General features: G+C 37.1%; 4 protein-coding genes, 1 long non-coding RNA gene and 1 pseudogene across 8 annotated transcripts; 1 reads left to right on the forward strand and 5 right to left on the reverse strand.

Annotated features, from left to right (window-relative positions):
- Nucleotides 1–2,132: 2,132 nt before the first annotated feature.
- On the reverse strand, nucleotides 2,133–3,563 carry LOC103436353 (histone H3.3). Its single transcript, XM_008374773.3, has 4 exons — nucleotides 3,205–3,563; nucleotides 2,971–3,042; nucleotides 2,798–2,874; nucleotides 2,133–2,604 (listed from the first exon to the last, which is right to left on the reverse strand). The coding sequence occupies exons 2-4, from the start codon at nucleotides 3,040–3,042 to the stop codon at nucleotides 2,343–2,345; spliced, it is 411 nt and encodes a 136-aa protein (XP_008372995.1). The 5' UTR covers nucleotides 3,205–3,563; the 3' UTR covers nucleotides 2,133–2,342.
- Nucleotides 3,564–12,471: 8,908 nt separating this feature from the next.
- LOC103436354 (serine--tRNA ligase, chloroplastic/mitochondrial) lies at nucleotides 12,472–24,743 on the forward strand. Of its 3 annotated transcripts, none has more exons than XM_008374774.4 (10): nucleotides 12,472–12,822; nucleotides 12,925–13,073; nucleotides 13,280–13,373; nucleotides 13,469–13,617; nucleotides 13,722–13,814; nucleotides 14,116–14,295; nucleotides 14,371–14,537; nucleotides 23,797–23,931; nucleotides 24,013–24,106; nucleotides 24,278–24,743. In XM_008374774.4, exons 1-10 carry the CDS (start codon nucleotides 12,588–12,590, stop codon nucleotides 24,551–24,553), a joined length of 1,572 nt encoding a protein of 523 aa, XP_008372996.2. In that variant the 5' UTR covers nucleotides 12,472–12,587; the 3' UTR covers nucleotides 24,554–24,743. The 3 variants fall into 3 exon arrangements, with proteins under 3 accessions (XP_008372996.2, XP_028950288.1, XP_028950289.1); XM_029094455.2 differs by having other exon boundaries at nucleotides 12,508–12,822; nucleotides 13,273–13,373; XM_029094456.2 differs by having other exon boundaries at nucleotides 12,550–12,822; nucleotides 13,247–13,373.
- A 106-nt stretch (nucleotides 24,744–24,849) lies between these two features.
- LOC103436352 (thylakoid lumenal 29 kDa protein, chloroplastic) lies at nucleotides 24,850–28,595 on the reverse strand. The gene is made up of 11 exons (XM_008374772.4): nucleotides 27,999–28,595; nucleotides 27,698–27,796; nucleotides 27,200–27,284; nucleotides 27,077–27,111; nucleotides 26,933–26,998; nucleotides 26,771–26,811; nucleotides 26,252–26,382; nucleotides 26,018–26,124; nucleotides 25,546–25,683; nucleotides 25,256–25,390; nucleotides 24,850–25,165 (listed from the first exon to the last, which is right to left on the reverse strand). Exons 1-11 carry the CDS (start codon nucleotides 28,083–28,085, stop codon nucleotides 25,055–25,057), a joined length of 1,035 nt encoding a protein of 344 aa, XP_008372994.1. The 5' UTR covers nucleotides 28,086–28,595; the 3' UTR covers nucleotides 24,850–25,054.
- Nucleotides 28,596–28,598: 3 nt separating this feature from the next.
- On the reverse strand, nucleotides 28,599–33,786 carry LOC103436351 (O-fucosyltransferase 7-like; annotated as a pseudogene).
- Nucleotides 33,787–34,568: 782 nt separating this feature from the next.
- Nucleotides 34,569–39,677, reverse strand: LOC103436350 (O-fucosyltransferase 7-like). 2 transcript variants are annotated; one of them, XM_008374770.4, is made up of 12 exons: nucleotides 39,203–39,677; nucleotides 38,664–38,768; nucleotides 38,255–38,354; nucleotides 38,103–38,170; nucleotides 37,503–37,591; nucleotides 37,218–37,398; nucleotides 36,997–37,125; nucleotides 36,756–36,889; nucleotides 36,452–36,665; nucleotides 35,535–35,719; nucleotides 35,334–35,429; nucleotides 34,569–35,157 (listed from the first exon to the last, which is right to left on the reverse strand). In XM_008374770.4, the coding sequence occupies exons 1-12, from the start codon at nucleotides 39,356–39,358 to the stop codon at nucleotides 35,016–35,018; spliced, it is 1,599 nt and encodes a 532-aa protein (XP_008372992.1). In that variant the 5' UTR covers nucleotides 39,359–39,677; the 3' UTR covers nucleotides 34,569–35,015. The 2 variants fall into 2 exon arrangements, with proteins under 2 accessions (XP_008372992.1, XP_008372993.1); XM_008374771.4 differs by having other exon boundaries at nucleotides 38,664–38,747; nucleotides 39,203–39,622.
- A 7,008-nt stretch (nucleotides 39,678–46,685) lies between these two features.
- Nucleotides 46,686–47,494, reverse strand: LOC139192068 (uncharacterized). The gene is made up of 3 exons (XR_011575864.1): nucleotides 47,371–47,494; nucleotides 47,181–47,271; nucleotides 46,686–46,894 (listed from the first exon to the last, which is right to left on the reverse strand). It is a non-coding gene; the product is annotated as an uncharacterized lncRNA (long non-coding RNA).
- Nucleotides 47,495–72,089: the final 24,595 nt, after the last annotated feature.

Below are 72,089 nucleotides of genomic sequence, written 5' to 3' on the forward strand. Positions count from 1 at the left end.
TCCAAGATCAAGCCTCGACGGCCCCTGGATCAACAACACTACATCTACACGTTTCAAAGATAGAATCAGAGGCCAAATTCGTAGAAGAGATTGTAACCCCTAAATCATTAATACAAATATTATTTTGTACACGTGTTCTTGTCTCATTCATTGCAGGAATTCCGTGTTTACAGTCGATTTTTGACCAATTCAAGATAATGATTACCTTGAGTCTTTTGGAGTTTTGGTCATATAATATATATATATATATATATATATATATATATATATATATATATGTGTGTGTGTGTGTGTGTGTGTGTGTGTGTGTACAAGAATATTAATTAACATACAACCATGCATGATTCTTGGAATAGATTGACCGTCAAATAATTGGGAGACATCACATACATTCATAAATAATATTGTCGTTAATACAAAAATTCATGTTAAATGTATTTGTAACGGTATTTAATTGTTAGAAAAAGAAAATTATAACAAATTTCTTTTTAATTTTCAAGTTGTTAAAAAAAATAGGTAGACGGTGAAAAAAAAAAGAGTAAACGGGTACGGGGTTATGGTTAAATGGGTATACGGGTAATGGGTTATGGTTAAATGGGTATGCGGTTATGGGTAAATGGTAATGCAGTTATGGGTATGGTTAACCGTTTATAAACGGTTATGGGTATAAGTATACCCGTTTATGTAAATACATAACAGGTAAATGATTATGTTGGTAAAAACTTAAACGGTTATGGGTAAATAACCGCGGTTACCCGCCCGCCATAACCGTTGCCCATCCCTAGCGGGATCAGCACGTGCATCACAGTCTCTCCTCTCCCTCACTATTTCTTAAATTGAACAATGAGTATTTCTAAAATTGAAAATGTGTACTACACTATTTCTTAAACTAGTACTATCACTATTTTGAAACTGAACACGGGTACTGCACTATTTCCTAAATTGACTATTTATAAAATTGAACACAGACACTATTTTAAAAATTGAACATGGGCGTATGCCTTGCAAGTGTTTTTGTTTGGTTTTTTTTTTTTTTTTTTTTTGTTTTTTCCTTTTCTTTCTTTTGTTCTTATCATTGAATAAAAATATTAGATGACTTTTGATTAAAATTCAAAATTTTAAATAACTTTTATTTTTCTTAAAAAAATAAGAAACATATAAAATAGCTTGAATTTAAGAAAATAAATGAAGTTGTCGGTTATTAATGAGTTTAAAAAAATATATTTTAATTTTCACTTAATTACTCGCTTTCTGCGTTCCCCGTATCAAATTTCTTTGGCTGCAAATGGAGTTGTTAGCCATACGGGTACGTACGGCCCACACCAATACTTTTCCTTTTGATTTAGTACACAAAAGATTCACGTTTTCTCCGAACAAAAAAATAAAAGAAAATATAACGAAAAGTCTAAAAAAAACATCTCTTTTAGATCATCTCCAAACCTGGGCTAAAAACCAAATTACCCCCCCAACACTCTCCAACCTATGTTAAAATTTTAGGCTAAATGTCAAATGTTATTTCTGAGCCAAATACCCCCCAGCTTTCCCACGGGCTAAATGCCAAATGTTTATTGAAATTTAAATTTTTTTAGATTAAAATATTCATAAAATTAATTTACAATAATCTACATTTTTTTTTTTAAATTTGATTTAAGAAAAAAATTATCCTAAGTTCATTCTTTAATAATTCCAGACTAAAATTTTAGAGCAGAAAAGTTGGAGCAGAAAAGATGTTTCTGGGCCAAAAGCCAAATTTTCCGGACTAAAAAATTTGGCTTTTAGCCCAGGGGTTGGAGATAGTCCTAACGAAAAATCATTTTTAAAGGTACAATGAATAGTATTGGTTAAAGGTAAAAATATGAAAAATCATTTTTAAAGGTACAGTGAATAGTATTGGTTAAAAATAAAAATATAATTTTTCGTTATAAGTAAACAGTACAGAAGTGTTTTGTTAAAACTCTCAATTAAAAGGTTTCAGGTTTTTAACGAATAAATGATGCAACTCAGGCAAAAAGCATTAACCATAAATTGAAACAACAGTTTCCCCTTTTGAACATGCCTGCAGACGGACCACGGGACGTTTGTATAATCAGAGCCAGAATCGAACGGGAAATTGGCAGAAGACTAAACACAGATACTGCAAACCATCACCATCCAATCAGTAAAATTTCAAATACAAACAGCATTTATCAAGTCAATAGAACTTCGACGAGGTTCAACACAATTACAATTGCAACCAATGAAAACCATGTCTCGACTTCTTAAGATTACACATTAAACACAAGAAACTATAAACCCTAAAAACACAACATATTCTAGTTCCATCTTTTCTGTTTCTTCATCCCTTAAGCCCTCTCACCGCGGATTCTCCTGGCAAGTTGGATATCCTTCGGCATAATAGTGACACGCTTGGCATGAATGGCGCACAGGTTAGTGTCCTCAAACAACCCGACAAGGTACGCCTCAGCAGCCTCCTGCAGTGCCAGGACTGCGTGGCTCTGGAAACGCAGATCAGTCTTGAAGTCCTGCGCAATTTCACGAACCAGCCTCTGGAATGGGAGCTTCCTGATCAGCAGCTCTGTGCTCTTCTGGTACTTGCGGATTTCACTGCGGCATATTCACAAACACATTACAATCACAATCCAGCAACATAAAATCATACGTCTTAAAATACCCAGAATTCAAATTACAAAACAAGAGCAATCGATTACCGAATCTTAATTGATTTCAGTATTACCCAGAATCAAAATTACAACTTTTAAGATTAATTGGGTAGTTAATTGCGGATTCAATTACATACCGAAGAGCAACAGTTCCAGGGCGGTATCTGTGGGGCTTCTTCACGCCTCCGGTGGTAGGAGCTGATTTCCTAGCAGCCTGAGAAAATCCCAAAACAGAATTAACAAATTGAAAGAAAACAAAGCAGAGTAAAGGGGGCAAAAATTAGGGTTTGAGGGAGGTATCAAAACGGACCTTGGTAGCAAGTTGCTTCCTTGGAGCCTTGCCTCCGGTGGACTTGCGAGCGGTTTGCTTGGTACGGGCCATCTGCAACCACAAATTAAAACCCCAAAAATCAAAACCCAATTCGATTCTACAAAATCCCAATCTGAAACGCAACCCAAGAACCCTAATTCCCAATTGCAGAAGCAATCGCTATAAATTGAATCGAAGAAGATGAAGAACAGAAAAGCGAAAAGAAAGACTTACCTCTTGGGTTTCTTAGATTCGAGAAGACGGAAGCGAATTCTTGGATTTGGAGAGAGGAGATTCTGTCGTCAGAAACTAGGGTGCGAATTCAGAGTTCGTACCTCTCTCTTTGTATATATATTGCTTGTTCAACAAACCCAACTTGGCGGCGGAATCGCGGACCGCGTTGCCTTGCATTTACTGTTTTGCCCCGCCGCCTGATCGGACGGTCACTGCGTCCACTCGCTGTGTTTTTTACAATCGTTAGTGAACGGTTCGGATGTCATATTTTGCATGTGCCACGGATCGTGAAACTAAATCAGTAGCTCCCTATTGGTCCTAATCCTTTCATTCTCTCACCCGAGTTTAACAAGAAATACATACAACTAAGGAGGTGAGGGTTTGGGTGGATAGGTGGCTGCCCTCTCTCCCTTCGGGGCACCCTTTGCCGCTTGGTTCTGTCTCTGTTACGTCGAACTTACGGGTCGGCTCCCTCATTGACTCCTCTCCCCGGCAATGAGATTTTGATTTTCTAAGACCGTTTCTTTCTTTAGCGGATCAACGGGCTATCCAGGAAACAATTATTGGAGACTCGAAGTGGAAGGACAGGCTTGTTTGGGCTGCTAACCGGAATGGCAAATACTCGGTGAAATCGGGGTACATGTGGCTGCAAGTTCGCTCTATTGAGGTGAGGGATCATCGGATGCCGGTTGTTCGTTCGATTTCTAAAACTCTGTGGAAATGCATTTGGCAGTTGGCTGTTCCTCCCAAAATTTGGCATTTCTTATGGGTTTCGTTGCATCTTGGCCTGCCTACTGGTAAGGCTCTTTTTTCAAGAAGGTTATCCTCTTCTCCCTCTTGTCCTCTTTGTAATGCTGATGAAACTATGGAGCATGTCTTCCTTCGCTGTCATTGGGTGGCGGCTGTTTGGTTTGGTGGAGCGTTGAATTACAAAGTGGACGCTGCCGGTATTGTCTCGTGGGATCGGTGGTTGTAGGATGTGTTTTCTCCTAACTGGGGTTCTTCGGCTGACAGGCAGTGGTTCCAAGCTTATGTTTCGTTCTCTTGTTGGTTCATCTGGAAAGCTCGCTGTGATTTTGTGTTCAACCAGGTTCCTGTCAATCCGTCTAAGGTTATTTTTTCGTTGTCGACCGCCTTTGGGAACTTTTTGCTTGCTATGTCTTCTGTGGGTATTGCTCGGCCTGTCTCGGTTTCTCGGGAGGAGGTTGCTATCAGGTGGTGTCCTCCTTCTTCTCCTTTTGTTAAAATCAATGTGGATGCTAGTTGGTCTAAATCATCTCGGATGGGTTTTGCGGGGGTGGTTGCTAGACAGGACGGTGGGCGTTTCCGGGCTGCGGTAAGGTCTTCTGTTTTGGCTCATTCTTCTCTTGTGGCTGAGTCTTTTGCGATCCTGCGTGGTTGTGAATTGGGTGCCTCGTTGGGTTTCAGTTCTGTTATCATTGAATCTGACTCTCTTCAGGCTATTTCCTATTTAAATGGTTCTCTTGAAAATGGCAGTTGGGAGGCTTTCCCCATTTTGGCTAGAGCTCAAAGGTTGGGATCAGCTTTTCAGAACTGTCGCTGGTCTTGGGTTCCAAGATCAGCCAATTTGGCAGCGGATGTTCTTGCGTCGGCTGATTTTACGGAGATGTGTGATTTTGTTTGGGTTGACAGACCCCCATCTTCGTTAGTTCATGCATTAAGTAATGACGGACTGCCTTGCCCTCATTAGCAGGTTGTGGTGGGTTTGGGGTGACACTATCTCTTAGTGATTGTGTCGGTTGTTGTATCCCTGCTCACTGCTTTGCTTGGTCTTTATTTCGTTGTGTTTGCCTTGTCGTAGGCTCTCTTGCTTCTGTTTGGCTTCTTAGCCTTGGGTTTCTTAATTTAACTCAATTCTTCAAAAAAAGAAGGTAATTCTCTTAGAAAGAACAAAATTTTGCTTTCCACAATATACCGTTCGTTAGTACTCTACAAATAAAAATTAAAACATAAATGTTTGTTGGTTATTTTAAATTGTTTTATTTATTACTAACCTCAAGCGATAATAGGTTATTTATATATCATGGAATGCTATGCGCGAGTTATTTTAATATTCTATTTGACACAAAAATGCATAGGACTAGAGGTTCTTTCCGCTTTCCAAAGCTTCCATTTTCCATTCACCGTCTTTTATATTGGAATAATGTGAAGTAACGATATTTGGTAGTAGCTTTTCTTTTTTTTTTATATTGAATCACATGCAGATAGGGGTGGGCATCGGTTGGGTTGGTTATGTCAGATTTCAATATGTTGGCCAATCCAATAGGTTCAGGTTGGTAGACCCACTAAAAGCTCACCCCTAGGTGCATGCTTATGTGGACACCGAGTGAAGTTGAGGTTTCAAATAGGGGTGGGTTTAGTTCTAATCAGTTTGGTTCTTTGTCAAAATCGAAACCAAACCGAATCTCAATTTTTTTCAATTTTGTTCGGTTTGGTTTGATTTTGGTTCGATTTAGTTCGGTTTCTGTTTTTTTGCAACTATAATGATTCAGCGTGCATGTTTTTTGGTATGATGCTAAAAACCTACATGTTTCTTGGTATGTTGCTGAAAGTGTGCTATACTTTTTCTACAAGCCTGATAATCAATTTAGTCTACAGCTTTTGGTAATCAGACACAGATGAACCCCTACCTTTTGTTGAACAAAACTGTCAAAAATGTCTTTTCTCTTTTCTCTCCTTGTGAGACTTCTTCCCTCAGTTTGAGGGTGTTTCTCACCATATTGTGTGAGTGATTTCCCGATCGTGCTTCCGTTTAGTGTCGCCGATCCTAGCTACGACTGGGATTGGTGGGTGGTTTTTTGTATTTGCTTTTTCTTTCTTCTCCCCTTCCATCTGCTGATGGTCTTTCTCCTTTTCCTCTGCTTTTTTTGCTTTTGTTTTTTCTTTCTTCTCCCCTTCCATCTGCTGATGGTTCTTCTCCTTTTCCTCTTTGGCTTTTCCCATCCCTCAACCTCCATGGGTTTCCCTTTTCATGGCCCTTCCGTGCTTTGTTTTCAGCCATGGTTTTTGTAGAGTTCATGTGTAGAGTTCCGGTGTTGTATATGGCTCGGGTGTTTCCCATACCACCACGTTCTCCTTGTTGTTTGCCGTTCGCGGTAGTGTTGCTTGGGATTTTCCTGAAGCTTCTTTTGGATGGTTGGCTTCTCTTTCGCCAATTATCTCTTGTTGATGGCTGTGTGCAGGTGGCGCCTGTGGAGATGATGATTGGCGGTGAATGGAGGTTTGGATGGCTGACTGCTTATCGGATTGGCGGTGGAGAGCACAGTGGATGTTTCTCGGATGTTCGTTTTTTGTTTGGGCTTCACTATTGTTGGGCTCATTTTCTATGTTTTCTTTATTTTTGGGCTTGTTCTTTGTTTGTTTCTAAGAATAAATTAGGCCTTTATTTTGTTTATAAGTGTGTGTTTGTTTTAATAAAAGCTTCTCGTTGGCGATCCTTTTGGATCCCACTTTCCAAAAAAAAAAAAAAAAAAAAATTGTCAAAAATTGGAATATCGAAATATAAAATACATCTAAACATTTATGGATGCACCCGGCATACATTTGTTGATGCAAATGTTCAAAGCTTTCAAAATTCTCAACATGGTTCACACTTACTCAGAGGCGTATTACAAACAGGTCAGAAGAAATATCGCATATTTTTGCAATGACAGTGATTAATAATATATATGAGTATGTGTATATGATGTCATAATTAATATATAGGGTAAATTATACAAAACTACCTAAATTATTGGTCACATCACAATCTTGACACACCCCGACCCAGAGGATCAAGGCGTGCTGGCCGTCACGTGAGCGTGACATAACCAAAAGTGCGACACGGAAGCAAGATATAACAGAATATGAAGGAATTCAAACCAATCTCTAGTAGAACCACCTACTAGAATAAAAGGATGAGTTATAAGGTAAACACATAAATTCAGAGCATAGGTTTAAGTGCAGTCAAGTAGGACCAAAATAAAAGTACAACACCCGCAGGTGAGTCCTACATGTAGAGCGTCTGTCAGAATGCCGGAAAAAGACCTCGAGAGTCACCAACCGCTAACTAGAACCTGGAGGGGCGCAAAACAAAGATGAGTGGGTCAGTAAAATCAAAGATTTTCCCAAAACATTTCTAACCCCTCACCGTAAAACCTGTATACTTTCCCAGAAAAATAGTATATAAACATATATATACACATATCATCAAAACTCAGCTCATATCCATCAACATAACATCTCAGAAATAATATGCCACGCCATGCCAAATATAATCAGAAATGCATCAATATCAATCAGGTGAAATAATAAATCAACCGGAGACCCTACAATGGTCCTGTACGGCTGATTCTAAAGCTCAACATCCCACTCAGCCGGAGTCACCACAGTGACCTATACGGCCCTGCCGGAGTCACCAACTATGACCTGTACGGTACTACACTGCACATCACTCGGAACTATATATAGTAGTCTGTACGATGAAAGGTGTATAAATACGCTCTAGTGCTTCTCTCATCAATCATCAGCGCGCATAACTAAGGTCACCCACTAGTCGGAATCACATCTAGTGAACTATACGACTAGCATGTCGGAACCCTCACATGGTCTGTACGACATCCACCTACTTGGATCCAAGACGAGCGTGCGGTGTGGTGAATAATAATATAAGCACTAACACCTAGGGTGCAGGTTATGAGCTTTCAATGCAATTCTCATAAAATAACTTATCTGAATAATATAAAAACTCACATGTGCGTCCACCGCGTCAATTAACATATATATGCATCCATTATCAAACTAAATATCTCAACATTTGCATGCATGGCAATTTAAATCATAATTTTCATATAAACGCATTTTCAGGGAAAAACAGTTGTATATAGGTAATACGAAAACAAAACTGCCCACTCATTGATAAGTCGATGGGTCGTAACCCCCGTGACGTCCCTGGATGCGCTCGTCCTCGGGATAAGTGTCACCTATATGCGAAACAACTATAAAAACGTTAATTTAAACACATAACCAACAATTCGAAATAACTTCTCATACGATGCTCAATTTGGGTATATGAATATACCACATCGACCTACTCGACGTCACGGACGTCGAGAAATTTTTAAATAAATTTTTGGAGGCCGCACGTGCCCCCACGCGCTAGGACAGGCATGGGGACACGCGCCCCCATGTGCATCATCCCCAACCTTGGTTCGCCGGACTGGTTTTTCCGGCGGCCGGTTTCCGGCCAAACTTTAAACGCCTTGTTTTCCTTCGTTTCTCAACCATTTTCTTCGTATTTTATACCAAAATGAAGCCCCAAACATGTAGAATCACGATACACTATTTTTAAGCTCCAAAAACAACTAAATCTCACCGGAAAAATCCAAGCAAAACCGGCCAAACTCAACCCTCGTGATCCCGACGTCCAAATCCTTCAAATGAAGCACTCCGAGCTTCCTTGGGACCTCACTAAGCTCACTATAAGCTTAGAATTCCCTGAAACACAACATTTCACGTGTGAATGAACAATAACCAAAAATGGGGGGTTCGGGTTCACGTGAAATCGAAGGTTCCACGTCCTAAAACTAGCACCAATCAACTCAAAACATCACGAGGATGAAGATTCTTACCTTGTTTACTTCGATCCACTGAGTTTTGGGTGTGGCCGTACAATATAGGTGTGAGAGAGAGTGTCGAGATGGAGGAGAGAGAGAGAGCTACGGGATAGAGAGAGGGTAAGGGTTTAGATGGTCCCTTTCAATCCACACCATCCATCATCTAAATCCCTAACCAAAATTAACAAAACCAAATTTAATAATCCAACTCATCTTATTTATTTTCTTCCAAAACATATCTAAGGTTAAACCAAATAATGTCACACACATACCTTAATACCCGCTAAGGGTAAATCCGTCATTTCATGTCCTTAATAAGAAAATCCCGGGACGGGCTGTGACAATCTCATACCTCATGTTTTAAACATTGCAATGTCATACCATAATGAATTTGTTGTAAGGTCAAACATTGGTTAATTAATCTGTTAAATTGACTGTTAAGTGATGACGTGGCAAATACAGGGCCCATATTTTATTGACGTGGCAACCAACTTGTGCCAACTAATAAAAATATGTAATCGTTAAAATTATTTTAATTCATTTAAAATATTATTTAAAAAAATTCAACCTCACGACCCTCACCCCACCGATCATTCCCCTCATCTCTCTATCTCACCACACATCAACCCATAACCACCATTTATGCAAAAGCAATCAAACCCCAATTTCTGAATCGTAAAGGCTCAGCCAAGAAAATCAAAGAAAGCCATGTAATTTACATCAGAGGAAGAAAAATAAACCAAATTAAGCAAACAAGCAAGGATGGGTTGAGGAGCGAATTTGGGGTAAAAATAGGAGGAGTCGAGGAACATGAGCTTTTTGACTTTGAATTGGTAGGTGTCATCAATGATGTTGGTTTGGATCTAGAGATTGACAATGATGAAATCTACCGCATTGGTGTTATTGGTGTGAATGACGTTGGCAGGGATCATGATTTAGGGTTTCTCGACGGTTAAGGAGTCGATGTCGGCTTGGCAGGTGAGGTCAAGCTCAATGTGGGTGCGGAGGATGAGGTTCGTGAAGCCTAAAGCTTGGAGCTTGCAGACGATGGCGGAGCCGACGAGGCCGTTATTGCAACGTGAAAGGGAGAAAGGGAGAGATAATATCGGATGGAAGATGGTAGAGAGGGGTGGGATGGTGGTTATGGGTTCAGGCATGCGAGAGAGAAAATGGTGGGATGGTGGTTTTGGGTTCAGGCATGCGAGAGAGAAAACGGTGGGATGATGGTTCTGGGTTTTGGGGAATGAAGGAGATAGGTGGGGTAAGTGTCATGCTGGGGTTTTTTATTTTTTATTTATAAATATTTTTTTAAATAATATTTAAATGAATTAAAATAATTTTAATAATTAAATATTTCAATTAGTTGTTTGACCATTGACATAAGTTGACTGCCACATCAGCAAAATATGGCCCTACATTACCACGTCATCACTTAACGATCAATTTGACAGATTAATTAATGGAGGTCTGACATTGCAACAAATTCATAAATTAAGGTATGACATTGCAATGTTTAAAACATGAGGTATGAGGTTGTGATGCGACTCATAGTTAAGGTAGTTTTGTGTAACTTATCCTAATATATATTAAATAATTAATAATATATATCTATTCAGTTTGGCTCGGTTCAGTTTTCGGACCACCAAAACCGAAACCGAACCAACCAATTTCAGTTCGATTCATTTTTTTTTTGTTCGATTTGGTTTTGTTCCCATTTTTTAACCCCTTAGTTTCTAAGGAAGAACATCAAGGGATGCTTTCACACCTAAATACCCTCAGATTTTTAGCAGGAGCTCGTTGAAATGTTGCATATTGTTCAGCCTGAGACTTGCCAAATTGCAAACTCTAACTACTATTGGCTTGGCTCACTACCAAGGTTTATGCCCTTATTATCATCACTCCAACAATCATTGCTCTTGTCTGCGAAAGCTAGCAGTTTTGCGATTTGACCTAAAACCAATCGTTAACTAACAGGTTGTGAATGAGTTCAACAGTTATCGACATGACCTATTAAACATTCACTTGAATTTTGAATTTTTGCAAGTGGATTGTGTTGGATTAACTGGTTGAGTTCAATTTGCCAGCTGTACTCCGCAATCGCAACCTCTACCACTAACACCATCATACCTTAGTTATATTACAAAACATTACTACCAAACACGAATTTATACATTTTAGATATTGATACCATACACGTTTTTCAATGTTTTCATTTTCAAATTAAACGATCATATGCCTTATAAAAATATAAATTTATCCTTTTGGCTTCACAATGTAGTACTTAAAAAATTATATGTCTCTATACCGAACCGTTGCCATGCCATCTCTACCTCCGTTTGAATAAGAAAATGATTAACATATCCATTTGAGTAACCAGAAAAATTAACCATGTCCATAATCGTAAATTAATCATCAGTTAATGGTTATATCCATCTTCGTCAATGCAAAAAAATTATTCATTTACAAACACAATAAAATTTAATAGATATTAATTCTATCATTAAATATCTACATCCAAATCGTCAAAAGCATAACAAAACTTTTTGGAAGTGTTTATGATAAGCCAAATATGATAGCAAATTAAAGCAAATTGGTCCCATGAAAAAAAAGGAAAAGGATGACAAAAACAAATACAACAACTACTACGGGAGAAAGACAAAAAAAATGATCAAATAATTTCAATATTTATTTCTTTTGAGGAAGTAAATTAAGTTAAGAGAGAGAAAAACCTTGGGAACAACCAAGGCCCCTAGAGTCAAACAACAAGGCACTGGTAGTTGCAGAATGAACACAGCCAACCCAAACATAAAGATTAATTAATGTATGCCCACAAGAGGTGACGGCATCCGCAACAAAGTTTGCTTCCTTAATTTCAATATTTATGAATATATGTATATATTTATATTATATTATATTATATTATATAGTATTCGGGACATATTCAGGAACATATACGAATGGGATACTTGTAAGCATGGTCTAAAATATCCATACTATTCCGATATTTCAATCGAAATTTCCGTGTTTTTGGACTACCGATATTTCCGAAATCATCGATATTTTAGACCTTGCTAAATCATTCATGTATCTTACCATGCAATGTATAAAGTGTAAAATATTGTACTAATTCATTATATATAAATGATTATGGTGTGTTTAAACTTCTTTCATTAATTACTACATATTTTCTACACTCACAATGTTTACTAACTCGCTATATAATCAACTTAAATCAGTTATATCTATCATGCAATGCATTTCCTTCCAATCTTTTGTGATAAACTAATAGATAATTGACTAAATAAACATCCTGCAAAGTTTCAATAAAAATTTCCAAGTTTTTCTTACAATTTCCGTGGTTTTTATTCAATTTTTATCGATATCGATAATATCCCGATACTTTCATCGAAATTTCCGTGTTTTTGAACTACCGATATTTCCGATATCATCGATATTTTATACCTTGCTTGTAAGTTGTAACTATATCCGAAACCGTAATCACATAATATTCAAAAAAAATTACCATATTAAAAAATTATCCGAATTTTCATTTTCAAATCTGTCTCGTATCGAGTTTAATGATTTGAATTGCCATTGCTAAACGGAGGTTATATATATATATATATTTTTTTTTTTTTTTGTTCTGCAAGCAAAATGTAAAAAAATGTAGTCGATAAATTGGTTTTGAAAATAAATTGGGAATAAATTTAGTCCCCTCGCTCTCGGTGTCACCCATTGAAGCAGGTTTTCGCACTCTGCATCTAAACAATGGGTTTGGGCGGGACGACCTTGCAAACTCTGAAGCTCGCCCCAATTCCTCCACCTTCCTTTTCTTCTTCTTTCCGCTCCGTTTTCAAACCGTTTTCCCAAACCTTTCTCTGCCGCCATAGCCGCAGACAAAGACTTCCACTTCCTCCGCCCTTCTTCGTCAGAGGCCTTTCAGCCCCGGCTGCACAGGCAACTGCCACCGCAGCCCCAAAAGAAACAAGCCCAGATGAAAAGGGTTCGATCATTTCACAACCCTATTTGTAGTTTGAATAAATTGGAGCTTAATTTTTTATTTTTCTGTTTAATATATTGTGTTTTTCTTTGGGGAGAGATGCAGGTGTGAAGCAGCAATGGAAAGCAGCGATAGACTTCAAGTGGATAAGGGACAACAAGGATGCTGTTGCGGCCAACATAGAGAAGAGGAACTCCAATGCCAATTTGGAACTTGTGCTTGAGCTCTACCACAAAATGCTCAATCTTCAAAAGGTCGGATTTTTAACTCTTCTGATTTATTGATTTGCTGAATCTTTACAAGTGCTGCAGGCAATTCGTTTTTTGATTAACTGCTTCACGGGGTTTATGTCATGTTGTGCAATTGGCTTTAGAGTTAGGAAATTTGTTGTTTTTAAGTTTTGGTAAAGTGTTGTTTTGTTTCTCAGTTTATGTAGCTAATTGTTACTCACAGAAAGCAGGAAGTTGAACGGCTTCGCGGGGAAAGGAATGTGGTTGCAAACAAGATGAAAGGAAAGTTGGAGCCATCCGAGCGTCAAAAACTTATAGATGAAGGTATCATTGTGCCCTTCTTCCGTTTATTCATTTTTTTTTACTTGGTGTGCTGATTTGGATTTGAGTTATTTAGAACTGTCGTCTTTTGCATTCAGGAAAGAATTTGAAGGAAGGGCTTCTTTCTTTGGAAGAAGACCTGCTTAAACTTACTGATGAGCTTCAGCAGGAAGCACAACGTATACCAAATATGACTCATCCTGATGTCCCGATAGGCGGAGAGGATTTTTCAACCATAATAAAGATGGTCTCTCGCTCTCTCTCTCTTTTTCACCCGAACACATGCATGAGGGAGGTATTGTAGTCCATGTTCATTATGCATTCTTCCTCATTTTCTGTGTCCTTTTGTAGGTAGGTAGCCCACGTGAGTTTAGCTTTCCTGTCAAGGATCACCTTCAACTTGGAAAGGAACTAGATCTTTTTGATTTTGATGCTGCTTCAGAGGTACTACCTTTGTCTCATTTAATGTGTTGAAGTGTCTCTAGTATATGGAAACGAAGAAAATCATGCCATTTAATTTCCAGTCTCAGCATTTAAATTAGATTTTGTACTGAGTTGGAGATTTTGGGGATCTTTCTGGGATATTGGAAGATTTTATAAATCCTCTAGGTCGTGCTTGTATCAATCAAACTAACCCTTATGCTACTTCCAAAAACGTTGGGTGTAAATGGATATTGGATCCACTTAACAAGGGAAAGGGATTGGGTTCTTATCTATGCAACTAAAATTTTGCTAATTTCGACAGGTCAGTGGCTCAAAGTTTTACTATCTGAAGAATGAAGCAGTGCTCCTAGAGATGGCCCTTATTAACTGGACGCTAGTGGAAGTAATGAAAAGGGGCTTCACACCTTTAACAACCCCGGAAATTGTAAGATCCTCCATTGTTGAAAAATGTGGTTTCCAACCCCGAGGAGCAAATACCCAGGTTAGTTCATACATTCTCTTTCTCATTGTCTGCTAGAAACAAAATGTTGTCTTAACTCTTGCTAAATATTAACAGGTTTATTCTATCGAGGATAGTGATCAATGCCTCATCGGCACTGCAGAGATTCCTGTTGGTGGAATTCATATGGATTCTATTCTTGCTGCATCATTGTTACCTTTGAAATATGTGGCAGTTTCCCATTGCTTCCGTACCGAGGCAGGCGCTGCAGGTACAGCATCAAGGTAAATTATCAGCACGCTATTCTTTTCTTGTCATTGTTGACAAGTAGGTAAATGCAACAACTTATGAATGCATAAACCAAATTGGTTCACCCATTCTTTGTGAAAAAAATACTCAAACCACTTGGGTTCTGGTCCCATAGTATTCTTAATATTCCTATTTTTCCCAAACGGCAGCTGCCAAATTGGCCCTGTAACTGTCCAAATATGCTTGCATGAGGAATATGATTATTCTTTAATTATCCATTCTATCCAACCCAAAGGGGTTGGCTTTATATAGTACTCAATGAACATCAAAATGATTTGTGGTGTTATGTACCTTGAAGTTCAACAGCATTTTTTCCATGCCCGATAGTGAGAGGGGTTCACTGGTTGGCTCTCTCGTTTAAACCAATGTTTAGTTTCTATTCACAAGAATCTAGGATTGGAATATATGAATGCATACACCAGTTTTCAATTTAATTTTCGTTAGTTTTGGTTTGCAAGTGACAGGTTGAAATCTTAAATAAGATGCGTTCTACCTGCTGTGTGCAGGTCAAAATATGGCATCGTTTATTATTATCTTTGGCATTTTAGTTTTACTCTGTTTTTGTGGACAAGTGAAAGTATTCTTATCAATTGTATTAATTCTCTAAACGAGTGGTCCAAAATTTATTTGGGGTGTGATATCCACACACCCCATTCTACTTCTCACACACCTTTTTAATTTTCGGCCGTTGGATTGGAATATAGGAACCAGAACAAAATCGCGCTAAAGCTAGGGCGTCACCCGTAAGTGGCGCGCTGTGTGGCCCGAGCACAGTGATAAGTGAGCAAGGGTCGCTGTATCTCCATCGGCACCCGGATGCAGTGTTAAATGAGCAAGGGGGCCATAGAAACTTCTTTTCGAACGACTCCACTCAAAGTTGTTTGGGAGCATATGCTCCTATCAACTTTACCCGGGACACACAAAAGAAGTACTTTGATCCTATTAGACGGGGGAGGGTGAAGAAGCTAGGACAGAAGGGTAGAGTTCAAGAGAGCAAAATGCGTTTAGGAACGTGGAATATAGGAACCTTAACGGGAAAATCTATGGAAGTAGTGGAAGTTATGGTGAGGAGAAGGATAAATATTATGTGCCTACAAGAAACTAAGTGGGTTGGTAGTAAGGCAAAGGATCTAGAAAACTCAGGGTTTAAACTTTGGTATTCGGGCACAAATAGAACGAGAAACGGTGTTGGCATCATCGTGGACAAGACCTTGGTACAAGATGTTGTAGATATCAAGAGGGTAGGAGATAGAATCATGGCAATCAAGATTGTAATAGGACAAGAACTTATCAATGTGATTAGTGCGTACGCACCTCAAGTAGGGTTGGATACGAGTTCGAAGGAGAAATTTTGGGAAGATCTTGGAGACTTGGTGCAAGGAATTGCTCAGACGGAGAAGTTATTTATAGGAGGAGATTTAAATGGACACGTGGGCAGGGAGACAGGCAACTATGGAGGTTTTCATGGTGGCCATGGTTTTGGGGAGAGAAACGAGGATGGGGAAGCTATCTTGGATTTTGCAATGGCATATGATCTCTTCTTAGCCAACACCTTCTTTAAGAAGAGAGAAGAACATGTGATCACCTACAAGAGTGGGTCGTCAAAAACACAAATAGATTTTCTTCTAATGAGGAAAGGGGATCGTATAACTTGTAAGGATTGCAAAGTTATACCAGGAGAGAGCGTGGCTAATCAACATCGCTTGTTGGTGATGGATGTACATATCAAAAGAGTAAGACAAAAGAACAAGACTTGGAAGTGCCCAAGAACTAGATGGTGGAATCTAAAAGAAGAAAAACAAGCCATTTTCAAAGAGAAGGTAATCACCCAATGTGTGTGGGATAGAGAGGGGGAAGCTAGCCAAATGTGGGATTCCATGGCTAGTTGTATCCGAAAAGTAGCAAAAGAGGTATTAGGAGAGTCCAAGGGCTTTGCCCCACACCAAAAGGAATCTTGGTGGTGGAATGAGGAGGTACAAACAAAGGTGAAGGCTAAGAAGGAATGTTGTAAAGCCTTATACAAGGAGAGGACCGATGAAAATGGTGAAAGGTATAGAAAAGCGAAGCAAGAGGCGAAGAAAGCTGTCAGAGAAGCTAAGTTAGCGGCTTACGACGATATGTATAAACGACTAGATACCAAAGAAGGAGAGTTGGATATCTATAAACTAGCTAGAGCAAGGGAAAAGAAGACAAGGGACCTAAACCAAGTGAGGTGCATCAAGGATGAGGATGGAAAGGTTCTTGCTACAGAGAACGCGGTTAAAGACAGATGGAGAGGTTATTTTCATAATCTTTTCAATGAAGGACATGAAAGGAGTGCTTCTTTAGGGGAGTTGAGTAACTCAGAAGAGTGTAGAAACTACTCCTTTTATCGTCGAATCCGGAAGGAAGAAGTGGTTGTAGCTTTGAAGAAGATGAAGCATAGAAAAGCAATAGGCCCAGACGATATACCAATCGAAGTGTGGAAAGTTTTGGGAGAGACAGGTATAACATGGCTCACTGACCTTTTCAATAGGATTTTGAAAACGAAGAAGATGCCAAATGAATGGCGAACGAGCACTTTGGTGCCTATCTACAAGAATAAGGGCGACGTACAAAATTGCATGAACTATAGGGGTATTAAGCTAATGAGTCATACAATGAAGCTCTGGGAGAGAGTCATTGAGCATAGATTGAGGCAAGAGACACGGGTTTCAGACAACCAATTCGGGTTCATGCCAGGGCGCTCAACCATGGAGGCAATCTATCTCTTACGAAGATTGATGGAAAGATATAGAGATGGGAAAAAGGATTTACACATGGTCTTTATAGATTTGGAAAAAGCGTATGATAGGGTCCCAAGAGACATTCTTTGGAGGATTTTAGAGAAGAAAGGAGTACGAGTAGCATATATCCAAGCTATAAAGGATATGTATGAAGGAGCAAAGACTGCCGTAAGAACTCATGAAGGACAAACCGAAAGCTTTCCCATAACTGTAGGATTACATCAAGGCTCATCCTTAAGTCCTTACCTTTTTGCGTTGGTAATGGATGAGTTAACAGGACATATTCAAGATGATATTCCTTGGTGTATGCTTTTCGCAGACGATATAGTGTTGATAGATGAAACTCAGGAAGGGGTAAATGCAAAGCTTAACCTTTGGAGAGAAGTGTTGGAATCTAAAGGTCTTCGCCTAAGCCGATCAAAGACAGAATATATGGAGTGCAAGTTCAGTGCAAATGGAGGCCAAAACGAGTTAGGGGTGAGGATCGGAGATCAAGAAATACCAAAGAGCGACCGTTTTCGTTACCTAGGATCTATCTTGCAAAAGAACGGAGAATTAGATGGAGATCTCAACCATAGAATACAAGCTGGATGGATGAAGTGGAAGAGTGCATCCGGCGTGTTGTGTGACCGCCGTATGCCACTGAAGCTCAAGGGAAAATTTTATAGGACGGCAATAAGGCCGGCGATGCTGTATGGCACAGAATGTTGGGCGGTGAAACATCAACACGTACACAAAATGGGTGTAGCGGAGATGAGGATGCTTCGTTGGATGTGTGGGCACACGAGAAAGGATAAGATTAGGAATGAGGATATCCGGGGTAAAGTAGGAGTAGCCGAAATTGAAGGAAAGATGAGAGAAAATCGGTTACGGTGGTTTGGACATGTGCAAAGAAGGCCTACTGACGCTCCGATTAGAAGATGCGACTATGGGACAGAGGTTCAGGGCCGAAGGGGTAGAGGAAGACCTAGGAAAACTTTGGAAGAGACTCTAAGAAAAGACTTAGAGTACTTGGATCTAACGAAGGACATGACACAGGATCGAGCACAATGGCGTTCTAAGATTCATATAGCCGATCCCACTCAGTGACTTGGATTTTCCAAGTCTCCAACCAAGAAGTTTTCCTCACTCGGGAAATTAAGGGAACACTACCCCAACCTACATGCTCCACTCAGAAAGCTTCAACATACAAGCTTCAACAAAAGAAAATTCAAAGAACTTAGCGAAGAAGGCTTTGGTGTATTTAACACAATACGTTGAAATGAAGGAAAGCTTATTTATTGATATCCCCGATAAGCTACAAATATGTACATATACATGAGTCAAAATAAACACACAAGAGGGAGCCTTCACAAAGGTTGCTTAGGAGAAGTCTCAGCAGTCGGTAGAGCCCCAGAAAGAGAAGGCACCGGAGGGGGATCATTTGGAGCCTCAGTACTGGACAGAACCCTAGGAGGAGGAGGCATCAGAGGTTGATCATTTGGAGCTTCATTACGCGGTACAGCCCCAGAAGACGAAGGCAATAAATGCCTTTGGAACAAACCCACAAATCTCTGATGATCAAGTAAAACCTGACCATCAGTTTCCTTCATCTGGTCAAGCTTCCTCTTCATGTTTGTAGCATAGTCATGTGCGAGCCGGTGCAACTGTTTATTCTCATGCTTGAGCCCTCTAATCTCCTGTTTGAGACTCATCACTTCAGCTGCCAATGATTCAACTTGGCGGGTTCGAGCAAATAGGCGTTGGGCCATATTAGACACAGAACCTGCACACTGAACACTGAGAGCCAGCGAATCCTTAACAGCTAACTCATCAGACCGTTTGGAAAGTAGTCTGTTATCTTTGGGAGTGAGAAGGTTCCTGGCCACCACCGCAGCGGTCATATCATTCTTCATCACGGAATCCCCAACGGTAAGAGGACCAGTTGGGGAGACGAAGGATGGGCGCCATATGTTGTCTGGAGAAGGCGGGGCTGCCTCTTCAACAAGGTTCAAGTCAAAACGACGGTCGGAGGGGCCAGACATTTTCAAAGGTGTTGAAGAGAGAAGAGGTCGGACAAATCAAGATATTAGAAGTGCAAGAATGAAGCTTCTACTGGTGGAGATTCAAGTGTGCTTTGGAACTTAATGCCAGCCTCTATAAAAATCTGTACTCGACGGAGCTTCAGAAATCAAAGAGGCGCCTGCTCAGAAATCGAAGAGGCGTTTGCTTTCTCAAAAGTTGGGCTGCTTAGAGATCACGAGGGTTGATCTCAGAAATCGAAGAGCCGTTTGCTTTCTCAAAAGTTGGGCTGCTCAAAGACCACGAAGGCCGATCTCAGAAATCGAAGAGGCGCTCGCTTTCTCAAAAGCTGGGCTCCCTAGAGACCACGAGGGCCGATCTCAGAAATCGAAGAGGCACCTACTTTTCCAGCCTTGTCAGCACCTGTCACACGCACACTCAGCTTTGCGGAAATTATGGGCATTCTGTCAAAGACTTCTGGGGAAGTAGAAAACACATGAATCTTACTGTTCAATCACCCACTTCCCACACGCAACAATAGCTCATGGGTACCACAAATAACTTTGCCAAAGTTCTCTGCCAAAGTTGAGCACGTGAAGCTTGCAGCTCCCACTACATCGCTCTGACCAAGAAGGGTAAAAGAATAGCAAAGAAACAGCACTAACAAAGTTTAGACCCATAAATTTTGAAGGTCTAGCTACCATATTATTACCCACAAGGGTAAAGGAACAGTACCACTGCTGGATAATTGGAAAGTCCATGTATGTCAACCTCTGTGCTTCGTGGCAAGGTAGACTAGCAAACATGCCCAACCTTTACTCACATTCGAGAAAACACTCCCAATAAGATTGCTTGCTCCAAAATCGAAGAGGCACCGTCCTCCGAATCTAAAGAGCCAGACTCCTAACATGACTACTTTCTTAAAAATCGAAGAGCGGGTAAAGGAACAGTACCATTGCTGGATAATTGGAAAGTCCCTGTGTGTCAACCTCTGTGCTTCGTGGCAAGGTAGACTAGCAAACATGCCCAACCTTTACTCACATTCGAGAAAACACTCCCAACAAGATTGCTTGCTCCAAAATCGAAGAGGCACCACCCTCCGAATCTCGAGAGCCACTCTCCCAACATGATTACTTTCTCAAAAATCGAAGAGACACTGCTCCCCGAATCTCGAGAGCCAGACCCCCAGCATGATTGCTTTCTCAAAAATCGGTGAGGCACCGTTCTCCGAATCAATCGAAGAGGCGCTCGCTTTCTCAAAAGCTGGGCTGCTCAGAGACCACGAGGGCCGATCTCAGAAATCGAAGAGGCACCTACTTTTCTAGCCTTGTCAGCACCTGTCACACGCACACTCAGCTTTGCAGAAATTATGGGCATTTTGTCGAAGACTTCTGGTGAAGTAGAAAGCACATGAATCTTACTGTTCAATCACCCACTTCCCACACGCAACAATAACTCATGGGTACCACAGATCACTTTGCCAAAGTTCTCTGCCAAAGTTGAGCACGTGAAGCTTGCAGCTCCCACTACATCGCTCTGACCAAGAAAGGTAAAAGAATAGCAAAGAAACAGCACTAACAAAGTTTAGACACATAAATTTTGAAGGTCTAGCTACCATATTATTACCCACAAGGGTAAAGGAACAGTACCACTGCTGGATAATTGGAAAGTCCCTGTGTGTCAACCTCTGTGCTTCGTGGCAAGGTAGACTAGCAAACATGCCCAACCTTTACTCACATTCGAGAAAACAGTCCCAACAAGATTGCTTGCTCCAAAATCGAAGAGGCACCGTCTTCCGAATCTCGAGAGCCAGACTCCCAACATGACTACTTTCTCAAAATCGAAGAGAGGGTAAAGGAACAGTACCATTGCTGGATAATTGGAAAGTCCCTGTGTGTCAACCTTTGTGCTTCGTGGCAAGGTAGACTAGCAAACATGTCCAACCTTTACTCACATTCGAGACAACACTCCCAACAAGATTGCTTGCTCCAAAATCGAAGAGGCACCGCCTTCCGAATCTCGAGAGCCAGACTCCCAACATGATTACTTCCTCAAAAATCGAAGAGACACTGCTCTCCGAATCTCGAGAGTCAGACCCCCAGCATGATTGCTTTCTCAAAAATCGAAGAGGCATCGTTCTCCGAATCTCGAGAGCCAGATACCACAGACCACTTTTTCAAAGTGCTCTGACAGAGTTAAAACATGTGAAACTGGCAGCTCCCACTACCGTGCTATGACCAAGCAGGGTAAAGGAATAGCATTACTACTTGTTGTTAGGGAGACTCCTATATATGTCGACCTCCATCCCCAACGGACAGGCAGACCTGCAAAAATGCTCAACCCTTCATCATATCTGAGAGGGCACTCCCAACAAAGCCTTTCGAAATATTCAGCTTTCTTTCCCCCCGATAATACCTCTGCAAACAAGCTATACTAGAGCAAGAATATCTCATATCATCAGGGTTAAAAGCAAGAGTATCCCATATCATGCTTTTTCCCTGTTTTTTCTTTTGGCCTTGTTTTTACCTGCAAGACAAGGAGAAAGAGAGCAATCAGTCAGTACTTGGAATCAAGCTTCCAGCCAGGAACTGACTGCCTGGAACCCCTTACCTGATTACTTACCTGGCATTGCTCTCGAGTACTCATCTTCATCATCTTATGTTTCCAGGGAAGATTCCGCATCTGCTTGAGGAACAGATAGGGCAAGTGCGAAGGATACAAGGAAGCATGTGGAGACAAGCGTAACAGCACACGTGCCGATACATCCATTACTCTGTCAAAAGCAAAAGTATCCCATATCAGCAGGGTGGAACGTACTCTAGATTTGATGGACTTGTTTTGACCCTCAAATTCTTCAGTCGGCCTTATACTCTGGAGGAAACCAGAAAACCCTCCAGCTCAGTTCAAGAATAAGCCTGTGGAAAGTTACTTCTTCAAAAGCAAAAGTATCTCATATCATCTCTTCTCATTTTTCTTCTCTTTATCCTTCATGCTGCTGCAAGATGGGGAGAAGGTGAACAATCAGTCGGAGCTCTGATTGCTTACCTTGTCTGTCACCTCTTTCAGCAGACCCCCTAGCTCGGCGACTTGGGGGACTCCTACTACATGGTTTGTATCGCGCTTGACCAAGCCTGAAACTACAAGTAAGCTTCAAGTGAAATTGATACATTACCTTGTGCATCTCCACCAGTTAAAGATACCACCCCTGGATGGAGGAAGAGTACTTCCAGAGAAGATGCCACATCTACCTATGAGACAGATAAGGCAAGTCAAGACGACACCACACTCCGATACTTAGAAGTTTCGTGATTACGAGATCATTATCCCACAATATTTCCTAATGTCATTTGTACTAAATCATTCACTCGTACTCACTAAAGGAGAGCTTGAACCTATGTACTTGTGTAAACCCTTCACAATTAATTCTATTCCGTGGGCGTAGCCAATCTGGGTGAACCACGTACATCTTGTGTTTGCTTTCCTATCTCTATCCATTTATATACTTATCCACACTAATGACCGGAGCAATCTAGCGAAGATCACAAAAAGCGACCGTTTTCGTTACCTAGGATCTATCTTGCAAGAGAACGGAGAATTAGATGGAGATCTCAACCATAGAATACGAGCTGGATGGAAAGAGTGCATCCGGCGTGTTGTGTGACCGTCGTAGGCCACTGAAGCTCAAGGGAAAATTTTATAGGACGGCAATAAGGCCAGCGATGTTGTATGGCAGAGAATGTTGGGTGGTGAAGCATCAACACGTACACAAAATGGGTGTAGCGGAGATGAGGATGCTTCGTGGGATGTGTGGGCACACGAGAAAGGATAAGATTGGGAATGAGGATATCCGAGGTAAAGTAGGAGTAGCCGAAATTGTAGGAAAGATGAGAGAAAATCGGCTCTGGTGATTTGGACATGTGCAAAGAAGGCCGACTGACGCTCCGGTTCGAAGATGTGACTACGGGACAGAGGTTCAGGGCCGAAGGGGTAGAGGAAGACCTAGGAAAACTTTGGAAGAGACTCTAAGAAAAGACTTAGAGTACTTGGATCTAACGGAGGGCATGACACAAAACCGAGCGCAATGGCGTTCTAGGATTCATATAGCCGACCCCACTTAGTGGGAAAAGGCTTTGTTGTTGTTGTTGTGGATTGGATGTATTGAAGAAGATCAATGGACATAAATTATCAAGGGGTGTGTGAGAAGTAAAATGGGGTGTGTGGATAGCACACCCCATTTATTTTTTTTACACTTCTGCTGTAGCAATATCTCCATACTGTGCAAGATTGTATACCAGTTCCACTAAACTGATGTGTTTTGTGCACCTCTTAAAGATTGAGATACCGTGCTTTGTATTCATAATCTTCCGGACAGGGTTTACTCTCATAGTCTTATGTGCATGTAGAGAATATTCTGTAAGACCTGTGGATCTTGTCCATCGTACAATAAATTGTTTTCTATTCTGTTTAGGGGTCTGTATCGAGTCCACCAATTCAGCAAGCTGGAGATGTTTATATTATGCCGACCAGAGGAAAGTGATTTCTACCATGAAGAACTCATAAGAATTGAAGAAGACCTATTCTCATCACTAGGATTACACTACAAGTGAGTACTTGTACACAACCTTCTGATTGTTCAGATGATTCAACTTTTCTATGTTTATGGTAACATCGAGTTTCTTGACAGAACTTTGGACATGGCATCTGGGGATTTAGGTGCACCTGCTTATCGTAAATTTGATATTGAGGCATGGATGCCTGGCTTAGCAAGATATGGGGAGGTATTGCAACTATCTCTCTCTCTCTCTTCCCAAATGAAAAAAGAAGAAAACTTGTTCTTGGTTTCACAGGCTATTAACTCTGCTACTTCAAAGTTTTGTTTTGAGATACAAACATTTATGTGGTCATTTGATTATTCTGAAATCATCTAATCCCATTTCAATGGCGGACAGATATCAAGTGCATCAAACTGTACAGACTATCAAAGTCGTCGTCTTGGGATCCGGTTTCGTTCTACAGAACCAGCATTAACAAATCCTAAGAAGGGTAAAAGCAACCTCGCTCCACCACAGTTTGTTCACACACTGAATGCAACGGCCTGTGCGGTACCACGAATGATCGTATGCATACTTGAGAACAACCAGCAAGAAGACGGCTCTGTCATTATCCCTGAGCCATTGAGGCCCCTTATGGGCGGACTTGAGTCCATATATCCCAAACCTAGATAGGATGATGTGGTAAATTTATATTTATCCGGGAAGTTCTGTGGGATCATTCTTAGGTTATAAGATTTTTCATAGGTGAGACGGGGCGTATAAGAAGAGCCGACAAATACGTTGGTCGTTTCTTAAATTTTATTTGGAATTCTTTGCATCACGAGATGCCCGTTATAGAGAGTTCAAGTTCTGTTGCAATGAATCACATTGTGTTTGTAGTCACGCAGTTCTTCTCTTAGGATCCAAACAAGCCTCAGTGTGGTTGGGGGACGTTGTGAATTATCGCTTGTTATGAAGAACGTCGTGAATTATCGTCTAAAGAAACAGTAAAACAAGTTTTCACAAACGCAACATTACAAGGACGCAGTTTTGAAGAGAAGCAAAACGAAAACAAAGATGAAAAAAATACTCACTGTAGCTTTTGTTTCTTCACCCAAAAACTACATTACATTAATAGTACTCTCTCTCTCACTCTCTCTCTCTCTCTCTCTCTCTCTCTCTCTCTCTCTCTCTCTACAATTTGAGTTTGCTGAAATCAACCTTTTGTACTGGATATGTGTAGGCTTCATAATTGATTTGTTGGCCCAAAGTACTCAGTTTTGTGAAAGTAGTTATCATATCAACCTGAAAACAGATTCAATTTTGCAACCAACAATAAGAACTGACATGTTAACAAGGTAAAGAATAACTAACAAACCGAGGGCAGACACAGACCTCATAATCTGTTTCTGATACTGTTTCGCGGCTGCGTTGGTATTTCTGAACCCACGGAAAAACTTCCGGATCAGCGGCTAATAGGGTTTCTGTGGCTATTTGATCAGGACCCAAGAATGCAGACATAACAGCTAGCTGGCCAAACCAAACAATAATGTGCCAGAATCAATAATCATGAAGCGATTTTCTTGGGCCGAAAATCTGTTTCTTTTTGCCAGTGCAGTGTTTAACTTGGTGAAGAAGAAAGATCCTAAAATGCAACTGCAGTTGTAGAAGTGATGAAGTAGAACCTGGCGGGGGCCGAAGCCAAGGGCAGAGAACTTGGCTTTTGATTCCTGGACACTTGCTTTGTCCCACTGGGGGACTCTTCCTTCTGGATCTGGCTCCTCCGTATCTGTTCTTCCAAAATTCCTCTCAAACAAGCCCCACTGTGGGCACAACAATGGCTGTATGAGTTACATTCCTTAACTGATAATTTTCCTTTAACGCGAAAAAGCAATGCAGCTAATTATGTGTATAGATCTGTCATAAGCAAAGCACAGAAAGAAAAAGAAAGACTTCCGCGTTTTCATGTTGATTTCATTCCAACCATTCGGTCCATCTACCCCGCTAATGAAATAACTTCATTTCATAATTACGTGAATAGATAAAGAACTTCAACACCGAGCATACAAAGATCCATACGAAAGTCTAAATCAACATTGTCAAGAACCATAATGGTCCCGGTGTATCTGTATGGATCAAGACAAATGGAGAACAAACCTGACCATTCGAACCATATGCGGTGTATAATAAATTTCCCTTCTCTTCGTTCCCTCCGCATTTGCGAATTGCAGCAGCGAGAAAAGTTTGCTTAGTAGCACTTTGTGCTGCATAGAACGAGCGAAACTGAATTATAGACATACTACCAGTTTATCAAACAACACCTATACGTCACTCAATGCCGATTGCCATTCATATGATTCGTTCAAATATTGTAATTTTAAGATGCACAACCTGCTAACTGGATCAGATCAGCATAGGAAATGGGTCCACCCTTCGAATTAGAATCGATTTCCTTCTTTGCTTCTTCTATTAAATTCAAAGCAGCAGCAAGCCCCTTATTTTCAGGTCTGCTTATCTCTGAGCTTCATGCAAGAAAAATTGGAGAAGGAAGTGAAAGTAGCTTTTGTACAAGGACTTATAACCAAATTGCAGAGAGAGGATAAAAAGCAAGAAACTGAAACTGCAACACAAGTGTGCGAAGTTCACGCTGATTCCTTTTCTATTAATTCCTAATACTCGAATGATATCAGAACTCGCGATTCATTGCACCCGGTAGGCAGAGAAACTAGTAAAATGAAAGACCATAAAATCAAACATCCAAAACTTTCATTAAGTTGTTTTTGAAAAAGCATATGTTTCTGATTCTTTTCTGATATAGATTACAGGAGGACTAAGGGCTTAAGGCTATACATTTTCCTCTGCTTAAGAAACAAAAACCATATTAAAGAAAATCGTATGCGTAATATTTACCTGAATCTGATCGATCCATTCGGGCCCCCCGATTTTGAAGCCTAAAATATTGATCACAAATTTGTAAGCATTTTACTTCCCTCCCTCAGTAATTACTCAACCAAACCAAGAAAATATGATGGCAATCTACAGTATTTCACAGGGTAAAGCTTTTCGCCTGACCTTATCATAAGTGACGGCATCATTCAGTGCCAAAGTTTGTAAGGATGGGATAAGTTCCCGATTTTCCTGAAACGAAGAGGCGAATGAAAATGTTATTGGCTCATGAAGTTGAAAATGTGATGAATTACGTAAACAAAGATATACCTTTATAGCTTTAAAGAGGGTGTCCTTGATACTTGCTGTTTGCAAGTGAATAAGAATCAAGATCAGCAGATTGTGGATGAATCTAGTCTAGCCTCGAAATGAAGAATCCGAACAAAAACTTACAAAGAAATTCAGAACGCTGTCTGCGCTGTATCAGATCAGCAGCCTCGGCTACTTGAACAAATGTTCCTGAGCTTCTTAGCATTTCCTAAAACGACATTACAACCGGCAGAAACTCATCATCAATTCACTCTAATTTAAGTTTCTTCAGTAAAACTAGTATCCGTTGCAAAATTAACTCTATTTAACTCTTCAGTTCAATTCAACAACGTTGACACGACACATTGTTTCTTCTCGATGTATAAAACACAATGCGCTTGTGGTTAACTCTTTAGAAACACCGCCAAATGTGATTACTTGATTAAAACGTTGAAAGAAGAAGAAGAAAATTAGAAACAAGGGTAACGATAATCTAACCAAACCAAACCAAACTTAAAATAAAAGTCATGTTTCTCTCGTTACTAGTCCTAGGCATTTGCCGCACTTGAGAAAAAGAATCCAAAAAAGCTGCGCAGGCCGAGAGGCTAGTAATAATAACAGTGATGAGGAGAAAGCTCTTACGACGCCAATGGTGGCGCCAACGCATTTGAGAATGTCCCTCCTGTGAAATCTGTTCTCAGTAGCAGCATCAGCTTCAATTTTGTTACAGTGTATTTTAACCTGAAATTCCATTTCAGACAACTTTATTACATAAGGCTAAAATCACTACCTATATCGGGAGAACCTTACTTGCAACCGAAACACAAGGGCGTTTTAACTTGCGTGTATAAAACCGCGTAGTTATTAGTTTGGAACACCGCGACCTTGGCTTCTCAATGCACGTAAGTTATTCCGCAAAATCAAAAGGCAAAAGGAAACTTACAGAAAGAATGGGATATTTCGGGGCGTTGAGAGTGGCAGGAGGAAGTGGAAGAAATGAAGGGACAGTTGAGAGGAAGGACACCGCCATTGCCGCCGTGCTGATTACTGTCTGTCCTGGGAAACTGAGAATCACTGTCTGTCTTAAGTTTTGCTCAAGTGTGGGAGAAAGTGCCGACTGGGGAGGGAGAGGATATATCAGCGTGGGCCCCTGTACTGTGTTTACAGTCTTACGTGTGGTTTATGATACTGTGTTATCCTATCTTTAAGTCCGACGCAGATTCTGGGGGATCAATACCGATGGTAAAAACCCGTGGTCTAAAGTAAAGACTAAACAATTCCAAACGAGAAAGCTTTTTGTGACCCTGTAACACCGTCACGTGGTTATAATAAGTAGATTGGCAATACCGCACAGAGAAGCTTCTTTGAATTATGCTACTACAAGGTACATATGGTAATTTCTATGAATAATTTATGGTCTCGTAATTCGACCATTTATGGCCTCGGCTCGGCAAAAATACTTTTCTTTCATGGATGTATGCACTTAGCTCTTAGCTCTTTCTTTCTCGCCACGTGACTTTGGAAATGCAGACAATAACAGAGATAGAACCTAATTTTTTTTCACTTTTATGGCATCAAATGACTATGAATACACGAAGGGTGCTTGTTACTTCGGAAACAAACAAACGATGTATTTTCGTATCCCCGACGAATCATTCTATATCTAATTCTGGAAACTTTGGAAAGCACGTAAATAGGCCTTGATCGTAAAAGGAACGTCCTCTTTGCAGCGATCCATTCCCTGACCTGCATACCTCTTGCATTTTGCTCTTCATCAACACTATAACATATCACCACCAGCCATCTAAACTCAGGATATACATGCGCTTCGCTGTCCCTAAGCGCACAACGGAAACACAAACTTGTTAAGTTACAATAAATTGCTTGCAACGAATGGCTGTGTCACCACCCTGCCGGTGCAGGAACCTTTTCGTTATAAGACCCATTTTGTCATTTTGAAATATATGAGATGATTAGCGACTTCTTTGCACTGGGAATTCTTTTCTACACAAACAATCTAGTAAGGGGTTCTCGTAAAATGGTTCTTCTGAACGAAACTTATCCTTCCCCCTAAGTCCTGCAAGGGGACCTCTTCTCTTCCGTGGGGAGCCTTGCCTGCGTAAACCACCACCACCTACAGTTAAGAAATTACCCATCATGCAGTACATTTGAGAAAAAAATTTACTTGTGAATATGTTATAATTCACAATAACCAGAAATGATATTGGTTGGGAAAGTGATTATCACAGAACTTCAAAGCTTTAGGTGAGAAATCACTTACCGTTTCCTTTGCATTTGAACAACTCTATTTGATAAGGTTTTGCCTTCCTCAAGACTTCCCTGCTCAAATTGGTCAAACAGCGAAACAAGGGCTTTTCTGATACACACACAGAAACATAGAAACCAATTCAGTTTGCGGCATATATGGTCAGAGCATGGTGTTTGGAGTGGTTCAAAACATATCATTCAAAAAAGAAATCGCCTTGCCTATCAGGAGATATTGTTTTCCTGTGTCCAAGAAAGCGACGGTGACCTTCAACTGCAGCCGCCATGTGTCCGAGGTATGTAGGTATAAATACATCACTTTCAACTGAAACAATGTAGTCAAGCGCAGCCATTTGAGACGCATGATTGGTAAAAGGTTCAAGCTCCTCAATTGATGCCAATGCTTCCTGAAAGTGAACCCCAGTAATGGATAAACGAGCATTACAATCCATGTGTTTGGATTTCAGACATCCCCGTCCATCCCCAGATATATTCGAAACAAAAATTTTGCAAGTACCCCAAAACCACCCTCTTAAGATAAATTGAACAGAAAGATAGATTTTGATTTGGACTTCCTTGCGATCTTTTTCTTAGTTACATTGGAGGAAATGGGCCCTTGACCTATTCTAGTCCTACACCCACCCACTTTCTGCATCTGTTAGCCAATCATACAGACCCATAACAGTAAAAAAAAAAAAACAAACTCAAATGCTTCTTAGTTATAGATGAATAACCAGCACAACACAAAGGAATGATCAATTACGATTGTATATAAACTCAGCAAGACCACACACCACAATTTCTTTCTTTCTTTCTTTTTTTCAGAAACATGGTTCCTGCCTTCGACAAACAAAAGATAGGTTTGAATTTTGAAAGGATAACGTTGAAACTTATAAATGACTTTTAGCTAAAATTTACATCCCCGTCTATTGGTGATTGACAAGTACCTTACTATCATCTGAGAGACTTGCTGGTCTGATGTCATTTTCTACATTTCTAAAAGAAATTTATCAGTTGTGCATGGTAATCCAATGACTCTTAATATATATATTATCTCTGATAATCCGCCCTGCTTATATCAGCAGGTTTGCCACCATTGTTCACACCAATAAATCGTAATCTCGAAGTCCTCTCAAACTTCATGAATAAAATCCTAATTTGGCTATGTCATAAATCATAAGCTCTTGATTGTTTTAATGATGTACAGCCATAAAGGAATCTTTCTTCGTACCCAGATTTAAAAGAAACAAAACATATGGCCAGATGACAGTGAAATGCACAAGATAACATTCTGTCTGAGATTATAATTTTGAGTGATGTGAGCCCCCAAGAAGAGTAGTAGTCCCATTAGTTCAAAATAGTAATAATGCATCTGGCCAACATATTGGATCAAATAATGTGCAGAGCTCCCTTGCTACAGCAGTCGTGATACATTTCTATCTATACTCTATGTATATTTGAATGTCATATTATTCAATGTTAACTTCAAGGCCAACCATGGACATTCCAAAAGTTTCAACATATTCCATTCAGAGCTCAGTTATTTAACTAAATGGAAAAGATCAATTATAAACATCAATTATACCTTGCTCTTCAGTATTGGAAAACGGGATAGTAGATCAGCCATATGAGAATCGTCATACATCTTTCCAGCAGCAATGTAGATAGGTGTGTTTGGTGGGTACCCAAGAGTACTGAGAAAAATTCCAGTCTCCCTGGGAGTTAAGGGAAATACCCTCTGGATCTCTGTTCTATGGGATTAATTTCCTTATTTCTCCAGGTTTTTGTGTTCTCCCTACATGTTCCAAATAAAACAGGCATCACAAATGCTCAAGGATTAACCAATGTGACAGAATTTATTGCAATATAAGTATTTCATACCGAATGATCCTTAGTTCATCAGCTTCAGATGGAGTTAAATCCTGCGTGCATCCACTAAAGGCAAGCATGTCCTTCTCAAATCGTAAATGAAGGGCAATATAGGGGCCAAATGACCTCATCCGATCAACTAACAACTTCAACATTAACGAAACAAATAATTGTTTTTTTAATAGATGGAATAGGACGAAAAAGTCACAATAGGCATTCCAGAAATCAAAACAAGCATTTAGATCTAAGTATTTACTTTTCCCATGGCTTCAATTTCAGGTGTAAAATGCGGAGCTTCATAAAAAGCACAACAGTGAAGTTTCTGTATATCTAGAGGTAGGTTGTTGTTTACTAAGCGAGCATCAGCTTTGGAAGCTCGAATAACCTTCGAAAAAGGATAAATTGTTTAACAATATGATTTTATGAGTTCAAAAAAGAATATATAAAATACCTTGCATAAACCAGAGTGTTCCAGAAAGCACACCTCGTATAATTCCTAGAGACTAGCAATCTCATCTTGGTAATAATACATACCGCCCCAGCTTCTGAAAAGCTTAAGTGCTCTGGGACCAGAAGCAAGTTCCTTAGGAAGCTTTCTTACAATTTTAACGTCATTAGCTAGAGCATTGATAAAATGATCTTCATCAAATACATTTGAGAAGTTGCTGCGCAACATACACATGAAAGAATTCTTGCATCAATGATGTAATAGCTAAGAATAAAACAGAATTCTCATAGTGTAAAACAAGTGACTGTTACCTAGAGTCTTTCCAAAATGACCGTTGATCAAGTTCTGGAATTAAAAGAGTGGCATTTATGATACGGGCTACAGCTACCATGTCACATATCTGGAATTCATGGATGACACATTTCAGCACCATTCAAAACTCAGATGATGATATTCATAAAATTATCATGTACATAGAGCCAAGCAAAATATTCTACGGCTTTTGTGTCTACCATTGTGAAACAAACTAATCAGCCATCATATAATCAGGGTCAAACGGGTACTAAATAGATTTGTAGCGTGATGCCACGTAGCCTACCATGATGGTAAAAATTATGCAGTTCTACAGTTTTGATCACTTAAATCGTGCAGGTTTTTTAATATTACATAGGTACAGACCAAACCCTACAACATCCAGGCAGGCACAGCCAAGTCAAAATTGTGCACCCATGAACTCCATTTACTTTAGTAACTATATAAATTGCAGTAACCAATTAATATGTGCATATGCAACTAGATAAAATTAACGGGAGAGAACTCTCAAAGCTTAAATGCCGTATTTAGTAATGGAAAGAAAGAAGGATAAAGGCCTATCCCAAAACTTTATGCGGGAACAAATACAACTTGAGATCCCATATGTGACAGATTAGAATCAGATTATTGTTTCACAATAGTAATACGTGAGGGATTAGAATCTATATATATATAAACTCTCTTTTTAATTACATTGGAGGGAAACAAACCCTGGATCTATCCATAATCCTAACCCATTAACCCACCTTCTCTCACGGTCTCACCGCTTGGGCTAACCTCAAGGGCTTAACATAAACGAACTTTTGCTAAACACATTTCAAAATCAAATTTTGGACAGGATCAAAATTCAACACAAGACATTTGAGAAAGAGTGTTTACTTACCCCTGCACGCATCTGATTGAGACCACCATTTGTGCGCACTTGAAAGTAGCCCCGTGACTCCGCAGGAGCTGAATAAACAACAGTACAATGGAAATTAGGAACACCAACGGTATGTCATTATGTTATCACCACACAATAAAACACTACCAGCAACTTACGTGTATAGTTGGGACTTGGCTCTATACATTGCATAAAATCGGGACTCGGTGGAATCTTCCATAGCTTGTCATCCAATATCCAACTGGTATCATCCAACTGTCAAGTCTAAAGGAGTGAAAACATGAAAGATGCATAACTTTGTCACATCAACAAATGTATCTACAAGATTCAGACCTGTTGTGTTTCTTTTCTCATTTTCGTCCAAAGATATTGTGTTTTGTAGCATCTTATTCCGTTGAATCATAATAACGCCAACCATGAAGTTGATGCATTCAAATTCTTCTTCTTTAGTTTTCCTTGGTTGTCACAATATCAACATTCAAATGGAGTACATAAAGAAATCATCAATCATATACGTAATTGGTCATTTTATACTTTTTCGGAAACAAACACACTTGTAAAAGAACAAACCCAACAGTAATCAAATACTCACAGCTGCATACATAGCACCAAAAAATAAAAAATAAAAATAATAATAATCTACAGCATTTTTCATAATTAAAAAACTCAACATTACTATCATCGAAAAGGCTAAAACCAAATTGTAAAAAATACAAAAGCTTCAAGAAAATAATCGAAAAATTGAAAGATTTTACATTTGCATTTTCTGAAAAGAACAAACGAGTGAGAAAAGAGAGATGGGTCGGATTAGGGGATTACCGTGGGGAGCTTGACGGGGTCGGAGAAGTTGGGGACTTTGGAGAAAGAGAAGAGAGCCACTAGCGCAATTGAGCATACGGCGCACGTTAGCACCTTCCTCACTGTCGCCAATGTTCTCCAGCTCCTCCTCTGCATCTGAGTATCTGAAGCTCACTCATCCAGAGGCCCCACTGCAAATCCAGATGACGGGAATGCGAGTAAAGATTGCGGCTTTGGGTTGTTGGTTTTGGTGGGTTCGCGGGTTTTGGCGCTGAGCTGAATCGGTTGGCCTGATCTCGGGCGTTTGTGAATGGATTTATGCCGCTTTGCGTGTGCTTTGTGGGTTTTTGCCGCTTTGCACGGTATATGAGGTATTAAACGTTTAACTTTTTATTTTGTTTCGGAGTTTTTGACGCTAACCTTTTATTTTCAATCGCTTTGAAGATTTTATTTTCACTCTTACATATTTATGTCTGAATTAGAACAGTGGTCCATGAATTTTGACCTGATTGGAGTTTTGATATTGAATTAAAAACTGAGTATTCATTTCACAACGTTTGCAATGATCATTTCGAATAACACAGTTAGAACTCTCATCCCTTATGCGACAGAAGTTCTAATGGTGTTATCCAAAAGAATCGTCGCTCCACAGTCTATATTGTGATAAGCCTAAAGATCAATACTCACATATAATATTTAGTTTAAGGATCGAAAGTCCAGGGACAAATACTTTAATGTTCTCTTATTTCTTTAACATTTCTCCTAATAAACTTAAAAACAAAATAGTTATCACATGTTTCAAACATAATATTAAGATGTAATAAACTTGAGATACCACCATTCTACCGCCTCGGCATCCCCATTGTATGTCAGTGCATCTTGTGATGGCTTCCACTACTAAGCTAAATAGAGGAAATGTAAATGTAACATAGAGAACAAACAAAATCCATAACTTATATTGCATCGATTATGACTATGAGTACATGGAAGAGTGCCTCTAACTTTTGGAAACAAACAATTTAACTATTTTCGTATCCCCAATGAATCATTTTTCTCTAATTCCAGAAAATGTAGAAACCAGGCCAACTTCGCAAAGCTCACAACAAATATTGCCTTGGTCATAAATGGAAGGCCACGTCCCCGGCATCTCGTTCCCTCACCTGCATACCCTACTCTAGCAGTTTGCTCTTCATCAACACTATGATATACCGCCCCCATACCCACCAGCTACCTAAACTCAGGATATACACACACTCTGCGTCCCTGTGCGTACAAGTGAAACACCAGTTTGTAAACTTCCAATAAACTGCAAAGAATGATCGTCTCACCAGCCTTCCAGCACAGGAATCTTTTCTCAAGATTAACCATTTCACTATCTGAGACGATTAGAGAGTTGCTCGTATCGGGAATTCCTTCTTACACAAGCAATCTGGTAAAGGGTTCACATAAAAGGGTTCTTCTGAACGAAACCTTTCCGTGCCCTTAGTTCCTGAAATGGGACCCTTTCTCTTCCGCGCAGAGCCTTGCCTGTTGATCCAGATTCAAAGACGGTCAATTATGAAATAATCGGCTTACCGGCCATTCAATAAATTTGAGAAAACAAGAAATTAATATTTGTGTACACAATAACCAGAAATGGTATTGGTTAATTTGGTTTGGCATTCTCATGGAACTTCAAAGTTTTTGGGGGAGAAATATCATACCGTTTCTTGTGCATTTCAATAACTCTATTTGATAGGTTTTTGCCCTCTTTCAGAGTGCCCTGCTCAAGTTTGTCAATCAGGCGAACAAGGGCTTTTCTGAACAGCACAGAAACAGATTCAATTTGCAGTTTTGTTTATGATCATAAAATTGTATCACGAGTAATCAAATCTGCATAAAATTCAGAAAAGAAATCGCCTTGCCTGTCAGGAGATATTGTTTTCCTGTGTCCAAGAAATCGACGATGACCTTCGACTGCTCTCGCCATGTTTCCAGAGTATGAAGGTATAAATACATCACTTTCAACTGAAACAATGTAGTCAAGCGCAGCCATTTGAGATGCATGATTGGTAAAAGGTTCAAGCTCCTCGGCAGATGCCAATGTTTCCTGAAAGTGAAGACCAGTAAAATCCCCACATTAATGAATTACATAATCAGAACAGATTTTTTTTAAGCAACCCGAAACCATCCTCTTACAATGGATGATTTGATTTTTCACGAGTTATCCAAATAAAACCTCTGGTCTATTTGATGTAAGGGCATCTCACCTTCTCTCCCTTAAAATAAAATATTACTATACCCATTAAAATATAGTAGCAGAAGAAAAATACCACAGAGTCTCTTCATCTGTTAGCTCAGTACCCATCACCAGCAACATAGTACATTAAATACCTCTTAGTAATAGATGAATGACAAGCATAACACAAAGAGAAAATGATTGAGATTCATAAACTCGGCTATATTTCAACCCATAAGAGTTTCTTTCAGTAAATCCTTTCTTTGTAGTAATTTGTACCCGGATTTTTTGAATAAAAATATTTATGGCCAGATCACAGTGAAATACACATCAATTGGAAATTATAATTGTGAGTAATTTGAGCCCCAAGGAGAATTGCTCCAGTCAGTTTAAAATAGTACTAATGATGTGGCCAATATATTTGGTAATCGTGTAAAACTTTCTTTCAGTAGTCCTGATAATTTTCCATCTACACGCTTTAATATGAATATCACATGCTCCATGTTCACTGAAGCCCAACCAGACATTCCAAAAGTCTTATCATATTGACATATTCCACTTGGAGCTCAGTTAAATAAAGAAAGCATAAAGCATCAATCATACCTTGCTCAGCAGTATTGGATAACGGGACCGCAGAGCAGCCATATGAGACTCGCCCCCATATATCTTCCCAGCAGCAAGATATATAGGTGTGTTCAAGGGGTACCCAAGAGAGGTGAGAAAAATTCCAACCTCCTTTGGTGTTAAAGGGCAATACCCTTTGGATCTCTGTTCTGTGGAATCAATTTCCTTCTCTTTCCAGTATGGGGTATTCTCTCTACAAGTTCCAGCTAAAAAAGTCAGGCATCACAAGAGCTAAATGACTATCCATAAATTGATTGAAATCTTGCATATAAGCATGTCATACCGAATTATCCTTAGTTCCTCAGCTTCATCTGGAGATAAATCTTGTGTGCATCCACTAAAGGCAAGCATGTCCTCCTCAAATCGTAAATGCAGAGCAATATAAGGACCAAACGACCTCATTCGATCAACTAACAACTACAACATTAATGAAACAAAATATTTGTTAAGTAGTCATGGAATAGGACTAAAACGTTACATAGGCAATCTAGAAATCAAACGAGCATTTAGATCTGACTATTTACTTTTCCCATTGCTTCAATTTGAGGTGCAAAACGTAAAGCTTCATAACAAGCACGGCAGCGAAGCTTCTGTATATCTAGAGGTAGGTTGTTATTTGCCAGGCGAGAATCAGATTTGGCAGCTCGAATAACCTTGGGAAAAACCATGTGTATATCCAGATGATTAATTCAAAGGAAAAACAACACAATAGATCACATAAACCACAAGGTTCCAGAAACCACACCTCGTATTCTTCCCAGAGGCCAGCTATCTCATCTTGGTAATAATCCATACCAGACCAGCTTCTAAAATGCTTAACCGCTCTTATACCAGTAGCTAGTTCCTTAGGAAGATTTTTTATAATTTTGACATCATTAGCTAAAGCATTGATAAAATGATCTTCATCGAAAACATCTGAGAAGATGCTGCGTACCAAAGATATGAAACAAATTCTTGCATCAGTGACATCAAAGCTAAGAATAAAAGAAAGAATAACTCAGAAATTAAATAAAAATATAGAGAGTGTTACCTAGAGTCATTCCAAAATGACCGTTTATCAAGTTCCGGAATTACAAGAGTAGCATTTATGATACGGGCTACTGCTACCATGTCACATATCTGAAATTCGGTAACGACACATATCAGCTCGGTGCAACAGTCAGATGATGATATTTATCATATAGTAGATAATATAAATATATATAAATATATATATATATATATATATATATATATATATAAAGTTACATAAGTTTCTATCATCGTGATTTGTGAAACACACCAATCAGCTAAGTAGATAGATAGAACAGTAGCATCTGTCATGTCTTTGATACAACCATGATGGTAAAAATTGTGCATTTACAAAATTTCCTGCCACTTAAATCGTGCAGGTTTTCGACATGGTGACAGAACGAGTGCAGCACTTATCTGTCACATATGCCACTCTAAATGGAACTTAAGTTTCCAATTTTCCCTTCTTTTACAATCTATCAACGGACTAACAATATAAAGAACTTTTTATTCCACAATCAAAATTTGGAATGGATCAAAATTCAACACAAATATTCAGTTTTGTGATTAATCAAAATAAATTTCATAGAGTGAGTAATTTAGGGAAGAGTATACAGACCCCAGCACGCATCTGGTTGAGCCCACCATTTGTATGAACTAGCAGGTAACCCCGTGACTCTGTAGGAGCTGAATAAACAACAGTAAATTGGTTATTAGCAAACACCAAACGATATGTCATAGCTACTCAATAGAACTGAATCAGAAACTTACATGTATAATTGGGACTTGGCTCTACGCATGGCACAAAATCATGATTTGATGGACGTTTCCATAGCTTGTCAGTTTCCAAAATCCCACTTGAACCTTCCAACTGTCAATTCTAAAGAAGTGAAAACATGAAAGGTGCATAACTTTTTCCCATCAATAAGTGTATCTAAATCTATAAGACTCGACCAAACTTCCAAGTGCCAACCAAAGGGTATATAACCTCTCTTTTTCTTTCTCCCTCCAAACAAAAGTCAGCATCAACACATTAGATCCTCGTTTCTCAGAATTATATTTCCTCGAATCCTAATTACACTTGAATTTGAAACTTTCAAAATTCTTCCTATATATCATCAATTAAATGGAGTACATAAGGAAATCATCAACGATAAAAGTAATGATCAAAAGACAAAACCTTGCGAGAGCTAGAAGGCAGAGGCGCTTTCAACAGATGGGGCGGAGCGATCTCCAGTGTCCAGCTCTGCTCGGCGCTCAGCTTCTGATATTTAATATCATGTTGCTACAAAATCAGTAAACAAAAAAAACACACAACACACACAAATTCAGATCAACCAACTAAATATTTCTCAAAAACAAAACTGAAATGCAACAAAGACTCAATTCTGTTGTCCTTTTTAGAAACAACTTCAGTTTTGGTAGAAACTTCCCATATGGGGAGTCAGTCAAATCCCAGTCAATGAACATCCACACGTAATCCAATATACATACCAAAACTAAACTAAAAACAAAACCCAACTCAGATAATGAGTCAAAGATCCATAAATACATACACAAACATACCCTCTTTGTATATTTAGAGACCACAACCGTACTTTTAGCGACGATCAAAATCCAAATCCCGCTGATTGGGAGAAGGGTGTGAAAAAAATCTTCAAAAAAATACAAAAAGCAGAGGAATTCGAAAGAAAAAGATAATAAAATTGAATGATTTACCGTGGGGAGCTTGAAGGGGTCAGAGAAGTCATGGACCCTTGAGGAAGGGAAGACCAGTACATGGACAGAGAAGAGAGCCACTAGCGCTATTGAGCATATCGCGCACGTTAGCACCTTCCTCAGTGCGGACAATGCTGCCCACCTCTTCTTCTGCATCTGGGTATCTGAAGCTCCTCACTTATTCAAAGCATCGCCCAAAAATCCAAAATGCGAATAAAGATTGAGTCTTTCGGTTGTGGGGCTTTGTGGGTTTTGTGGGCTTAGCTGAGGGCGGAGGTTAGGCTGAGGTCGGAGGTGCGGCTGAAGTCGGCCGGCCGGTTGTGGGGGTTGGGTTTTATGCTGTTTTGGCAGTGCGTTTATCTGGGTTTTTGCCGCTTTGCTTGCGGTAGTTTGGTCTGTTTACTTGCAATGGCGATCGGCAGAGGAGACGCTTTAATTATTCGCTTTATATAAAACCAAAAACTAGAACAAGAATAGGAAGGACACAAAGAAAATGGCCATTTAATTACTTCGTTTTTTTTTCTCAACCATTTTAATCTATTCTATTAAGAGATATCTTCATTTTATTTTTGTTTTTGATTAAGAAGTGTGATTAGTTTTTAAAATTTAAAAAAAAAAGTATGGGACAAAGACAGTTTCTTTTAAGGGGCTTTTAGATCTAGGTCCAAAATCATAGAGTGTTTTTAGGAGGGAATCCAATTATCTAATTATATGTATTTATTTCTTTTATACTCATTTAATGTTTTAAAAACAATATTAAAAATCAATTAAAATCTTTTAATATTATGCATTTTCCAACTCCAAAATATCTAATTAATATCTTATAACAAAAAAACTAATATACTAACATAAATTTATCTGCAAAACATTCTACCCTAACTCAAGTAGCAAATTTATGAATGTATATTATACCTATAAGTGAGATATGAAACCTAACTAAAAGGTAGAAAAAACATAATATACCTACAAGCAAGACACATTAATTGGTGACAGGTTGACTATGAAAAAAATATGTCATATAGGTAGATAAATACAATTAACCTGTAATATAGGTTGATTATAAAAATTAAAATAAAATCTATAAATAGGATAAAGCAAGAGTAAGAACAAGAAATAACAAAAAAATAAATAAAAAGAAATAATCAAAGAGATAATTAGGAAGAAATTTGATTTTTACAATAAATTTTTTCATTGAAGAGATAATTATTGATAATTAAATAATTAAATTTAAGGAATTTGACTTATTTTAATAACTTGGATTATTCCTACTATTGACTCAAAAAATTGGACTTATATCAAGTTTCCCCTTCTTTTAATAAGGGCATATTTTTTTCTTAATATAGGGTAAAATAGGGAAAATAGGGATATGATTGTTATTTTCCCAAAAGGTATATAATTACTGTTTTGTCCTTCTTATGTAAACATTGTATTTCAAAAGTGAGGGTAAAATAGAAAAAATAGGGATATGATTGTCATTTTCTCAAAAGTTCTATTAAGAGAAGGGCCCTTGTCAACATGTTTTCCTCACTTTTTCAATTTTGCCCTCACTTTTGAATACATAATATTGACATGAGGAGGGCAAAATAGTAATTTTGTATCCTTTGACAAAATGACAATCATATCCCTATTTTTCCTATTTTACCCTTACTTTTGATACACAATATTTACATAAGGAGGACAAAAAACAGTAATTATGTAATATTAAGATAAAATATGCACTTATTAAGAGAAATTGTCTTACCATCATTTTTTCACTCTTTTTAAAATTTTAAAAACTAATCACACTCTTTAATAAAAAAACTAAAAATAAAATGAAATTGTTCACACATACAGAGTGTGTGCTCGACGACTAGTTACATGTTATAAAAAGGTATTATTTTCATTCCAAAAAAGATCTCTTTTACTTTTTCTTTTGTGTGTAAAAAATTAGATAGAGCTCACACATTATGTGTCTATGCGTCTGTAGATGTAAAAATAGTAAAAGGAAAAAAATATAGAAAAGAAAAGTTGGGAAAAATGTGAGAGATAAGATGTGTTATTATTATTTTAAAAAAAATTAAATATCTTATGACGACACGTGGATTTGGTTTGTGGGAAATAATATTACTGTCTATGATTTTATTTTGTTATAAAAGATTAAATTGTAGCGTACTACGGTTTATTGATATTTTTTTTTCACTTTTAAGTAAGAGGTCTTAGGTTTGCTAGCATATTGTGGGGTTAAGTCTACCCTTTACTCCTTAGTGTATATAATATTTTTTGCTGAAAAATAAATAGCAAATTATCATTTCATTCTTTTTCTTTTTTTTACAAAAATGATTTTATTAATAGGTAATTTAGATAAAGAAAACCTTCTAATGAGAGAAAAATGTTTTAATAATGTTTTGCCACTTATATCATGAACCCCACAAAAATTCTGAAATTAATTCCTTTTCATTTAGAAAAAACAAAATTATTTAAATTTAACTTTTTCTTGAGCGAAATTCGAACTTTTTCCTAACAAACAGAAGGAATTGTCAAATTCTAAGATTTGATAAAAGAGTGTTATCTTAAAAATCAATTTGTCAGATTATCCTCAAAACATTTAGATAAGTTATAGATGATGAATATGAGAAATAAGGAAAAGGAATAAGATAATAGTTAGTTTAATACTATAGTTAGTGGTATTTTTTTAATTTGTAAGTTAGAGATTTCGGATTCGACTCACATAGATAGTTCTCTTCCCGTTAAATGTAGAATGAAAAACAAGTATGATTTCAAACCACAAATGATGAAAAGTTAGTAAAATTTGTTTATAATTTCTCTTTCCCCCAACAAGGATCAAATATGTGCTTGGCCATTGTTTGTTTTGATTGTATGCAAAGTTCCGATTAGAAAAGTTATACCTTGCCCTTTAAACTTTGGCAAAAGCTCAAACCCATGCCTTTTTTATTCGTTAGTATGAATATTTGTTTTGGAAAATGTTCACACTTTTGTTTTTTACTCACATATTTTTACTTTTTCTTTGTCAAACATATATTTTTACTTAATCATATCGTTATTTTTATTTAATTTGCTCAATTTGATAATTAGAAGTGAAGATGTTGCCTCAGATAGGAGCACGTGATGGGCTGCCAACAATTCATCAAATAATAATTAAACGAGTAAGAATTTTGGTGGGTAATACCAATTTTCTTTTATAATACATATTATTGAGTGGTTTGAAAAATTAATGATTTCATGAAGGAATATAACAGATTTTTACAACGGTTGGATTTATTTATATAAAATTCACATTACTGAGTTACGTGTTCATTGTAATTGATTTTTTTATAATACACTTACGAGTAATATTAAAGGAATTTTCTCAAAAATGAAACTTTCTATAAACTCTTTGTCACGTCGTAATTTAATATTAATTTTTATACTAATATTATAAAATATTATGTAAAATATGAAATGACAAAGAATTAATAAAGAATTATACTTTAAAAAACAATCTTCTTACCATTAAAGTCAATTACTTGTGGGTTTCCCAAGGTTGCAGAGTCTTCCACCGAGCTAATAAAGCTGTAGGAGTGGTGGAGGAAGTGAGGAAACAGTGTGGGAATTGTGTGGATCTAAAGATGGAGTTAAGATGAGTTGCCTTGATGCCTTGACGGGTAGGAACTAGGAAGGCATGCATGTGCTCCTTCCAGTATTCAATGTCATATCTCCTTTATAATTCCGTGCATTGCACGCCATCGGTAGTCACAATTTCACCGTATTAAAATTTCGGACAAAATTTTATCAAGACTCAAATCAATGCACTATCCGACTTGATGTACTTAATCATCTTTCTCATCAATGAATATCAAACAAGTTACCTCAAAAACATATACAGTGTGACTTGATAGTTTTAATCAAAATTAGTAGCTGAAATCAGAAAGAAACATGAGAAATTCACTAAAATGAAAATTTTGTAAGTTTTAATTGATGAAATAAACAATAGTAATATATCGGTCAAATATTGATTACACTATTCATTGAATATTGACAGCAGATCAACAAAATTCCAAAACATAGTCATTACATAATTGAAATTGTATTTTCAACACTTCAGTTAATTTCTAACTAAAAAAATTGAAAAAAAATATAATTTACATTAACTAAAGTAAGTTTTCGCCAATAATTTGGGGTCTCTGACATAAAAACTGCAAACAAGAGCGATCCAAAAAATTTCACATAGATTGACTTCTTTCTTCGAGAATTATGTGGTGGTTGCATGGCTGACTGGCGTTGTCTAGAGAAACGCTTTAGTTGAAGTTACTCAAAGTTGGAGCCCAAATTATTTTTTCTTTTAAAAAACGTGCAATGGAAGAGCCTAGACCACCCACTTAAGGATTGTTGAGTAGGAATGGCAATTTAATTTGTCAAACTCAATCCCCGTAAGAAACCAATCCCAATGGCAGTTTTAGGGACTACATTTTGGATATGTTATGGTTATGGATAAACATCAAGTAAATTGTTCTGTTTTGGTTTGGTTATGGTTATTGGGGGATTAGCCCGGAACTCGTACACAAAACCGCCCCGTTTTCATTTTTTAATAAAAAATTGAAATATTTAGTATCTTGTTAAAGGAGTTATCAATAACCATGCATTATTATATATGGAAGTCCATGCCAGTAGTTACATGCATTATATCATTAATAATATAAATCATATGCATTATATAGCTCCAAACCCGATCCGTTCCGTTGTCATCCCTAATTCCCTATGTTGCACCCTTGAACGCAAGGTAAAAATCCATGGAAAATTATTTTGGATATCGTCTATGAATTTAAATATAGAACATAACAAAAAAAGAACATAGGGAATATGTTAAATACCTTTTTTCTCTTTTACATTCTCTGCGCTTTTTTATTTAAGAGAGATGACAACCACATATTCTTTTTCTCCCACTCACACACCTCTATTTAATTTTCTATGTTGTTTTTCATTTGATTTATCCCCTCCGACAGTTAAAAGTATAAATCAATACTGTAGAATTACTTCCCTCATTTTATTTGTAATTATATATATTCGAAAACAATTGTGTGTACGAACATAACCCCCGAGATAAAAGAAGCCAGAAGAGGTACACATATTAGGGTTATGGTGTCTACAAGAAGGAGATGGATTGTCTGCCCTTCCATTTCCATACTCTTCCTATCTCCTTCTATTTATGTGGTTACGGTTAAGTCACGTCAACATTTTATATTATTTTTTTATAAAAATAATAAAATAAAAAGTAATAATAATATAAAATGTTGACGTGGCTTAACCGTTATCACACAAAACAGGAGGGGATATGAAGAGTATGGAAATGGGTGGGCAGACAATCCACTCCCTACAAGAAACGGCATTGTCTGTCTACCAGGACACCCGAAGAACAGCAAGTACTACTGGATGGATGTGATGCATGATAGAAACTAACATATTTGCAAGTAGCAAAGAAGACAAGAGTAATATGTGGAAAGCATGAGACTTTAAGCGCTTTTGTTGCCTCAGCGTTAATCTTAATCCCTTCTAGTTCCCGTGACAACCACCTCACCCGGCCCCTCCTTCCTACCTCTTTGTCCACTACTAGTTGCTCTCTCAGCTCCCCGAGGGACCCCCTCATCTCAAGCGACATATCCCATGCCTTGACAAAAACACAGTAGCTCTGGAAAGTGAAGAAGAACGGAAGAAAAGGAGGCACATCTCACGCCTTTCTCATGTCTTTCCCGTTCAATGGCGGAGTTAGAAAATTTTCACTGGGTGAGCTAGCTTAAGGATTTAAATCTTTATAAACAAAGAAACTTGATACTATATTTTTTTACAGTATCAACTAGCTTAATAAAATTTTCACAAGGTGAGTAAAAAATTTTCGTTATTCAAACAAATTCAAACTTGTACATGTACAAGAAGCGATGAGAAAAAAAATGGTTTGTAAACTGTATTATATAATTAAACTGAGAGAATTCGAATCAATGACTAAATATATGGTGGACTACATTCAAAAATCACTAAATGTAAAATTTTATTTTCTACAGGAAGCTACCTAGGCTACAGCCCAGGGTAGCCCTTAATGTGGCTCCGCCGGTGTTCCCGTTTAAGATTAGGGTTAACTGTATATGAGAGTAACCTAAGGTTAAACGCACTTTTACGTTAACTTGCATCTTGTATATTTATAACATACTATGATCAACGGCCTCTTAGTCTAGCTATATGCTTCTCTTTCAAATATTGACAAGTTTGAATTTAAAATATACGAATTATATGGTTGGTTTTGAAAATGCATGCATGCATTGCCATGTAATTGAGAATAGTACATAATACGCATGTTTAAGCAAATTTACTAACTAGGATTTGCCTGCAACAACAATGAATTTTACACAACTTTAGGTATGTGTGAATGACATATAAATTTATGTAGTATCACTACTGTTTAATATATTTGCAGCTATGCACCAAAACTGATACACTCCGACCAAAATAAGGGCATGTTGGCCGTCACGTGAGGGTGACGTAGCTATGTGCATAGTGCGGAAGTAATAGAGATATAAGGAATTACGAATAAACAAAAACCAAATCAACTAGAGTACTAGCTAAGATAAAGTGCTAGTGCGAGATTAAGTGTGAAATACACAACCAGAGCATAAATATCCTAAGTGCAGTCAAGCAGGACAAGTACTAATTATTCAACACCTAAAGGTGATCCTACATTAATGATATTATGTCAGAACCCCCGCCGAAATCCTCGTGATCCACCAAGCACTTCTACCTAAAACCTAGAGGGGCGCAAAACAGAAAGTGTGAGTGGGCAAAAACAAAGATTTTCAAATCATTTCATTTCTCAAAAGTTATAACCCCTCGCCGTAAAACCTGTATAATTTCCCAGAAAATATATATACTATAACAGAAATCATACTCAAGATGAAAATCCATAAAAGTATACCATGCCAAAGTATCTCAATGCAATGTTATAAGTAATCTAGGCAAAATATATCAATGTCAAATATTGCATCAGCCAAATCCCTCTAACTCAATCTGCACGACTGAATATATATATATATATATATATATATATATATATATATATATATATAGCTCATAACCAATCTCAATCATATCAAATCAAATCCTGCACACGAGTCAGAACCACCTAAAGTGGTCTATACGACAAGACTAGGTGTAAAGTAAATATGCTCTAGTGCTACGATCACGTGAAGGCTGTGCGAATAATCACGGGTCACCTATGAGTCAGAACCACTTAAAGTGGTATGTACGACAAGCCTGTGCACCTAACTTGGATCCAAGGTGAGCATACGGTGCGGAAGGTGAACATCACGTGAAGGACTGTACCCTGACTTTGGGCGGGAGCACTAACACCGGGTGCAAGTTTATGAGCTTTCATCACATCATAACTCGCATAACTGAAGTAATCTCACATCTTTAATTTATGAACTTGCCTAGCACTAACATGTGCGTCTGCAGCACCAAACATAATTATATGCAACTACTAATGCATAAATAAAATAGGCAGATACTTTGCATGGCATTTCAAAACATATAATCATTCAAATTCATTTTCTGGGAAAAACTCAAGTATATAGGTATATATAGAAACTCAAAAGCCCACTCACTGATATGTCGAAGGGTCGTAGCCCCCGAGCCTCGATTTATGGTGCTCGTCCTCAGGATAGGTCTCACCTATATGCGAAATAACTGAATAAACGTTATTTAAAGCACATACACAAAACTAGGAAATAACTTCTCATACAAAGCTCAAATGGGGCATTTGAATATACCACCATGACCTACTCAACCTCAGGAACACCCCCATATTTTTAGAAAAAATTTCCGATACCCCACGCACCGGCAAGGGCACGGCCAAACGCGCCTCCACGCGCGGCCACGTGCCTGGCACGCCTAATAGAATCTTTAACGGCATTAGTGAATATTCCGTCAAAAAGCAGCATATTCTGTTAAAACTAACCTGACGCCGTCAGAATATTCTGTCAAACTTGACGGAATATTCCGTCGTCTTCAACCTTCGAACTCCAGTGACCGACGTCGTTGCCGAAAAACTAGAAAACTTCAAATCGTCATTTCCCGCTCATTTCTCAACCAAATTTCATGAAATTTGTACCAAAATGTAGCTTAGGACGAGAGGAACAAAACCTTACCACTTTCAAGGCTTGAAATCCACGGGATTTCGACGGAGGAACCTTGATAATCCGGCCAAACTTGAAACTCGCCAAACTCGACTTCCTGATGTCCAATTCACTTCATTTTTCTTCTCTGAGCTTCGTGAAGATGTCCTAAAGTTTACTAGTAGCTTTAAATCTCTTAAAAACTTCGATAACACGAGTGCATGAACAGTGACCCAAAACTGGGTTCTCGGGAAAATAAGGTCTTCACATTCTAAAAATGGTATAGATGAGTGCGTGACGATGAGATGAAGATGATAATGCTAACCACGAGCTCAATCCGTGCGTGAAATGGAGGGTTCAAGGTTTGCCCGTACAATTGTATGGACATGGAAGAAAAATCGAGAGAATGAGAGAGAGAGAGGGTCAACAGGATTGGGCGTGTGTGTGGTCCTAATTTTCTTACAACCAACCAAAACAATTAGAACCTTTAGTTCTAATTGGGTCCAAATAATAAGGAATAGAACCTATTGGTCCAAAACCTTAGTCTATACACACACACAACTCAATAATAACAAGGGTATAATAGAAATTCCCACGCTCTCGAGGATAAATAATATATACGTCCGGGACGAGGTGTCACAACCTACCCCCCTTAAGAAAATTTCATCCTCAAAATTTACACAATAAAGGTAATCCACTAATAATTATAAAACAAGCGCGGATACATCTCTTTCATACGCTCCTCCGTCTCCCATGTGGCTTCCTCCACCGAGTGGTTTCTCCACAAAACCTTCACTAGGCGCACTGTCTTATTTCTCAGAACCTTATCTTTCCAATCCAAAATAGTCACTGGCTCATCATCATAAGTCAAATCTGAATTAATTTCCAAAGGTTGAGGAGGTATCACACGAGAAGGATCTGAGACATAATGACGAAGCATAGAGACATGAAAAACATCGTGCTCTTTGGATAACTCTGGAGGCAACTCAAGCCTATAAGCAACTTCACCGACTCGCTCAATGATCATATATGGTCCAATGTACCTAGGACTCAGCTTGCCTTTCTTTTCAAACCACACAACACCTTTCCATGTTAATAGCTTCAGAAATACTCAATTACCTACATTATACATCCGGTCAGTGGCATGTCTGTCTGCTAGACTCTTCTGTCTTAGGCTACTTTCAGGTTAGACTTAATCACCTGAACATTCTGCGTAGTCTCCTCCATTATCTCAAGACCCACCAAAACTCTTTCACCAACCTCTGACCAACATAAGGGTGTGCGACAAGATTTACCATAAAGATCCTCGAAAGGTGACATACCAATACTTGAATGAAAGTTGTTGTTGTAGGCGAATTCCATCAAATCCAATCGCTTATGCCAAGCGTCACCAAACTACAACACTGAAGATCTCAACATATCTTCCAACGTCTGAATGGTCCTCCCTGATTATCCATCTGTCTGAGGATGATATGTTGTACTATAAAATAATCTCGAACCAAGAGCTTCCTGGAATGCTATCCAGAATTTGGAAGTGAATCTAGGGCCCTAATCTGAGATAATACTAACTAGAATCCCATGGTACTTCACGATCTTCGATATAAATAATTCAACTAATTAGCTTAAAAAATACTTTTCCCTCACAGGAATAAAATGTGTTGACTTAGTAAGCTGATCAATTATCACCCAAATCTCATCGTAACTATTCTGTGTGCGAGGAAGCTTGTACACAAAATCCATAGTAATATTTTCCCATTTCCACTGTGAAACGGGAAGTGGCTGCATCAATCCAAAAGGCTTCTTTCTTTCTGCTTTGACTTGCTGACAAATGACACACTTAATCATATATTCAGCAATTTCTCTTTTCCTACCCGGCCAATAATAAAATGGTCGAATGGTATGATACATTTTTGTACCTCCTGGATGCATTGCATAAGCTGAAATATGTGCTTCATCAAGAATAGCCTTCTTTAATTCCATATTATTTGGCACATACATTCTACTTTCCTGCATAAGCATGCCATCAGTTTCTCGAATTCTGTAGTCTTTCTTTTTCCCCCGATTCCTTGCTTGAATTATTTCCTGGGTCTCTTCATCATTCATTTGGGCTTCAAGTACACGATCAATTAAAATTGGCCTGACTTGAAAATTAGCAAGTAAGGCTTCCTCTCGATCTTCCACTCCAGTGGACCTTAAATCCGCAAAAAGAGGAATATGACAATCATAGATGGCATTAAGTCTAGCTGGAGTTTTCCTACTAAGTGCATCCGCCACTGCATTTGCACAACCAGGGTGATACTCAATCGTGCAATCATAATCACTAAGCAACTCAATCCACATTCGCTGCCGAAGATTAAGATCCCTCTGAGTAAAAAGATACTGAAGACTCTTATGATCTGTGAAGATCTTACATTTCTCACCATAAAGATAATGTCTCCAAATCTTTAAAGCAAAGATGATAGCTGCTAACTCTAGATCATGAGTGGAGTAATTCTTCTCATGAGGTTTCAATTGTCTTGAAGCATAAGCAATCACCCAACCATGCTGCATCAACACACAACCCAGGCCATTCAAGGAAGCGTCATTATAAACTTTAAAATTACCACTATCATCTAGGAGTGCCAAAACAGGTGCATGAGTGAGATAATATTTCAATTGCTGAAAACTTTGCTCACAATTATCATCCCACTCAAACTTAACTTCCTTTCTAGTCAACCTCGTTAATGGTAAAGCAATGACTGAAAAATCCTTAACAAACCATTTATAATAGCCTCCTAGACCAAGAAAACTCCGTACCTCAGTGACGGTTTGAGGTTGTTCCCAATTCTCCACGGCTGCTACCTTTTGAGAATCCACCTGAATATCTTGAGTAGAAATGACATGTCCCAAAAATGCCACTTGATTCAACCAAAATTGACATTTGCTAAACTTAGCATAAAACTGATGTTCCCTTAATTTCTTTAACACCAAGGTAAGATGTCGAACATGATCTGCTTTAGACTTAGAGTATACCAGAATTTCATCAATGAAAATAATGACAAACCTGTCTATAAATGGCTGGAATACTCGATTCATCAAATCCATAAAAGTTGCTGGTGCGTTCGTTAATCCGAATGGCATCACTAGAAACTCATAATGACCATAACGAGTCCTGAAAGCAGTCTTAAGGACATCTTCGCTGCTGATCTTTAATTGGTAATAACCAGATCTCAAATCAATCTTAGAAAGCACACAGGCACTTCGAAGCTGATCAAACAAATCATCTATTCTCGGCAACGGATAACGGTTTTTAATCGTTACCCGATTTAATTGCCTATAATCAATACATAGCCTCAAAGTCCCGTCTTTCTTCCTTACAAACAAAATTGGAGCTCCCCAGGGTGAAGTACTAGGCTGAATAAAACCTTTATTGACTAATTCCTACAACTGGACTTTCAATTCCCTCAATTCAGCAATAGCCATTCTATATGGAGTCAAAGATATAGGATTCGTACCTGGAAGCAAATCAATAGCGAACTCCACATCTCAGTCTGGCGGTAATCCAGGTAAATCATTAAGGAATACATCAGGAAAATGTCTGACTACTCGAACATCCTCCACACTACTAGAAGTAACATCATTCAGCACCACATGAGCTAAATATCCCTAGTAACCTTTCGATAACAACCTTTTTGCTCTTACAGCAGAAATAACACCATGCATCACCCTACAAAAATAACTTCAAGTAATCCAGACGATGGAAAGTAACCGTTTTCTCGTAGCAATCTATCTTGGCACGATTATAATGCAACCAATATGTGCCCAAAATCACATCAAAATCAACAATATCTAACGGGATACGATTAGCTGGCATAACCACCTCATCCACCATCACTGGACATCTTGGATATACACAATCAACATAACATCTCTCCCCTTTAGGCATAGCAAACTCTAAATCATACCCTAGAGGTGTAGGATGAGGTTGCGTCACTTGAGCAAATGTATGAGAAATAACAGAATGCGTAGCACCACAATCAATTAAAACTCTAGCAAAGTGACCAAGAATGTTTAACGTACCCATGATCAAATCCGGATGATTCTGAGCATCTTGCATAGATATATTATTAACACGTCCCTGGGCTTGTTGTCGTCCCTCACGACCTCTACTAGCTTGATTACCTCGCCCCTGATTCGGCTGACCAGATTGCTTAGAAGATCCTGCACTACTGGAAGCAATCTCTACTTGTTGGGGCTGTCCTATCTGATACCACTGAGATCCACCAGTTGGAATAGAAGGATACGACATATACCTTCCAGGATACTAAGAATACCCAAACTGGTAATAGGGATCCTGCGAATACTGATACTGCCCTAAAGCATAAAGAGCGGCATCACCCTGATAATGATAAGCACCACCTCGACCCATCTGACCATAACTAGTAGACCCTGGAACTTGCTGGATCGGCGCTGTGGTGGCATAAAAGGCTGCTGGGGCCTCTACTGACTCTGGGGACAATTTATAGCTCTATGCCCCATCTGCCCACAAGTAAAACATCCACTGCTACCTCTCCTACACTCTCCAAAATGCCGATTATTACATATGCGGCACAAATGAGCATTTCCTCTTCCAACATCTCCCTACTTCTGGAATCTAGGACCTCCTGAAAATCTACCACCTCTCCTCTGACCAGTGGCACCAAAACCTCCGCTAAAAGAGCTGGAACTAGTCACACTCCTCTTAAAGTTCTGAGTCTTGCAAAGTCCTTGAGAAGACTGACCTTTACCTTTATTATCTCGCCTCTGATTCCCATTCTTTTCTTCTTCATCTTTACTTTCACTGGGCATGTTCTCTGAGTCCTCAATCATCAACAAAATCTCATAAAACTCCTGGTAAGTAGCACAGGGAGTTGAGGTCGCTATAGAACATTATTTCTTCTTAGTACCCAACCTGAAACGACGGAGCATCTCAACCAGATTAGCTGCAACCTCTAGATGATAGTGGAACAAATAAGTGAATCTCCTATAATACTCATTTGTCGTCATCTTCCCCTGCTTTAATTGAGTAAACTCTTGCTTTTTGCGATCAATATACTCAGGGGGAATAAACCTTTTTCTGAAACAACTATTTAAATACTTCCCAGTCCGCAATTTCCTCTGGGGTCAACTGATAAGACTCCTGTCTCCACCAGGATGCAGGTTCCGGACCCAAAAACCAGGTAGTCGTATCGACCCACCTATCAGGAGGAAGATTCCCCTAACTCTGCATTACACGAAAAGTCTACTCAATATGATTAAACCATTTCTCCGTTCCTTCATGTTCTTCATTCCTCATAAAATGATTCAGCTTCAGGTTATACACAGTCTCAAGGGGTGTCATTTGGGGAGGACGAAGCGAAGACTGAATAGCATTAGCTATAGCTTTCCTTAACTGAGCTATATCAGGGAAACTAGGCTCAACAGAAGAACGTGGATCTCTATAAGGCGGCATAGTTCTGACAGAAGACATCAGAATAATTAGAAATTCTCAAGATATGCATGACTGCAAACCTAGGCTCTGATACCAAATTGACACACCCCGACCACAATAAGGGCATGATGGCCGTCACGTGAGGGTGACGTAGCCATGTGCACAATGTAGAAGTAATAAAGATATAAGGAATTATGAATAAACAAAAACCAAATCAACTAGAGTACTAGCTAAGATAAAGTGCTAGTGCGAGATTAAGTGTGAAATACACAACCAGAGCATAAATATCCTAAGTGCAGTCAAGCAGGACAAGTACTAATTATTCAACACCCAAAGGTGATCCTACATTAATGATATTCTGTCAGAACCCTCACTGAAATCCTCGTGATCCACCAAGCACTTTTACCTAAAACCTGGAGGGGCACAAAATAGAGAGTGTGAGTGAGAAAAAACAATGCTTTTCAAATCATTTCATTTCTCAAAAGTTGTAACCTTTCGCCGTAAAACCTGTATAATTTCCCAGAAAATATATATACTATAACTAAAATCATACTCAAGATTAAAATCCATAAAAGTATACCATGCCAAAGTATCTCAATGCAATGATATAAGTAATCCAGGCAAAATATATCAATGTCAAATATCGCATCAGCCAAATCCCTCGAACTCAATCTGCACGGCTGAATATATATATATAGCTCATAACCAATCTCAATCATATCAAATCAAATCCTGCACACGAGTCAGAACCACCTAAAGTGGTCTGTATGACAAGACTAGGTGTAAAGTAAATATGCTCTAGTGCTACGATCATGTGAAGGCTGTGCGAATAATCGCAGGTCACCTACGAGTCGGAACCACCTAAAGTGGTATGTACGACAAGCCTGTGCACCTAACTTGGATCCAAGGTAAACATATGGTGCGGGAGGTGAACATCACGTGAAAGACTGTGCCCTAACTCTGGGTGGGAGCACTAACGCCGGGTGCAAGTTTATGAGCTCTCAACACATCACATCATAACTCGCATAATTGAAGTAATCTCACATCTTTAATTTATGAACTTACCTGGCACTTACATGTGCGTCCGCAGCACCAATCATAATTATATGCAACTACTAATGCATAAATAAAATAGGCAGATACTTTGCATGGCATTTCAAAACATATAATCATTCAAATTCATTTTATGGGAAAAACTCAAGTATATAGGTATATACGGAAAACCAAAAGCCCACTCACTGATATGTCGAAGGGTCGTAGCCCCCGAGCCTCAATTGATGGTGCTCGTCCTCAGGATAGGTCTCACCTATATGCGAAATAACTGAATAAACGTTATTTAAAGCACATACACAAAACTAGGAAATAACTTCTCATACAAAGCTCAAATGGGGCATTTGAATATGACACCATGACCTACTCAACCTCAGGAACACCCCCATATTTTTAGAAAAAAATTTTGATACCCCACGCACCGGCAAGGGCACGGCCAGACGCTCCCCCACGCACGGCCACGTGCCTGGCACGCCTAATAGAATCTTTAACGGCATTAGTGAATATTCCGTCAAAAAGCAGCATATTCTGTTAAAACTAACCTGACGCCGTCAGAATATTCTGTCAAACTTGACGGAATATTCCGTCGTCTTCAACCTTCGAACTCCGGTGACCGACGTCGTTGCCGAAAAACTAGAAAACTTCAAATCGTCATTTCCCGCTCATTTCTCAACCAAATTTCATGAAATTTGTACCAAAATGTAGCTTAGGACGAGAGGAACAAAACCTTACCACTTTCAAGGCTTGAAATCCACGGGATTTCGACGGAGGAACCTTGATAATCCGGCCAAACTTGAAACTCGCCAAACTCGACTTCCTGATGTCCAATTCACTTCATTTTTCTTCTCCGAGCTTCGTGAAGATGTCCTAAAGTTTACTAGTAGCTTTAAATCTCTTAAAAACTTAGATAACACAAGTGCATGAACAGTGACCCAAAACTGGGTTATTGGGTTCTCGGGAAAATAAGGTCTTCACATTCTAAAAATGGTATAGATGAGTGCGTGACGATGAGATGAAGATGATGATGCTAACCACGAGCTCGATCCATGCGTGAAATGGAGGGTTCAAGGTTTGTTCGTACAATTGTACGGACATGGAAGAAAAACCGAGAGAAGGAGAGAAAGAGAAGGTCAACGGGATTAGGTGTGTGTGTGGTCCTAATTTTCTTACAACCAACCAAAACAATTAGAACCTTTAGTTTTAATTGGGTCCAAATAATATGGAATAAAACCTATTGGTCCAAAATCTTAGTCTATACACACACACAACTCAACAATAACAAAGGTATAATAGAAATTCCCATGCTCTCGAGGATAAATAATATATACGTCCGGGATGGGCTGTCACAAAAATATTCCTTGGTGAATAGGGCAAAAACTTGAACTACGCATACCCATTTTTAGACCGTCTCCTGAAACACCTGCTTATCCCGCATGGCCCTCCCCTTAGTGCTTACCTAAATAAGTTGAACAAGACTTTCGTGAAGAAGAATTCACTAAGCCCCTTTCATTTAGGTGTAAATACTATGTTTCGTCACAACATTCCATGTTGTACTCTTCCCTACATCTATGCTAAAAAGAGCCAGCTTGAATGCCCCAAACTACTACTCCGTTAGTGGTCTAACCTTTTATCCGTCTCAGTAACCTAGTGTGAGGGAAGATCTTTGGCATCACCTTGATGATTTTCATGCTTCGCTTTGCTGCGGATTCACTCAGGTTTCGTCCCAAACATCTCCTTGGCCTATCCTCTTGTAGAAACCTCAATAATTTAGTACGCGGTAATGTTTTTGGCCGGTTCCGATAACATACTAAATTTATAAGATAAAACATTATAAAAATTCATAGAAGTCCCATGTAATATATAAATTAATAATTTTTTGATTTCTATACGCCTTTGAGATAAGAAGCCATTGTTGTGTGTATGATGTGTGTGTTACTATGATTTTTGTTTATTTAAATAAATAGAGTTTTTGCTTGGTTAAATGCTAGTAAAATGGAATAAAGTATATTGAATAATGTACAATTTACTTTTGGAAAAAATAAGTAGATTCTTGAATTTTATTGAGTGAAATAAAAACATAAAATTTTAGTTTGTAAAACAAAAAACTAAATACAATATTTAAATTTTCATTTAAAAAGACGTAATACAAAGTTTTCAAGTAAAATCAAAATCAAAGGACTTTAATTTATGGGGAAAATGTTGTATGCTATTGCTAATTTGCTAGCTTTCATTAAAGTTAACACGTGAGTAAAATTCTTTATATTTTGATAACCTCTTTGTGTTTGCGTGCGTTGGTGCTCTTTCATTATTCTTTTGGGGTTAAATAGTCAAAATGGTTTCTGAGATTCGCATAACTCATTACTTTGGTCCCTAACATTTCAAATCAATAAAAGTGGTCCCTGAGATTGTCCACCATCCATCATTTTGGTCATTCCGTTAAAAACTCCGTTAAGTGTCCCAAAGCTTTTGGCAGGAAGTTTGGGCAATTTTCAAAACTTCGTAACTCAATCGTTTCTTAACTAAATTCGACCCTCGGATCAGTCAACTTTGAGGCTATTTTCCGGCCATCTCCGGCAACCATTGGGCTTCCAAATAGGTATAATCTTATTCTACACTTTCCTATCTTCATTTTGATATATTCTGGGTCGAATTTGGTTAAGAAACGATTGAGTTATGAAGCTTTGAAAATTGCCCAAACTTTCAGCCAAGAGCTCCGAGACACTTAACGGAAGTTTTTAATGGAATGACCAAAATAATGGATGGTGGACAATCTCAGGAACCACTTTTGATTTGAAATGTTAGGGACCAAAGTGACGAGTTATGCAAATCTCATGGACCATTTTGGCTATTTAGCATTCTTTTGGTTAGGTTCTTTTCAAAATGACCTACTTTCGACGTGGTTCTTATATTTTAAGGTAAGGCATCTCGTCCCGTACAAAGCTACGTGTCGTCTGGAGTTTGGTCAAGAGAAATATATGATTATATTTAGGGACACTTTGGATGCGGTCCCTAGCTATCAATATTCTTTGATTGAAACCTTGTTAGTTTTTAGTTTTTGATTGAGGTCCCTAACATTAATGTAATAATGTAAGTTACTATATTTTTTAATTAAAAATTAAAAATTGAAAATTGTAATTGTTTATATTAATGAGATTTTAAATAAAACCCATAATTTATGGGATTAAAAATAATAAAATATAAATTATACTCTCTATTATATTGTGTGTGTGTGTGTATATATATATATACATATATGTATGGGTACATTAACCAAAATTAACAAAAAAAGTTATTGTACCAAAACATGGATACATTCTCAAATCAACGAAAAAGAATGTATCCATATAAGTTTAAACATGGATTAAAAAATTTGAATGGATTTTATATTTAAAAAAGGGTACATTTTACATATAACAAATTGATATATTTGAGAATGGGTACATTTAAGATTAAAAAAATTGAAAAATTATATGAATGGGTACATTTAAGATTAAAAAATTGAGAATCTTTTTATATATAAAAAAAAACTAATAGGTACAAACTTAATTTAATTTAATTTTTTATTATTTTGGAAATGTTTGAATTGAAAATTAATTAGAAGTTTAATAGAGGTGTGAGTATTAAACCCTAAATTAATTACTAATTTTTATATTAAAAAATTATATAATAAACAAGTAAATTCATTATCACATTAATGCTAGAGACTTGAATCAAAATTTGATAACTAATAAGGTCTTAGTCAATGAACAATAAAAACTAGAGACCATATACTAATTTTTCCTTATATTTATGGGTCTTGTACTAACCACGCTTTTAAATGAAAGTAACAATTTTGGCTTATAAATAAAAAAAGGATAAAAATAATAGCACACGTGGCAGAAGATCCTTCCTAGCTACATGCATGATGAAGATTGAAGAATTTAATTAATTTCTTACACTAAAACCACGTGATTATAATATGGTCTCATTAAAACACTTTTTAAAATGTTGATATAACATTATCGGGATGTTCGTCTCATTGTACTGCTGAGACAAAATATTAGATGACACGCCAAACAATTACTCTAAGAGCATGTGGGTCCAGGGACGGATCCATTCATGGACCCGAGTGGTGGAGGAAAAAAGATTACCATGGTTATGCAGATGTTATGCAACATAAATTTTGAACGAAGAAGATATGTCTAATTTCAGACAAAGATGAACAATGCTCTCTGATGTTTAGCTTGCTCTTGGATTTTGGTTCCAACGAAGAAAAAAAAGAAAATGACTTTCTCTCTTCATTTTCCACGTGACCAACTCTTCTTTTTGCTTTTTTTTTTTAAATTATTCCCATCAAGTTGCGCCAACTAGTATTTTAGTTAATAAAGGAATGATGTATTACTCAACCAATACTTTTTACATCACATGTTTGACACCGTTATTTCTTTTAAAATTCACTATAGATTAATACGACCTCTAGAAAATATTTCATAAAGTACCAAGGACTTGTAATCACTTGAACTTTTATCTCATACCGTCAATTCACCAAAATACTAAATAAAAAGTTTTGATATTTTTGTATGTTATATATTAAATATATGAGAACTTTAACGAAAAGCTCCCAGTATTGTTCACTTTAACGAAAAATCATATTTTTACAATAAAAAGTCAATCATGGTACTATTCACTTTACTCTTTATTTTGTCCTTATCGTTAAAACTCAAAGTTTTCAAGCTCTTTTTATTAATTTTCCTTAAATATAAATCCATATTCTCAATACAAGTATAGTTTAGTTTAAGTATAAATAGACACTTATTTATATAATACATAATAAATTTACTTAAGTCCCTCTAGTTCAACGCCTATATAGATACTAGATTTCAGGTTAACGCATAACATCTTTTAAAATCTTGACTAACATCGCTCAATGTTAAATCTTGGATCCGCTATTGAGTAGGTCTCCCCCTTCTCATCACAATTTGGGTTTGCCCATTTAGCAAGAAACACTTGTCCTCAAGAAAGGAACCAATGGCACATGCACTTGCAATTTAGCAAAGCCAATTCTACTGTTAAAGAAGAGCAATAATGATCACACGTGAATGCGAGGTGTGAACGCCTCTCGACAAGATTCGCAGAAGATAGGAATTAAGGATCGCCAATCTAGGCATTGATTATTTCTCTATTCCAAGTTTTAATATAACTTGGCTTCTTCCGTCCAAAGTTATATTAACATTGGCATGATATCATATTTTATTTGTTCTTAGTGTCAAGTATTAAAATAGGCTTTACTGCCTGCTCTTAGCATTTTGCATGAAAAACTAGAGGACAAAATTACTTACTTGTATCGTTTGTTAATTTTGTACCTCGCGCACCAACACTTTTCGATCCATGATTTATATTACTTAAAAAATAATTATTAATTTTAAAAATACATATTTATTTTCTTCATTTGCATTGATAGATAAGATTTATTAGTTTTCTAGCATCACATTTTTCAACAAGTTTGTAACTATCGTTTATAATTGTGCTTCAAGATTCCAATGTACTACGTTTAAATTGTCAGCTATTTTGATATATGATTTAAGAGTTCACATTTTTCAACAAGTTTGTAACTATCGTTTATAATTGTGCTTCAAGATTCCAATGTACTACGTTTAAATTGTCAGCTATTTTGATATATGATTTAAGAGTTATTAAGTGGTAAATTATTTTACGGACTCTCACATTTACGAGAAGAGTATTTTCACAACCTAGAATTTATTTAGGGTTGTGATTTTCACACACCCTTAACTACTTTTTTCACACCCCTCCCTATTTTTTAGTACTTAATTGGTATCATACTATTTAATTTTTCATATATACCCATCCCTATTTAATCTTTCATTAATTACCATCAAAAAGTAGAAAAGGTATATATGGAAAATTAAATAGTAGGATACCAATTAACTATTAAAAAATAAGAAGAGATGTGGAAAAAGTAGTTAAGGATGTGTGAAAATCACAACCCTTTATTTAATCCAAGTAAAATCCCACTAACAAACAATTTTACAAGACTTGGAAGTCTTTAGTGTCACAAATCACGTAATGCTCACGAAAGGAAAACTTATGGGGTGGTCAATTCCAGTGCATCGTATCATATAAAATTTTATAGTATAATAGTAGCATACAAGCTTCCAAACTAGTTGAGTTTTGAATTGATGGATATGAATTAGGACTGAATTATGAGTACGAGGTACACAGATTTGAGACCCCAACCCACACAGCGAAACTTTATGTTCAATAAACCTATTATTTCGTTTAGAAAGATATATCATCCATACATGATGTTGATTGTCTTGTTGTTAGACTCTTTCTTCGTTGCGTCTTGAATTCACACTCTCCTTCATTCCCTTAGTGTATATTAGTGTACAATATCTTTAGTAATAACAAAAATATATGAATTATAACATAATGTTCCTTGAGTACTATTATCCAATTATATTCAATTTTACTTATAAATAAATAAAAAATTATATTCAAATCTTTTAGATATTGAGTCCGAAGCTGATTTATATTTCATGAAAACTGAATGTTAAGCTTTAATATAAATATATCGTTTTATAAAAATAAAAATAAAAATATAATATCATCATATAAAACAGAATTTGAACGAAATACATGCCTCTCGAATAGTCAAATCATTATTAATGGTTGTACTATATATACATAAATAAAACCAATTTTATGGTACTTTGACATTGATTCATTCATTCTACAACTAACAATTTGAGGACTCTTGCTCCCACACCTACGTTTCGTTTTAGACCATTGAATTTGAATTCCCATTCCCTTAATCCAAGATTTATAAATGTTATTAAGTTATAAAACTTGTGGAGGCCAAGCAGATGTGCTTGAATTGAAACACTTTATTTTTAATACAATTTTCAACTTGCTTCTAACAGAAACATTTCTATTTCCAATGGCTATGTTTTAGACTTATAGTTCCTAAAAAACATGAAAAGTTAAGACAAGGAAATTGCAGTAGTGGAGTTGTTGGCTATTTTTTTTCTCATTAAACAAACTTATCATCACAAACCAATCCAATAGTACCAACTACCAATGTATTATGCGCATACAGCTTTTTGGTTTTTCCTTGGAATAATTAGTGTGTGTTTTGAACGGCACAACTGGTGGAACTCATAAGTTCAACTCACCTACCTGTAAGCATTTGTTATATTACTGACTATCTAGAAGAAGAAAAACAGAAAGGCCTCTTTCAACTGCCAGATGGAAGAACCACCACGGGGTGGTTATGTAGTTGGAGCGAATTTTAGACTCTTATTTTACATGGTTGAGTCAGAGTTCGTTTCTTAGCACGTGTGAATTACATGTTGGTAGTCCAAGAGATGTTGAAATGCCTTTGTAGTCATTCCGATTCTCAAAATGATGGACTGTCGTAGCTTCGCCACCAACTAGTATTTTTTATTTGTTTTGAAAAAAAAGTGCGAGATGGAAGAAATATATACTTAGATGTGGGGTTTATTATTTGGCAAGGGAAGTGAGGGTGGGACATCTTTCTTTCCATGAAAGCTCGGCATCCATAAAGCTTAATTGCTAAAAGTGAAAGCCCAAGCTATTTAATTATGAATTGGAAGAAGTTTGTGGCGCTACTCCTTTTCTCAACTACAATTTCAATCATGATTTGGTTGGGGTAAAGTCATATCATTTGTATTTCCAACAGTCGTACTTAGGATGTTTTGGTATTTGGAATTGGATCCTTTGCGAGACAAAGCCTCGGGATCCTCTTGACCGAACAACGCGGATCGTTGGATTTTGATCTAACGACTACAAACAAAGAGATCTTTCTAAAGTTATAATAATTGTAGCTGTTAGATCAAAATCCAACTACCGTTGTTGTTCGGTTAGGAGGATCCCGAGGCTTTGCCTCTGAGAGGATCCAGTTCCTTGGTATTTAATTAATACAAGTTGTGAGTTGACTTATTTTTAGTTATACTCTGTGCACTTTATGTAAATTTTTACTTTGTTTTATGCACTCATATAACGAATTTCACATCATTCTATTTCATAACTTAGTTGAAAGAAAAGTTAAATTTCACTTATAACATAGTGCTCTTTGGCAAAAATACATACGACATAGAAAGAAAGGAAAAAACACCGAATATTACCCAAAATTTTATTCATGAGAACTTTAAATGGCTCAATTGTCTAAAGATTGACATTAAATCTTATAATTTTGTTTTATCACAAAAAACCTTAGTAAAAATATCAGAGTCCTTGTAACATCATCGGGACTAATACCTGTCTCAATTTGGTTGACAGAATAGCATACAATGAGTAAGATAAAATATCAACATTCCTAACCTTAGTTACATATATGAAAATAGTTCACTTCACTCAGTTGAACCCATCTATATATGAAATCCTCTCTTTCTGTATGAACTTTATAGTAAGTAGAGAGAGATGGGATAACTTGAGTGTTGCCTACGAAAAAACAATTTATGGGAGGCCATGATCATGCCAGGATTGGCAGCCACAGGATCCTTCGTTTATTTCCTTAATGTGTCCTAGAGAGCAAATTTTCTTTGTTGACATTTTATAAAACAATTATACAAATAGTCAAATTGTATAGTTTTTAAGAAAAACTAATGAAAATGGCTTGAAAATTTTGAGTTTTAACGATAAGGACAAAATAAAGGGTAAAGTGAATAATACTAGAATTGACTTTTTATTGTAAAAATATAGTTTTTCGTTAAAATAAACAGTAGCGGGAGCTTTTCGTTATAGTTTTCTAGTTTTTATTCCTATCCTCTCCTTTTCTTTTGGTCTCTTTTGGATCAGGATTCTCTCCTGAGCTAAGGATGAGGATCCTCCTGACAAGGAGTGTGGGCCATTAGATGAAAATCCAACGGCTATTATTATTATAACTTTAAAGAGACCTTCCTATTTGTAGCCGTTGAATTTTCATCTAACGACCCACACTCCTTGGTCATGAAGGTTCCCATCCTTAGCTCAGGAGAGCATCATGATCCGTCTCTTTTGGTCCTTTTGTTAATTTCCAAGGACACCCAAGGCTAAATCCATGAACTTATAGGACATAGGATTGATTAGGCAGGGTAATAGCCCACACCTGATGGGCCTAACCATCTATTAAACTGTTGGAGAATTCAAATCATTCTCGCATACCCAATGGCTTTCGCTGAAAGGGTGTCATGCAGCAAATTTTCAACACTTTAGTGGGTGGAGATTTGTACATTGCAAGGAATTAACATCAAGTTAACAAGAATTGAGGAATGAGATACAAATGTTGGGTAGAGAAGATTATAAACGTATTTTATGAGCATTATAAATGCATGTGAGAAGATTTTTCAAATTACTATTTGGTATGAGTCATTAACAAATCTCTCAAACATGTTTTTGTAATGATGCCATATAAAAGCCTTAAGACCAAACATAGCCTAAAGTAAATGCCCCAATGCCCCATAAATCTTTAATATATAGATGTATTTTCCAGTCATATTTCTAATGAACAAACGAAAAACAGAAAGAAGAATATAACATATTAGATTAAGATATAAATTTGAATTAAGATAGGTTCAGAGTTCGATTAATCTATAGTAAGACAAATTAACTAACCCCATTGGATTCAGAACGTGTTCATATATATATAGACTTGGCATTTGTGTCGTGTTTTTCGTGTTCGTGTCGTTTTCGTGTCATACCTGATATCTTAACGGGTCGTGTCGTGTAACACCCGTTAAAATAAACGGGTAAAATGACCCGACCCGAAATTGACCCGATAATATTAACAGGTAATATGACCCGACCCGTTACCCGTTAAGGAAAATATATTTTAAACCAATAAATAATCAAATGAAAAACATAATACTAAATAAGTATATACATTCCATATTATCACATCCAAAACATAAAAACACAATTTTATTTTAAGTATATTTTCGCTTACCTAAAGTCTTTAATAGTTTTTTAATTAATGTAGAAGTGTAAAAAAATATAGAAAAAAATATATAAACACTCGTAATGACAAGCTTTATAACTTTTATGAAGAGCTTAACTTTGAAATTCGCCACTATAATCATATAATTCATAGATCAAAATTAAACCGTTGATTGTTGTTTACATTTATGCTTCATTGTTCTCATCAAATTTCGTTTTTTTAGATTTTCTTTTTTGAAAACATGATCTATTAGAGGGTGCAGGTAGATGAACGGTTTGGATCGTTGATATTATATTTAGAGTTTTACGGTTAGTGAAAATATTGTTTGATGTTTATAAAGTTTCTACAAATTATATGACATTGACTCATATTTCAGTTAACCGTAAATATCGAAACGTGATATCATCTTCTTACATCTGCCAGATGATCATGTTTTCAAAAAATAAAATTTAAAAAATGAAATTCAGTAAGAAGAATAAATCGTAAATGACAATCGGCGGTTAAATAAATTTAAGGTTCCACTACTACAAAATTATCTATTGCTGGCGGTCCAAAACCTTTTTTCAACGATCCAACCGTTAAACTTATTTGTACACATTCCAAGATTGCATACGTAAAAAATCGTAAAAAACAAACATTCAGAGATTACGTAACGGAACAAAAGTTTTCGACGGTTATAAACGAAAAATCACAATTTAACGGTTATTTTAGCTCCGATTTTGATGAATTTTTACAGATACACTCATCGACCCTATAAGAATGTAATGAATAAATTTGATCTTTAATTTAAAGTATTTACAATAGTGGATGCCACAAAAACTTATTTTATACTTAATAGAAGTATAATATTAACTCTAAGTGTTCGTTTAGTCTACCGTTTTGACACAATATGCATTCTACGAATTTTTTTTCAACGATCCAACCGTCAAACTTATTTGCACACATTCCGAGATCGCATACATAAAAAATCATAAAAAACAAACATTCAGTGATTACGTAATGGAACAAAAGTTTTCGACGGTTATAAACGAAAAATCACAATTTAACGGTTATTTTATCTTTGATTTTGATACTTTTTTACAGATAGACTCCTCGACCTAGAAGAATGTAATGAATAAATTTGATCTTTAATTTAAAGTATTTACACTAGTGGATACCACAAAAACTTATTTTATACTTAATAGAAGTATAATATTAACTCTAAGTGTTTGTTTAATTTACTGTTTTGACGCAATATACATTCTACAAAAAAAATTTCAACGATCCAACCGTCAAACTTATTTGTACACATTCTGAGATCGCATACGTAAAAAATCATGAAAAAAAACATTCAGAGATTACGTAACAGAACAAAAGTTTTCGACGGTTATAAATGAAAAATCACAATTTAACGGTTATTTTAGCTCCGATTTTGATTATTTTTTACAAATACACTCCTCGACCCTATAAAAATGTAATGAATAAATTTGATCTTTAATTTAAAGTATTTACACTAGTGGATACCACAAAAACTTATTTTATACTTAATAAAAGTATAATATTAACTCTAAGTGTTTGTTTAATCTACCGTTTTGACGCAATATGCATTCTACGAAACTTTTTTCAACGATCCAACCGTCAAACTTATTTGTACACATTACGAGATCGCATACGTAAAAAATCGTAAAAAACAAACATTCAGAGATTACGTAATGGAACAAAAGTTTTCGACGGTTATAAATGAAAAATCACAATTTAACGGTTATTTTATCTCCGATTTTGATGATTTTTTACAGATACACTCCTCGACCCTATAAGAATTTAATGAATAAATTTGATCTTTAATTTAAAATATTTACACTAGTGGATACCACAAAAACTTATTTTATACTTAATAGAAGTATAATATTAACTCTAAGTGTTTGTTTAATCTACTGTTTTGACGCAATATGCATTCTACAAAACTTTTTTCAACGATCCAACCATCAAACTTATTTGTACACATTCTGAGATCACATACGTAAAAAATCATAAAAAACAAACATTCAGAGATTACGAAATGGAACAAAACTTTTCAACGGTTATAAACGAAAAATCACAATTTAACGGTTATTTTATCTTCGATTTTGATGATTTTTTACAGATACACTCCTCGACCCTATAAGAATGTAATGAATAAATTTGATCTTTAATTTAAAGTATTTACACTAGTGGATACTACAAAAACTTATTTTATACTTAATAGAAGTATAATATTAATTCTAAGTGTTTGTTTAATCTACCGTTTTGACGCAATATGCATTCTACGAAACGTTTTTCAGCGATCCAACCGTCAAACTTATTTTTACACATTCCGATATCGCATACGTAAAAAATCGTAAAAAAAGAAACGTTCAGAGATTACGTAATGGAACAAAAGTTTTCGACGGTTATAAACGAAAAAATCACAATTTAACGGTTATTTTATCTCCGATTTTGATGATTTTTTACAAATAGACTCCTCGACCTATAAGAATGTAATGAATGAATTTGATCTTTAATTTAAAGTATTTACACTAGTGGATACCACACAAACTTATTTTATACTTAATAGAAGTATAATATTAACTCTAAGTGTTTGTTTAATCTACTGTTTTGACGCAATATGCATTCTACAAAAATTATTTCAATGATCCAACCGTCAAACTTATTTGCACACATTCCGAGATCGCATACGTAAAAAATCATAAAAAATAAACATTCAGAGATTACGTAATGGAACAAAAGTTTTCGACGACTATAAACGAAAAATCACAATTTAACAGTTATTTTAGCTCCGATTTTGATTATTTTTTACATATACACTCCTCGACCCTATAAGAATGTAATGAATAAATTTGATCTTTAATTTAAAGTATTTACACTAGTGGATACCACAAAAACTTATTTTATACTTAATAAAAGTATAATATTAACTCCAAGTGTTTGTTTAATCTATCGTTTTGACACAATATGGATTCTACAAAAAAAAATTCAACGATCCAACCGTCAAACTTATTTTTACACATTCCAAGATCGCATATGTAAAAAATCGTAAAAAACAAACATTAAGAGATTACGTAATGGAACAAAAGTTTTCGACGATTATAAACGAAAAATCACAATTTAACGGTTATTTTAGCTCCGATTTTAATGATTTTTTACAGATACACTCCTCGACCCTATAATAATGTAATGAATAAATTTGATCTTTAATTTAAATTATTTACACTAGTGGATACCACAAAAACTTATTTTATACTTAATAGAAGTATAATATTAACTCTAAGTGTTTGTTTAATATACCGTTTTGACGCAATATGCATCCTACGAAACTTTTTTCAACGATCCAACCGTCAAACTTATTTGTACACATTCCGAGATTGCAAACTTAAAAAATCGTAAAAAACAAACATTCAAAGATTACGTAACGGAACAAAAGTTTTCGACGGTTATAAACGAAAAATTACAATTTAACGGTTATTTTAGCTTCGATTTTGATGATTTTGTACATATACACTCTTCGACCCTATAAGAATGTAATGAATAAATTTGATCTTTAATTTAAAGCATTAACATTTTTTTATATATGAGTGATTGTATATATATATATTTTTACACTTTTTACACCTCTACAATAATTATTATTAATTTTTTTAATTTTGCCCTCAAATAAAAAACATTATTCATGAGGGTTTGAAGGATTTTAAAAATCTAAACGATAATATAAGTGTAGCAATTATCTATTCGTAGAGGAATAATGATAAATTACAAGTGTTTATATATTCTTTCACATTTTTCATACTTGTATGTATGTCTTCTTAGTTCTTGCATATACAAATACTATACTAGTATATTTTAATTTTGGACAAGAATATGTTATGTAAAATTTATCCTAGTAATGATAATAAGGAACTCTCATAATAAAAATAAATAATGACTAAATTTTTTTTAATTTTTTTTTATAATTTATATAGAACGATAATACAAAACTATATATTTAATATAGAATATATTGTATATATTAATATGACTATTGTATTTTATAATAAATCTTTTAGTAATTAAACTTTAAAATTATTAAAATAAGTTTTTTTCTTAACGGGTCGAAACGGGTAGTGGCGGATCCAGGAATCTTACCCCAAGGGGTCGCAGTGTAAAAGTTCAAATAAAAATTTAGGATGGAAAAACATATTGAAAATGAAATCATAGTACTTTCATTCATAATTCATAATGGAAACAATATTACAAACTATAATTGTCCACGACGATGTTTCATATTTTGAAAACGAAGCATTATAGCTTCATTTTCAATACAAGCAAAAATATCTCTCTCAATATAAACAAGCAAGCTATCACTCAACCATTGATCTCCCATTTTGTTCCTAAGTGGACCCTTAACAATATTCATGACAGAAAATGCTCTCTCCACTGAAGCAGTTGTAACTGGTAAAACTAAAGACAATGTAATGAGCAAATATACATAATTGAATACTTGATGCATCCTTGTCTCCACCATTTTTTTTGCAAGATCACCAATCCCTTCCAATTGAGAGAAATCACTACTGGAACACACATAATGAATATAAATCTCAAGTTGATCTTCAAGTGCCAAACGATCTTCATCCGAAAAGTCTTGAGGATAAAATTGAGCAAGACGAAGTAACTTTGATTTATCAAAAGCTACAAATGAATCTTTCGGACTCAAACATGCCATACAAATAAGCAACTCGGTATTTACCTCATTAAACCGATCCTCTAACTCCGTAATTTGCTCATCAATGACATAAATAAAGAGCTCCACACGATAATGATGACGATTTGTCTTTATTGGAGCATAACGCCTTGACCTCCTTGGAAGTATAAATGCCTCTTCCATGTTAGGAACATCAATATGATGTTTTTCACAAAAAGAAGATACTTCATCAACCAATGCATCGAACCCATTATTCCTCATCCAATATAGCTTTTCCTTGCATGATTTCACTAAAGCCATTGCATTCACAATTTCTTGATCTTTCCTTTGCAATGCTTGTGACAAATCATTTGTGAGTCCCAATATGACTTTCATCAAGAAAAGGTGAAACACAAACTCAAAAGTAAGTATCACTCTCATTAACTTATTTGCTTCAGCCGCACTGTCATTGGGATTATCATCAATAACCATTTGAAGCACATGAACCACGAATGAAAACATAGAAATGATGCTAATCAAGGTACCATAGTGTGAGTTCCATAGTGTGTCACCGGCACGTTTGAGACTTGTTTCTTGATTTAAGCCTCGCCCCGTTATAAGACAATCATTTTCAAAAGCTATCACAAGCTCTTCTTGAAGTTGCCCTCTAAGTGAATCACGCCGCTTACAAGATGCTCCAACATGATTAACCACACTATTAGCCGTTGCAAAAAAAGAGGCAATGTCTATATTCTTCTTTGCTATGGCAACAAGAGCTAGTTGAAGTTGATGAGCAAAGCAATGAACATAATATGCACAAGGTTGTTCGCTCAATATCTTTGTTTTAAGGCCATTCAACTCACCTCTTATATTGCTAGCACCATTATAACCTTGTCCTCGTAGCTTGGAAATGCTCAAACCGTTGCGAGAAAACAATGTGTCAATATCATCCTTTAGTGAACTTGAAGTAGTGTCGGTAACATGTTGGATACCCACAAATCTTTCAATTACATGCCCGTTGTCATCCACATAACGCAACACCATAGCCATTTGCTCTTTCACAGACACATCACGTGCTTCATCCACCGATATTGAAAAGAATCTATCTTTTAGACCATCCATGATAGCATCAAGTGTTTCAAGGGCACATGAATTCACAATTTCTTTTTGAATGGAAGGAGCTAGTAATTTGAGATTCCCCGGAGCATTTTCCATCACAACTTCTCTAACTTTATCATTATTATCTGCAAGGAATTGCAATAACTCCAAGTAATTTCCCCTATTGCTTGAAGTGGCACTTTCATCATGGCCACGAAAAGGAAGACCTTGTCGCAATAAAAACTTAGTGCACTTGATTGAAGCAATCAAGCATGTGCGATAAGCCTTACGAGTTTGGTCAGAGTGTTTGCTCACTTCCGTTTCAATATGTGTAGCTTGATTCATCAAATTTGTAGCAGCTTCTCTAGCCTTATTATGAACACTCCCAACCGGTCCAACATGCATCTTAAATCTTTCTCTCCCTTTCTTCCAATTCTTAAATCCATCTCCAGTGAAAGCTTCACTACCCACTTGTTCAAAATTGGTTTTAAAGAGATAGCAATAGAGACAAAATGCCGCATCTTTAGATACACTATACTCCAACCAATCAAACTCATCAAACCATTGGGGAATGAAGCGTCGATTAATTCCCGACATATTAGTTATTGGGAAATTATGACCTCTAGGTTGACAAGGTCCTTTTTGTAGATATAATCTTCGGACCTCATCTCTCATATTAGCGTCATAATCTATTATTCGAGTTCTTAATCCAGGATCCGCTTGAAGATTACCCAAAACATCATCTAACTGACTTTGTCTTGAACTTGGAGTTCTTGAACTACCAACAGTATTTGAACTATCAACATTATTCGAACTACCCGAACCCGATGATGACTTTCTCTTAAAAAACCGTTCCATAATAATGCTTGCTACATATACAAAATATTCAAAATAAATACTCACAATATAAACAAACCATAAACATAATCAAAATAAATATGAATTGGATTTTCAATTAAATTAAATATCTCATCTTGCATTCTACATATACAAAATAATGAAAATAAAAACTCACAATATAAACAAACCATCAATATAATCAAAATAAATATGAATTGAATTTCAATTAAATTAAATATATTCTACATATACAAAATATTCAAAATAAATACTCACAATATAAACAAACCATAAACATAATCAAAATAAATATGAATTGGATTTCAATTAAATTAAATATCTCATCTTGCATTCTACATATACAAAATAATGAAAATAAAAAATCACAATATAAACAAACCATCAATAAAAACAAACCAATAAAAACTCACAATATAAACAAATCATCAATATAAACAAACCATCAATAAAAACTCACAATAAAAACTCACAAAATAAATATGAATTGAATTTCAATTAATTAAATATATTCTACATATACAAAATATTCAAAATAAATACTCACATCACAATATAAAAACCAAGGGAGGAGATGGAGTTGGAGCCGCCAGCAGAGGAGCAGCAAGGGAGGAGATGGAGTTCACGTTGAGGGTTTGGGGGCAGCAGCAGCAAGGGAGGAGAGGAGTTGAGGATTTGGGGGGATTGAGTTAGGGTTGGAGGATGAAAAATTGGGGCTTTTAATTGTATAGGGGTCGGGTAGGAAAGGCTGGGATGGGGGGGGGACACGGTGGGAATTTTTTTTTTTTTTTTTTCGGCCTGGCCCAAAACGACACCGTTTTGGCCAGGTCATTTAAAAAAATTTCCTGGGCCAAAACGATGTCGTTTTGCCCGTATGTTTTGAAAAAAAAGAAGCGCGCATCTTCTTCTTCCTCTTCCTGCCGAGCTTCGTTCAGGATTTTTGTCGAACACTTGGCGTACGACTCCGACCCCGACGACCCAGCTCCAAGAGGTCGCGTATGGGAGCTTCAAGGTTGTTTCCATGGTTTTCAAGGGGTCGTGCGACCCCGACGACCCCACTGTGGATCCGCCCCTGGAAACGGGTTACCCACGTGTTACCCGCGTGTATACCTGTTAAGAGCCCGTTATTAACGGGTTCTTAACGGGTCACCCGATAGTGACCCGATAAGTTATCGTGTTGACCCGAAACCCGTTATTTTCGTGTCGTTTTCGTGTCGTGTCAAAAACTGCCAAGTCTATATATATACAGTGGCGAAGCTACGTGAGGACGAGGAGTGGCGACCGCCCCTCCCCTCGCCGGAAAATAAGCCTAGGAGTGCTGGTTCAGCCCCTCCACTCTCGTCGGAATTCGTGGCACCTGTAAAAATTGGTTTTGGTCGGTGCACTGTCTTGGTCGAATTTGCAGAGGAAGAGCAATAATTTGGTTGGATTTGCTGAGGAATGACGAAGACGGAAGGGAGAGGTTGGAGGATGAGGACCCCCCGATTATCTGGGCAGGTTCTGCTGGCTGGGTTTAGTTGCACAGTCAACAGCGACTGGCTACAGCTCGTGAAGAAGAAGAAGAGTTTTGCTTTATCTTTTTCTCTTTTAAAGCTTAACACGCTGTCGTTTAAAGGGCTTGGCTTTAATAAAACGCTGCATTTGTTTTTCTTATTATTATTTTTTAATATCTTTTGGGGAAAGGCTGCATG

This window comes from Malus domestica, chromosome 15, assembly GCF_042453785.1.
Source record: "Malus domestica chromosome 15, GDT2T_hap1".
In the NCBI taxonomy this organism is placed as follows: Eukaryota; Viridiplantae; Streptophyta; class Magnoliopsida; order Rosales; family Rosaceae; genus Malus; species Malus domestica.

Bases quoted from the DNA above. Each gene is read 5' to 3' on its own strand.
- LOC103436353 (XM_008374773.3), bottom strand. From the start codon at position 3,042: ATGGCCCGTACCAAGCAAACCGCTCGCAAGTCCACCGGAGGCAAGGCT. The intron at 2,875-2,970 runs GTCCGTTTTGAT...GGATTTTCTCAG, and splicing joins GGAAGCAACTTGCTACCAAG to GCTGCTAGGAAATCAGCTCC. The intron at 2,605-2,797 runs GTATGTAATTGA...AATATGCCGCAG, and splicing joins CCTGGAACTGTTGCTCTTCG to TGAAATCCGCAAGTACCAGA.
- LOC103436354 (XM_008374774.4), top strand. From the start codon at position 12,588: ATGGGTTTGGGCGGGACGACCTTGCAAACTCTGAAGCTCGCCCCAATT. The intron at 13,074-13,279 runs GTCGGATTTTTA...CACAGAAAGCAG, and splicing joins AAATGCTCAATCTTCAAAAG to GAAGTTGAACGGCTTCGCGG. The intron at 13,374-13,468 runs GTATCATTGTGC...TTTTGCATTCAG, and splicing joins TCAAAAACTTATAGATGAAG to GAAAGAATTTGAAGGAAGGG.
- LOC103436352 (XM_008374772.4), bottom strand. From the start codon at position 28,085: ATGGCGGTGTCCTTCCTCTCAACTGTCCCTTCATTTCTTCCACTTCCT. The intron at 26,125-26,251 runs GTTGTGCATCTT...CGTTCTATGCAG, and splicing joins TGATCTGATCCAGTTAGCAG to CACAAAGTGCTACTAAGCAA. The intron at 25,166-25,255 runs GTCTGTGTCTGC...ATCTGTTTTCAG, and splicing joins TATCAGAAACAGATTATGAG to GTTGATATGATAACTACTTT.
- LOC103436350 (XM_008374770.4), bottom strand. From the start codon at position 39,358: ATGCAGAAGAAGAGGTGGGCAGCATTGTCCGCACTGAGGAAGGTGCTA. The intron at 38,171-38,254 runs GTAAGTTTCTGA...TTGTTTATTCAG, and splicing joins GCCAAGTCCCAATTATACAT to CTCCTACAGAGTCACGGGGT. The intron at 37,126-37,217 runs GTGTGGTTTCTG...GTTTTTCCCAAG, and splicing joins GCCTCTGGGAAGAATACGAG to GTTATTCGAGCTGCCAAATC.